The 71,548-nt window shown below is 39.4% G+C and overlaps 4 protein-coding genes across 4 annotated transcripts in view; 2 read left to right on the top strand and 2 right to left on the bottom strand.

Moving 5' to 3' along the window:
- rps6ka1 (ribosomal protein S6 kinase a, polypeptide 1) overlaps positions 1 to 13,567 on the top strand; it is a 53,470-nt gene extending 39,903 nt beyond the window's left edge. Inside the window, exons 3-22 of the mRNA XM_079262080.1 lie at positions 1,922 to 2,038; positions 2,177 to 2,258; positions 3,574 to 3,654; positions 3,782 to 3,861; positions 3,997 to 4,103; positions 4,748 to 4,785; positions 5,143 to 5,285; positions 5,365 to 5,435; positions 5,557 to 5,645; positions 5,745 to 5,809; positions 5,920 to 6,022; positions 6,243 to 6,373; positions 8,145 to 8,270; positions 8,373 to 8,462; positions 8,567 to 8,725; positions 9,285 to 9,446; positions 9,577 to 9,653; positions 9,742 to 9,859; positions 9,968 to 10,105; positions 11,623 to 13,567. Of these exons, the coding sequence (XP_079118206.1) occupies positions 1,922 to 2,038; positions 2,177 to 2,258; positions 3,574 to 3,654; positions 3,782 to 3,861; positions 3,997 to 4,103; positions 4,748 to 4,785; positions 5,143 to 5,285; positions 5,365 to 5,435; positions 5,557 to 5,645; positions 5,745 to 5,809; positions 5,920 to 6,022; positions 6,243 to 6,373; positions 8,145 to 8,270; positions 8,373 to 8,462; positions 8,567 to 8,725; positions 9,285 to 9,446; positions 9,577 to 9,653; positions 9,742 to 9,859; positions 9,968 to 10,105; positions 11,623 to 11,745 (2,100 nt within the window). The 3' untranslated portion in view covers positions 11,746 to 13,567. The remainder of the gene's footprint in view (positions 1 to 1,921; positions 2,039 to 2,176; positions 2,259 to 3,573; positions 3,655 to 3,781; positions 3,862 to 3,996; positions 4,104 to 4,747; positions 4,786 to 5,142; positions 5,286 to 5,364; positions 5,436 to 5,556; positions 5,646 to 5,744; positions 5,810 to 5,919; positions 6,023 to 6,242; positions 6,374 to 8,144; positions 8,271 to 8,372; positions 8,463 to 8,566; positions 8,726 to 9,284; positions 9,447 to 9,576; positions 9,654 to 9,741; positions 9,860 to 9,967; positions 10,106 to 11,622) is intronic.
- A 7,094-nt stretch (positions 13,568 to 20,661) lies between these two features.
- On the top strand, positions 20,662 to 21,294 carry LOC306772974 (uncharacterized protein; the record flags this gene model as incomplete). The annotated part of the gene is made up of 1 exon (XM_079262646.1): positions 20,662 to 21,294. One exon carries the CDS (start codon positions 20,662 to 20,664, stop codon positions 21,292 to 21,294), a length of 633 nt encoding a protein of 210 aa, XP_079118772.1.
- Positions 21,295 to 26,386: 5,092 nt separating this feature from the next.
- asap3 (ArfGAP with SH3 domain, ankyrin repeat and PH domain 3) lies at positions 26,387 to 50,988 on the bottom strand. Its single transcript, XM_079262270.1, has 26 exons — positions 50,767 to 50,988; positions 47,655 to 47,727; positions 45,528 to 45,673; positions 44,292 to 44,366; positions 42,758 to 42,807; positions 42,151 to 42,274; positions 41,190 to 41,275; positions 40,771 to 40,846; positions 38,293 to 38,379; positions 38,022 to 38,140; positions 37,210 to 37,279; positions 36,992 to 37,079; positions 36,580 to 36,628; positions 35,734 to 35,900; positions 35,461 to 35,594; positions 35,226 to 35,317; positions 34,944 to 35,124; positions 30,759 to 30,844; positions 30,531 to 30,646; positions 30,387 to 30,454; positions 29,584 to 29,691; positions 29,199 to 29,403; positions 28,721 to 29,012; positions 28,377 to 28,599; positions 28,097 to 28,225; positions 26,387 to 27,795 (listed from the first exon to the last, which is right to left on the bottom strand). Exons 1-26 carry the CDS (start codon positions 50,890 to 50,892, stop codon positions 27,721 to 27,723), a joined length of 3,045 nt encoding a protein of 1,014 aa, XP_079118396.1. The 5' UTR covers positions 50,893 to 50,988; the 3' UTR covers positions 26,387 to 27,720.
- Positions 50,989 to 56,539: 5,551 nt separating this feature from the next.
- Positions 56,540 to 69,863, bottom strand: e2f2 (E2F transcription factor 2; the record flags this gene model as incomplete). The annotated part of the gene is made up of 7 exons (XM_079261615.1): positions 56,540 to 56,811; positions 59,742 to 59,931; positions 60,037 to 60,155; positions 60,217 to 60,401; positions 63,231 to 63,450; positions 64,658 to 64,757; positions 69,588 to 69,863. 7 exons carry the CDS (start codon positions 69,861 to 69,863, stop codon positions 56,540 to 56,542), a joined length of 1,362 nt encoding a protein of 453 aa, XP_079117741.1.
- Between the last annotated feature and the right edge of the window lie 1,685 nt (positions 69,864 to 71,548).

Raw genomic sequence — 71,548 nt, 5'->3', positions numbered from 1 at the left:
ATACTTGTTTTTTTTAGATGTATTTATCCATCTCTTTCTTTGGTTTTTTTTTTATTTTGTATTTTTTTTATTTGTTTGAGCATTTGTTTTTTTCTTTTTCTGATGGGCCCTCTCTCTCTTCGTCACAGATGCGTTAGTGTGCTTCAAGCTGGGAGTGGGGTGCAGGACTGTGAGAATGAGAGCAGGCTCTTCCTTCCTGCTCACTTTAGTTCCAGTTCACTTCAGCTGTAGCAAGGCAGTGAGGGCACATAGGTCTAATCAGACCAGCACAGGCTGACAGAGAGGGAGAGAGAAGAGGGGGTGGGAGGAGAACGGGAGATATAATGGAAGAAAAAAAGAGGCATTGCTGAAACTTAAAGCAGGAGCCCCTGTCTGAAGGAAAGTAAAGCAAAATTTTCATATTTACCTGCCGTGTGCAGACCAAATGTAACATGAGTAGTCAAAGAGAGTCTAAACGTGTGTTTGTGGAGAGATGAGGCGAAGATGGAGATGATTTATGTGAGTTAGTGCTGTGTTTGCCAGGGTATGGCTGTAGGTAGGACAATAAAACGGTTTGGGAAATGCTGAGATGGAAAAGGACAAGAGAAAGTTCAACCTGAGCCGTATGCTGTCGCTCTACCTGTTCAAAAAGAGCAAATCTCTGGCCGGCAGCCCTGCTCACAGCAACAGCTACAGACCTACAGCAACATCAGACCACAGCTTTGACAGCGGCATTTCACCTGAACCAGGGAACAAGTGGATGGTAAAGTGATTCCTCTTCATGTTGACATCTTGATAAGCTCAAGCAGCTGGTCTCTGCAGAGCTTTTTGGGATGTTGTCGGTCTCATTTTAAATATTGACAAGCAAAGGTTGGGGATTTATTATGGCTGCAAAGGGCTGTGAAGGCTTTGTGTTTGCTGTCTCTGGTAACTTGTTAAAAACAAGGCAACTGAAAGCCTGTAAGTTCAACCAACTGTGGTTTCCTGTTGACAGATGCAGCCCCGGGGTTTAGCGGTTTGTGGCTGATTTGTTTAAGCATTTCTTGTTTTCTTTAGAAAAAGCTTCAATTAGACAGTGTTGAAAATTGATTATGAACTAAATGGTTATTCATATATTACTGATTCTTTTATTCAAAAGGTGAAAATTGAAGTACTTACCGGTTCCAACTCCTTAACTAGAAGTTTATATAAGATTGACATTTCTGCTGATAAACTGGGTGAGAATGGTTGTAGTTTACACTGCGTCTACTTTTTCAGCCCTGTTAGTCAACTTAGTCCCTGTACCTCTGAATTTCACTATCAGGAGTGTGTTTTTTTAAATCTAGATGAAGGAAAAGATTATATTGTTTCATCATAGGCCTGGTGCATGGAAGCCAGGTTAGCTGGAAAGGTCACACTCCACGAGAAGACATTTCAAGCTGCTGATGCTGTGATCATTTTCTGTTGAAGAGCTGTGGGTGAAGCTGAGTGTCAGCAGGTCAGCAGTGAGTGTTAATGTGTTTGAGGTGTCAGTGGTACTCCACCCGCAGAAGAACATGGGGGGTGGGGGGCAGACCTGAGTTGAAATGACTTGTGTTAAGAACATTAACCCTCATTGCTTTTTGTTTTTCTAAAGAGTGCGCTTGTGGTTCTTGTTACTGTTTTTGTATTTCCATTTAAAGTCGCATTAAACACGATTACCAGAAACGCACAACAGCACATTGACGAGAACCTATTGGGTGGAATCTCTCATACTCGCACGCATGTCTCTCTTTTCATTTTGCTTCCTCTTTCTGGGGAGTTTATTTTGATGTGGGGCTATTTGCAGTGTTTGAGAAAAGCCCTGTTTACACAACAGCTGGTCTGACTATTCTCGTTCATCACAGAACAGAAATTGTCATCATTGTTTAAACCCTCTGCATTGGGATCTCTCTCACACTTTTTTTCGTTTTGCTCTCTTTAGGAAGATGGGGAAATCAAGGAGATCAACATCACCCACGTGGTCAAAGAGGGTTCAGAAAAAGCCGACGCTTCTCAGTTTGAGCTGCTTAAGGTTTTGGGACAGGGATCCTTTGGAAAGGTAACACATAGACTGACTCTGCATATTTCTGTTTCTCTTCCTCCTTTGTTAAATTGTTCTTCAACCCCATTAGCTGCAGCTTTGTTCTTGATTTTGATTGGCTCTTTTGGTTTGTTCTGCTTTTTTTTTTTTTTGCAGGTGTTCCTTGTGCGGAAGGTGACCCCTCCCGATGCCAACCAGCTCTATGCCATGAAGGTCCTTAAGAAGGCCACTCTTAAAGGTACAGAAGCCTGCAATGTGCTTGCATAATGTTGCCATAGCAGTGCAGAAACAAAAGCTCTTGCTCTACAAATATTCCCCTTGTTCTCAGCTTTGCAAGTCTGTTTCATAAACCTGCAGCTGCTATTGGGGAGTAACACAGCATTGCAGTGAAGGAAGTAAATAAAATGACAGATGTTCCTTCCTGTTTGCAGGAATATCAATGCTTCCTGTGCAGTGCTGTAAGAACTGCTCAGTGAATCAGTCTGTTTTTTATACTTTCTGCTTTCTAATCATCAGATTTTGAGAACTGTTTAATTTTTCTTTGCTGTGAATGTTTAAACAAATGTATATTTCAAGGTGTGGGGGTCCAAGTTGGCTTGAAAGTCTACTGACTTTTCTTTTTAGAGCTTCACTTCTTTAAGTTTTCAATTGTTCCAAATAGTTGTCTTGTTTTTGTTTTGGGGTTTTTTTGGTAATGTTATTGTTTTTGAACAAGGCGATGCCTCTGTTTCATGTAAAAGGGTGTATCCTTTTCCTGTAAGTCAGCATCAGCGGTTTACAGTTGTGTGTGTGCAGAGACCACCTCAGCTTTCGGTGGGTTTCTTTGTGCAAAGTTGATGCTATCTCATCATCTTGATAAAAGAGGCATTTCACTTGTTCCCACTGTGTCTCATGCTGCTGCAGTTTGCTCTCCACAGATTATACACAACCTTTTAATAGAAAAACAGCTCTACAGCTTCTCATCTCAACTAAGTAGTATCAGTTATTTATCAATTCTTCTTATTAATAATATCATCTTGATGTCAGTACAGTTGGTGCAGAGCCTTGCAAATAGAATTACGTCTGTCTCTTTATTATTCAGTGGAACTGAATAAATTTGCAAATGATTTGAAAGCATAACGCTTCCGCTATTAAATAGTTTGTATGGTTGTTAAATGAAATGTTTACATATAAATCTGCAAATCTAGCTGTATGAAATGAATCTGGTGGGCTGGACCTACAGACATGAAATTTGAGACATTTCCATAAGCTGGTGTCAGAGGAAATAAAATCTACATGCACTAGATCAAATGTGACGCGCTCAGGATGGAAATGAAAGCTGGATTAGACACAGCTTTTTATTGATTTTCTGTCCAGTCTTCTTTACTAAATGCAGACATTTCCAAGCTGTCGTTCACATTTAGACAGACCAATTGAGACATGTCTTGCATCTTTGCAGCTTAGATCTGACCTAATAAGGATTTATTGCTCACTTTTTTCTCAGTACTACATTAAATGTATTGCCAGTAAATTTACATAAAAGCCCTCAGTGATTCTGTCTTTCCATCATTCAGTGAGAGACCGTGTCAGGACCAAGATGGAGAGGAATATCCTCGCAGATGTCAATCACCCATTTGTTGTCAAGCTTCACTACGGTGAGTCTGCCCAATGCTTTCTCTTGTTCCGAGAATACAAGATAATAATGTAACTGGATCAGTTCACTTCAGTAATTTTACATATTTATAGTCGAAGTGGAGTTAAATTAAACGTTTGCATTTGTAGCATTCCAGACTGAAGGGAAGTTGTACTTGATCCTGGACTTCCTCAGAGGAGGAGACCTCTTCACAAGGCTCTCTAAAGAGGTGAGTTATTACAAAAACAGAGATGTTTTATTTGTCTAATTTTACTCCATCGTCTGGTTTTTATTATTTATTACATGTTTTTGTTGTTCCTCATTCTTTTTATGTGTCTTATCCCCCTTTTCTTCTCTTTACCAGGTGATGTTCACAGAGGAGGATGTGAAGTTCTATCTAGCAGAGCTAGCATTAGGACTGGACCACCTCCATAGCCTTGGCATCATCTACCGGGACCTCAAACCTGAAAAGTAAGCGACTCATAAAAGTATTTAAGAGAAACTGGCATATTTCATTCTGTGCTCCATGGATCCAAGTATCACTCATCAGAGGGAATATTTTTAGGTCTGATTAGACTCTAGGAAGATTCCACACCCAGAAAATATATAGTATCTATGGGCAAACTGAAGTGGAAACTGTAGGTTCTTATATTCAGGCTAATCTTATGATCGCTGCATTAGCTGAGTATCCACCAGTCTTGTTTTTTTTCTTAGTTCTGTTTGAAACAAGGAGTAGGTATTCTGTTTCTATTGAAACCTTCAACAACTAACATTCCTGAACCATTTCACATTATATTTATTCTTTAGGTCTAATAACCTTTTATTCAACCTGAGACCTGCATTGTTAATGTCAACTCATGGTCTCCCTTTTTCTGTTTTCTGCATTTAATTTGATTTTATGGGAAACCTTTTTTGCCACAGGCTATAAATATTTCTCCCACAATCTTATATTTTGGAACAGATCTGACTTTATCATCCTGCGAGTGTTTTAAAATTCAGTTTGTGTAGTTTTTAATGTGTAAAGGTTATTGTTGTAGTTTCAAAGTGATAACCCGGATTACAGCTCGGCAAATCTTCATGTTTGTATCCTGACTTTTGGCCCTGTTTCCTTCTAGCATTCTCCTGGATGAGGAGGGACATATCAAACTCACAGGTGAGTCTCCCGTTTCCTCCTGCATAATCTCTCCAGCAAACACATACATTTTCCTCTCCTCTGCCTTGTTGACCTTCATTACTCACAGCACCATGACAGCCTTATCTTGCTGACTGCCCATATCTGCATATGAGCTCATATATGTTCCACAAGTTAATTATTACACTTAATCTTATCAGCATCCTCGGGTCCTGCCGCCATTGAACCAAAGGTGACCCCCGGAGGCAATATAACTCACACTGATGAGCCTTCTGCAGGCTAAGATGAACTGCTTTCAGACGAAACAACTGTTCATCTTGCATATTTATCATGATTGTTTTAAAATTCACATTTTCTGCATTGTGGTGCCTTTTCCAGATTTTGGTTTGTGTAAGGAAGCCATTGATCATGAGAAGAAAGCTTATTCTTTCTGTGGAACTGTGGAGTACATGGCCCCGGAGGTTGTAAACAGGCAGGGACACACCCACAGTGCCGACTGGTGGTCATTTGGTGTACTAATGGTAAGAATCCCTACTTTTTTTTTTCTTTTTTTTTTTATGACAACTGTTCCCCATATTTATTGGCCATTTTCTTTTGTAGTTTGAGATGTTGACAGGAGCTCTGCCATTCCAAGGGAAGGATCGAAAGGAAACTATGAACCTAATTCTGAAGTGAGTGCAGCATAGTTGTTTAACACAATTTCACACACAAGCCTGTTGTCACTTAATGGAGCGATTCAAAGTGCCTTAGGTGCAATAATTAAAGCTGCATCCCATCTGTCTCTTGCTGCAGGGCACGTCTAGGGATGCCTCAGTTCCTAAGTGCAGAGGCCCAGTCTCTGCTCAGGGTTTTGTTTAAGAGGAACCCTGCCAACAGACTGGGTTAGTTTCAGCTCAAGAACATGACTTTCACCAACAGGAAGACTATCTGACCTAGTTTCATAGGAAAAGGGTAATAATAGTCTGCTTGTTTGCCCATAGGATCTGGTGCTGATGGTGCAGAGGAGATTAAACGACATGGTTTCTTCTCCACTATAGACTGGAATGTGAGTGTCTTACTGCAGAAAGCATTTAAACTGTGTAAAAAGAAATGATAAAGATGGAGTTGAAAACGTCAACTAGATTGTGCAAGTAAAAGTCTTCTCATTCCTTTCAGAAACTCTTCCGAAAAGAAGTAAAACCCCCGTTCAGGCCAGCTGTAGCACGTCCAGATGACACCTTTTACTTTGACTCAGAGTTCACTTCCCGGACACCAAAAGGTGAGAGTTCAAAGTAAAGTTAAAACTTCACCTGATGCTACAGCGTCATTTCATTTCCTGTTTGGTTAATCTGACAATACAACAGTCTGTCAAGTTCTCTGTGTTTCAGAGTCTCATCAGTGTTGCTTAAAGTGGATATTTTACCATATTTCAAGCCAGACTTTTTAGGAACATTTCCAAATGAAAATAGGATTCTGAGTTTTCTCATTTTCTCTTGCAGACTCCCCTGGAGTGCCTCCCAGTGCTGGAGCTCATCAACTATTCAGAGGCTTCAGCTTTGTTGCATCAACTATGTTGGATGAGGAAGGTTTAGCAGAGCCTGTGCAGCCCCCGCCACACCCAGTGGTCCAGGTCAGCTGTTGACATGAAATAAACATCAATAATAAACATGTTTCATGTTTATTATTGATTAAAAATTAGACTCAGAGCGAGGCAGGACAATAATGAATTGTGGCAGAGGATCGTTTCTAGGGAACATTACTTTTTAATGTTGGAATAGTGAGCATATCTGCTGTAAATGAAAGTTATGCGACATAAAAACTAGTAAAAGTAAGTTTGGTTACATTTAATTTAGTTTTAAAACACTTGTCAGCTCTGGCTGGTGAGAATCCAGGGTTACTACACAATGTAAAAGTAAGCAATTTTAATTTCAGTCATTTCCAGACAGATGAATAAGAAGACATATATGAAATATATTGATTTTGGTTTATTTTGTTGTTTAAGCTACCTCATATTAGTCATGCTACATGGCCAAAGTTTTAATTTCCATACCATATAGTAGGTGGGTCAAAATCAAGGCAAGCAGTACGCTGTGAGATTTAACTCCCACATCTCATAAATGTTACACAAAATGAATCATTTACCCTTCTCAGCTTGTTTAAAACTCAATGCTGTGATGACCGATAAGAACAGACAATTGCTGAAACATTACAGACATTACTTTGATAAAAATGCAGTTATATTATCATAAACAAAATATTTTAGATCAGTTCTTTTTCTTTCCCTTTTGGAATTGACACCGGTGAATCATCTTCCTCCATGTAACCCTATGCTCTGCATTGTCTCCTCTTACACCAATTACCTTAATGTCTTCCTCTACATCCATAAATCTCCTCTTTGGTCTTCCTCTCGGCCTGGTAGTTCCAACCTCAGCATCTTTCTACTGACACATTTACAGTCACCCAAACCATCTTAGTCTGGTCTCTCCGACTTTGTCGCCAAACCCTCTAACATATGATGTGCTTTTGTTGTACTCATTCCTGATCTTATCCAACTTTGTCATTCCCAAAGAGAACCTCAACATTTTAATCTCAGTTTTGTGTTCTGGCTTTTCCTCTGGAGGCAGAATCAGAGCGATTTCACATTAATTGCGGTTACCCTGCAAAAGGTTATCCAAATTTGTTCTCGATGCAGTGGCTGCCTCGTTTTGCATTTAACCTGTTCTTAAGGAAAGTCCAAAATATAGTTCTGATAGGCATTTTAATAAAAATCTTTGAAATCCTGCTGCTCAGACAGACGAGGAGATGAGCCGCTGCAGGGGTGAGACGTCAAAGGAATATTAAACTCACCAGGTACTCACTGTTTTTTTAGAAATGACATTAATTAGCAGCTGGTGTTAGCACCTTAGCTGTTATTGACCTAGTGCATGACAGTCTGTGTTGATCGATGTAGCTCGCAGCTTGTTTATACTGCAATCAGTCTACCCTGTTATTATTTGTAATGGTTGAATTATAGATTTCTAACGCCTAGATGACCGATTCACTTTGAGGTGGGTTTATCGTAAATGTACCGTCATGTATAACCATCTAGCTAGCTGTCAGATACGCTCTGAAAATGTGGGAAATCTTTCAAGTACTCTGCAGAAGTGTGTTGGACAATATGTTGGACAGGAGCATGATGAGAATGGAATAGTTCCGAGGATGTACATGGCCTCAGATCCTGTTTCATAGTTGTCAGAAGCAGCCGTGAGCTTTGTGTGGAAGGTTGGGAGTGACAGTTCAGACAGAAAGAAAGTGTTTCTACAAATAGATTCGGCTCCTTGTCTGAAACCATCAGCGTCCTCCGAACATGTCAGCTCTGGCAGGCTGTCACACCTCCGCCGCTCTTCTAATTCTCTCCGCAGCAGTTGCATGGGAAGAACCTGCTGTTCAGCGACGGCTACATACTGAAGGAGGACATCGGCATGGGCTCGTTCTCTGTCTGTAAACGGTGCATCCACAAAACTACCAACACTGAATACGCAGTCAAGGTATGAACAGATGTGAGAGAAAAAAAAGTGAATAATAATCTTTATTCTTTTGACTTGACTTGAACACAAACACGAGCGCTGCTGTTATTTTGTGATTGACAGATGATTGACAAGACCAGCACAGACCCCTCTGAGGAGATTGAAATTCTACTCAGATATGGACAGCACCCCAACATCATAACGCTGAAAGATGTGAGTCTGACATGTACTTAAAAGCAAACTGTTCTTTGCTTTCAATATTAGGAAAAACCAGCGCCACTGGCGGTGAAACTGTTTCTTCTGTGCGTCTGTGTCAGGTGTATGACAACGGTAAGCAGGTGTTCCTGGTGACGGAGCTGATGCGTGGAGGAGAGCTGCTGGATCGGATCCTCAAGCAAAAGTTCTTTTCAGAGCGAGAGGCCAGCGCCGTGCTTCACACCATCACCAAAACTGTGGAGTACCTCCACTCACAGGGGGTGAGGTCAACTGGCTCTACAGATACAGCCTGCTGTCCAGTTTCTGAGCTTGAATATTTGTTGATCTTACAGATGATTCTATTATTTCACAACCAATTTCATTATTCAGTCAATTTAAAATAAATTAGCCGTCAAAGTGCATTTTAATTTCAATGTCAAACCACTTTGTTTTTATGACGATTCTCTTCTTTTCTAATAAATCATGCACAAGATGTTTTGCTCTCTTGGCTTTAGATCAGATGAGACTAAAGGTCCGTAAAAAGTAAAGTTTAAAAAAAGGTTAAAAAGTATCATGAGATTTTATTTTATTTTTTTAACCAATATTAGCCCTAATTTGTTATTGACATGTTCTGTTACGATTCAGGAACCTCAGTTTTGACAAAATAATCTTGAACTACTTTTGTCTTGTCAAATTTCATACAATATTGTCAAAACTTTTTAAACTTACGTGCTGTTGCATCCTTTTTGTTTTTATGACGTACTGCGTCCTCCAGGCATTCTTCTGCTGCCTTTGTTTTGTTTCTTTCTTCAGTTTCCTTTTGTTTTTCTTTTCCTTCAGGTGGTACACAGAGACCTAAAACCCAGCAACATCCTCTACGTTGATGAGTCGGGGAATCCTGAGTCCATTAGGATCTGTGACTTTGGCTTTGCTAAGCAGTTGCGTGCCAACAACGGCCTGCTGATGACCCCGTGCTATACTGCTAACTTTGTGGCTCCTGAGGTGAGCCCATGACGGTTACTGTGATACTTAAGAGAGTTTAAGATTGTCTCTGATTTTGAATACTAACCTTGATGGATGTTAAAGTGAAACAAAATAGTGTTTAAAATGGGTTATAATATCTGGCTCATAGGTTTTGAAGCGTCAGGGGTATGATGAAGGATGCGACATCTGGAGTCTGGGAGTTTTACTCTACACCATGCTGGCTGGGTGAATAGAAACACTTCAAGTTTGTTTGTGTACATACTTTCTTTCTAATTGCTCTCTGTATTCACTTTGTCTACTTTTCTACCTTTAGTTTTACTCCGTTTGCCAACGGACCCGAGGACACTCCAAATGAGATCCTGGGCAGGATAGGGAGTGGTCACTTCAGTTTAACCGGAGGCAACTGGGACACAGTCTCTTTTGCTGCAAAGGTAGAGCTCCAAATCCTCTTCACAGCTCATTTGTTCCAAGTCATTACAGCTTTTTCTGGTTTCTTTCTGGCAGTTGGTTGGTTTCATATAATATTCTACTACTTCTAGGATCTTGTGTCAAAGATGCTTCATGTGGACCCCCATCAGAGACTGACTGCAAAGCAGGTCCTCAAACACCCCTGGATTGTCCAGAGAGACAAACTACCCAACAGCCAACTCCCACATCAGGACCCTAAACTGGTCAAGGTAACAGAACCAAATGCATTTCTAAATATTTATTAACTTAGAATCAGTTCTAACATAAAATGTGCATTTAGTTTAAATTGATAATGTAAGTTTTTATACATTATAAAAATAGTTCAAATGTCAAAGTCAGATTTTACCATTTACATTCCACTTATGAGAATAAAAAAAATGCACCCTCCTTCATTCGAAGAGGGACGTGATCATCTCGCTCCTATCAGGTTTTAAAACTGGAAAAAACCAACATTGACAGTGAGATATTACACTGTCACACTGGGCAAGACAGGGCAGGTTTATTTGTAAAGCACAGGATTTACAGGACAATTTAAAGTGCTTTACATCAAAATATTCAAGCATTACAGCGAGGTGCAGAAAGCATTAAAAACAAACAAGTGAAATGCTTAAAAGAAAAGGAGAGTGAATAAATAAAAAGAGAGGGAATAAAAATGCTTCAAATAAAAATGACAGTGTGAGGAATTAAGTTACTTTGATAAAAGGTTGTAAATAAAGTGTTTATTTAACAGCTTTCTGGGAGTTTGTTCCACAAGTGGAGCATAAAAACTGAACGTGCCTCTCCATGTTTGGTTTTGACTCTGGGAACAGAAGGTAGACCTGTTCCAGATGACCTGAGGGATCTGGTCTGTTCATAACAATCCAGAAAACCTTTTTCGGTCTGTAACCATTCAGTGCTTTATAAACCAACAGTAGGATTTTGAAGTCAATTATTTGACAGACAGGAAGCCAGTGTAAAGATCTGAGACCCAGAGTTATATGATCCACTTTCTTGGTCTTAGTGAGGACTCAAGCTGCAGCATTCTGGACTAACTGCAGTTGTCTAATGGACTTTTTATTGAGACCTGTAAGGACAGCGTTACAGTAGTCTAGTCTACGAAAGATGATTGCATGGAGAAGTTTTCTAAACCTGCTGCGACACCAGTCCTTTAATCCTCTATATGTTCTTTAAGTGATAAAAGGCCGACTGTACAGCTGTCTCAGTCCCAAAATGTAAGAGCAGTGTGGCAAAAAGCAAGATGCTACTGGTGAGTCTTTATCAACAGTTTCCATAACAGTACAATTAGGAAAAGACTAAATGAGACTGGCTTGATGGAAAGATGTGAAAGTCTCTTCTCTCAAAGAAACAAAGGAGAAAAATATGTAGCATCACATTTTAGGTTTGCAAAGTTGCATATAAATGAATCACATGACTTCTGTCCGCTCAGAGTGCCCAGAACCACATTTAGTGTGAACCAAACACAGCGTTTCAGTAAACACCTCTATGACAGGGCAATAAAAAATGATTACCTCATATTATTGCAGCTAATTGTGGCTCAACAAGCTGTTCGGTCATGAAGTGTTCTTAGTTTTCACACATCACTGCTGACTTTTACTAGTTTATCTCCCCTTTATAAAAACTTAAAGAATAAAAAAAAAAACACCATGTTGCAGTTGTCATGTCCTGAGATTTCATAACACAGTTGGGACTTTATGCCTGGAGTGATCATGCTGCTTTCTGCTTGCAGGGTGCAATGGCAGCCACATACTCCGCCCTGAAGAACTCCCAACCCACACCAGAGCTCAAGCCCATCGAGAGTTCCTTCTTGGCTCAGAGGCGCGTGAAGAAGCTGCCCTCCACCTCCCTGTAGAGACTCAAAGCAGCCAATCAGCTTACTGGAGTCCAATCAAACCACTCCTCCTGGCCCGTCACCACTCAGTCAGCTTGCTCGTGGACGTAGCATCCACCTGATGAAAACCAGCCAAGGAATACTGACTACGGTCTCGCCCCCTTCCTTAAACATCCTGCTCTTGCTGTCACCCCCTTCATGTGGGCTCATCAGCTGCTGTTCGCTAGCCTACTTGGAGCAGCAAAAAGATCATGACGATGGATTGGAGCAATGAGGGCACAATATTAAAAAAAACAAACAAGGGGGGGGGGAGCAGGTTTTTGGCAGATGAATTAGTGCCGTGTGGGTGTATGATGCGAGTGTGTAAGCGTGTGCGTGCATGACCTGCAACAAAGTCGAAGCAGCCATGTTTTGATGGTGACAATGAAAGTTTTTTTTTCCCCCTCCTGATCATTGCTGTAATTGGTTCTTGCTGCACGGCTGTCATTCCACCTGTTTTGTTGTCCGTCTTCCTGTTCTTTTTGTAGAATTGATGAGCTTTATAATACTGGTCGTGCTGCCAAATCAACTTGTGCGGAAAGCACAAAGCCACATTTCTGTCCATCTGCTGTTAAATGTTTTCAAAAAGCATTATTAATATAAATATGAAACATTTCTGCCATCAATGCCTCTTTGGTACAACCAGAATATGTTGATTCTGGGAAATGTCAAATGCTGATGTTTTGGTTAATGTCAATTTAAACTGTATTTGGTTTTACAGAGAGTGTGTGTTTGTGTGCGTGTATGTCAGTTGCATGACTTGCACTGTGTGTCTGTACTGTCTTGCGGGATGCTGCAGTCATGTGCATGGTCTGGTGATGTCATGTGGCTTCCTTGTTTCGCTGCCCCTCTTCTCTGCTTGGTCAATCTGCTGGCAAACATTTGAGATGTCTGTTATTTTTATTACTCCTGAAACTAGTAAAATAGGTGGCTTTCTGTGAAAGAAAACCTGCCCAAGGAACAATGTGGCATGTTGAAATTTGCTATCTGCTTTGTTTTGTTTTCTTAGGTTTTGTGTTTTTGTTTTTTTGTTGTTTTTTTTTTTTTTTTTTTTTTTATTTAATTTTTTTTTCACTGTGTTTCTTGAATAATATTGAAAGCTTTTTTTCCCTTGTGTTGGCTGCTTTTGTTGTTTGCTTTCTTTTCTTCCTGTTGTCCAAAGAAAGTCGTGATTTAAAATAGTGAAAGACATGCTGAGCAGATCATAGCCTGTGGATTTGATGCTGCAGAGGTCATTTCTTCTAATGTATAACGAAACAGCGGAGCCTGAATGCTGTTATAATGTAATTAAGATCTCAAATGTAACTTCTGCTGAGTCACTGTTAGGTAATCTAACACAAACCTGACCTTTTTTGTGGAGTACCCATACTTCCTTTTCTGATACGAGTTTAATTTACCCTGCCGATCACATGATTTGTTTACAGTAAGTAACAGTGAGTTTAAGATCTTCTAAAGAAGGGTAAATGTGTCTTGTTCAAAGTTGCTTCATAGGGTAGGTCCTGCTTTCAGCTCAGTGCCTAGGCCTACAGGTGAGGCAGAATGTTTTGCATGGTTTAGAAAAAACTATTATGAAGATCCACAAGATTCTGTGCATCTGTAGAAGGAACGACCTGTGTGGCTAAATAATCAGTGAACCAGCTGTTTTACCTCAAAAGGGATCAAAGTTATATAATTATTTGGTGGAAAACCTCTCCATTTGATTAATGGTATTATGGTGAGATGTTATTGTATGATAAAGATTTTTATATCTTACAAAATAAAAAAAAATTGAGTTGCTATGACAAACTGGCTGCACTGTTTGTTGTTTAATTTTGCTTTATGAACGGGCGCTCCAAATCCACAAAAACTCCCAATTCAGAATTTAAAAATGGCTCAAAAATCAAGCAGACAGTGGTTAGATGTGCAAGTAATGGAAGCTTATGTCACCCAAATGCAGCCATAAGAAAACAGCTCCACAGAAAATGTGTATCTTGAAGATCATTTGCAAAAAGAAGTTTGACGTGTAAAATGTCAATTTAAAAAGGATTGAAAGATTTACCAATTACATATTTATCTCGACATGGGAATAAAGTTTTATTTAAAATGTAAAAATTGTCATATTGGGAAATGCATATTCTCTGATTCCTGTGGAAAAAATAAAATGTAGAAAATCGCCCAAAAAGAAGTAAAGGTCGGAAATGCAAGACATGAAAAATTGCGCAGCATAGAAACATTTTAAAAGTCAAGACATGATTACGAAACAGCATGAGACGCCAGCATTTCTGTAATCTGTTTTTTTCAGCAGATTACTAAATGAAGTGATGCAACACACTGGCTAACATCCAGACTTTCTGTCGTGTCTTGTTGCAGGGAAATTAAGAATGAGAATATAAAAAGTAACAAACAGCTCTATGTTTCCAAGCACTGCCCTTCAGTTATCTTCAGTGAGAGGTTTATATTATTTAAAGGGCTCGCTACTGCAGCTCTAGTTGTTTTTCATGAAAAATGTATTTCTAAAAAGAATGTAAACTGACTTACGTTGGGTCTCAACTTTGTTCACCTGCCTCAATAAAATGGGCATTTGCACAGCCATGATAGTTAATGAAGTTTCAGTGTTGGTAATATATGGAACAAATGGCTCAGTGGGCCGACAGTCTGGTGTGTTTCCACATATGATCACTGGAGGGAGATAAAGTGTAAGCTTTCCATCACACTCTCCCTTTTAACATTGAAAAGTTGAATAAATCCAGCCCCACTTCGTTGAATGCATTTCATAAAATAAAAAAAAAGAAACAAAAAGAACTCCTGACTAAGACTGACGCTGCAGTCTTGTCCATAAGTTAATTCATTTGCCATGGTGCATTTAATGATGGTAACTGACTGATACAGACCAGTTCTTTGTGATGTCAGATGAAAAAAGTCTCCAGTAGTCTGTCCTCTAATTAAATGCAATGACGTCTGTATGTATGTATGTATGTATGTGTGTATATATAAATATATATATATATATATATGTTTGTGTGTGTATATACATATGTATGTGTGTGTGTATACATATGTATATATATGTGTATAAACATATGTATATATATACACATGTTTATACACACACACACACCCTTGTGGCACACTATAGTAACTATATGTAAATGACTTTCTTCTTCAGTACCACTGCCTTTTCCATTTTAATTGTCACATTTTTTCACCCTTCTTCCTGCCACACTAAAAGTATCAGCTCATAGTATCACCATGTACCTGCTGTTACCCACCTCTGTATGCACGACAACACTCCCTTACATAACAAACACCACAGTGACTGCTGCTCACATTGTGGGGTTGCTGGTCATCTTCATTCTATTGGTATGATTTATGCTTTTAATTTTGCACCAAGGTAAATACCTTCATCAACACCTAGACACATGCTCAGTTTAAAGTGCTCCCACTGGGCTCTGCTCTCTGGGCTTTCATGTCATCCTGCTAATAATTCACACCGCAATGAGTGACTTCCTGCTATTTTACACTCACGTGTGTGTGCATTTCTGTGTACGCAGACTGAGTCAGCCTCCAGCGGTGGGAGGAGACAAAGGAGACAACTGATATTGATTACAGAACAGCAGAAATTCCTCACCATGGTTTGTCTACTTTCCCGGATGCAGTTTTTCTGCTTGTCTCTTCTCCTCAGTTTACTGCTGCTGTCAGCTGGAACAGCTCAGCTCAAGTGCTGAAATTTCATGGGTTTTTATAACAGCGGGAGTGCGTGGGTGTATGTCAGAGTGAATCCTTGACTCATAAGATACTAAAAAGGAAAGAGCAAAGGACTGAACATTTTTTTAAAACAATCTCTACTGAAGGAAGTTATATATATATTTTTTTATTTTGCTCATGTCTGATATGACTAATAGTCGTGATATGCTGCTTACGGCATCTCCCTAGTTTTTGTTGAGTTGTATAAGATCTGATCTTGTTACCTGTTCTCCCACTGCAGCACCCTCTCCAAGGGTAATTTGTCACTTTTATGGCAATCTATATTATTCCCTCTCATTTATTCTTTTGTGTACAAACACGTATACAAGGTTTAGAATGATGGCTCCACAATTTATCCTAGAAAAGATATTTTTGTGCTCCACAGTGATTGCATACATGTTATACTTTACACATTATACACAATCCACTGTAGAAGACTACGACTGCAGCAGGTATAAACATTTCCCAGTACTGTCCCACAGCTGCTACAAAGGAGTTCCAAAGAAAGTTGAAAGTTTTACAAAATACCCAATAAATTAAGCAAAGAATGTAAAAGATAGACTCACATATACATCCACAGTCTGCATTTTCCTTGCAACATTACATAATTATACACGTTCAGTGCATCCATGTTTTTGTTTTTACTGTTCAAGTCTTTTTTTGTGTCCATTAAACTAAGTTGAGATGTTTGCAACTAAAACATGAACTAACATTTATAGCCTCTAACACACCACCCCAACATTTACTGGGATCGGTTCCAGTTTCTCCAAGTCCTGAATTTGACAAAGCAGTGTAGCAAAGGAATGAATGAATATATTTATATCCACTTAATAGCATAAAACCCTATTGATTTGGTTGCAAGGATACATAAGACCCATCATTAACTCTGCAGCTTTGTCATTTATAAATTCATACAGGATTATATAATCCCTGCAGAAAAACGCTTCCTTGTATCCTGCTTCACACATATCTCTGAATATAAATGACATACTGCTGATAAAATCTATTTAAATTTAAGACAAATAGAAAAAAGTAGAGACACCCAGATGCTTTCAATCCTTCACACGTGACATTGCAGAGATTAGAGTAATCTGGAACAGAGGGTTCAGTTTGACAGGCTGAGTGCAGGATTTCATTACAATTTTAGTCAAAAAGGGCTTGGAGAGGAGATGTGTGTAAGAGATAATTGTATTTGGAAGTATCTGGCACACAAACGCAATTAATTCAGAGCACTCAATAGAATTACTGATTGACTTCTATGTGCACGTGTGTCTTGGTGAGTATTTTTTTTATCCACTTGTCTGATCTGTGGAAGCATACAAAGCCATCTGTCACACATGTACTGAAAAAGAGATGAATGTACATGCAACGCTGATGGACAAACTATTAAAAAGGACTAACTATATTTAGAGAAGTAGGTGGAGAGATGGGGGGGGGGGGGGGACAGTGAAAGAGGTTTACGCTCATATACTGGAAATCCTGCATAAATCTTTGTTAACAATAACTTTGGCTCCACTGTGACATGAACAATGGCCAGAACATTTTAACATGAACTGCAGTACTCATGTTGGAGCCCACAGCTGAAAGGGTCACCTTAAGGGGTGGGAGAAAAAAAAATCGATTTAAACAAAAATCGGGATATATTGCTTTTCCATTTTAAATAGATTTTTCGGGTCAAGTTTTAAATGTTTATATGTTTAGATGCCAAATAGAGGAAAAAGTTACCTCTTTTCTCCAGCAGGGGGCGAACTATCAAGTAACGTGGCGTTATATCCGTTTTGGAAGGTGAGCTCTTTTGAACTTCTACTTGTTTTAAAAGCTTGAACTGCATATAAAAGCGCTGGTTTGTGTTTCTGTTGCATAGGCTGTATATGAAAGATGGTTTGTTGGCTTGCTGCTGTCGTACGTCTGGCTGTTAGCTCAGCATTTACCTCAGGATGGCGTCCTGCTAGGTGAGCAGTAACGTTAGTCACGTTACCGCAGTACGCGACATGTGCATCACAGAGTTCAATTTACAAATAGCTTTCGACATGTCCCGCTCTACTTCCCCTTCAAAGCAAAAAAAAATACTAAATGTGTCCACACTTTTGACTTAAAATGTGATGGTGGGGGATAAGGATTTATCTTTGTGCATTGTTGCAGGTTGCCCGCCATTCTCTGTCTTCTCTTCCAAGATGCCATTTTACTAGCTACTAGAGATCACATACTAATAGTTGTAGGTATTTTTGACTAGCGTGAGAAAATGTCTACACAGGTTTGACTTTTAGGAAATATATGATACAACAGAAGCCATGAATATACTATATGAGTGTATTTCACATTTGTATGTGTGAGAATATACATGTCAGAGGGAAATGTAACAGGGAAAACTGTGTTTTTCTTTAGAGCCTTGTCTTACTATGTGGGTCAATAAATGTGTGCACGAGTGTGTGCAGCACCCTGGTGACGTTCAGAACAAACAATGTTTCTACATCACTGTCACACTGAAATATTTTTTTGTGAAAACATCCTGGGTTTTGCTGGCAAGCTGACACTTGCAACTCTGCCAACTTGTGATGATGGCAGTCATACTTTCAGCACACACACTGCTTAGAGCAGGGGTGCCCAGCTCCGGCCCTCGAGGGCCACAATCCTGCAGGTTTACCATGTATACCTGTTCCAACACACCTAACACAAACTAATCACTTATTGTGCAGAACTTTGACTGTTGGATCCATTTAATGGAAGCCAGGTTTGTCCCTCAAACCAACTTTGGGCACCCCTGTCTCGAATGATTAGTTTAGAGTGGTTGCTTTTGATTGCATGATGTTGCACATTTATTGAAATCCATTGAAGCACCATGAGCACATGTCTCAAGTCTGAGTTACTCAAAAAGCTGTGTGTGAATATTGCAGAACTGTATGAAGCAAAGGAAAGGTAGACTACATAAAAATGGAGCAAACTTATTCGAGTTTCTTCATGAATGTTGCTAAATCAGAATTCTTATTTCAACTTTGAGAAAAAGGCTGCCTTTTCTCAGGCTGCCTTCGTATCCCCTTGATCATTTTATTCAATAGGATGAAGTCCTGACTAGCGTAATAAAAAAAACTGTCATTTATTCTTTCTCTAAACACCAAAAGTCAAAGCTTTCCCCTTATGTTTGTCTGTCTCTGTAATTTTCCGCTTCACTCCCTCTTCACTAAAGATTAGACATGCTAAAAGCAGAGAGCAGTCAGTGCTACTGCTAATGCATTACCAATCCTGAGATAAAAGCAAAGAGCTAAGCGAGCTGTCTCAAATATGCAAGCAGATAGCTGCTCACACACATACACACTCACCTCTGACCTGCTAAAAGCTTTATCTGTTTTACTTCAGTTTAAAAGAGGGCAGTTATTTAAAACAACACTTGGTCCTAAATGTATTAAACTTGCCTCTCTCAATCTTTAATGTATACAAGGGCAGAGAACCTATGGCAGATTTTATTCATATACACTGCTTGTATAATCACAGAATCAGCCAATAATTTTATAGACAGAGAAAAAACATTTATTGATAGAAATATGTATTGCATCATTATATTGTAATAAGGTAATGTCTGAGCAGTAACTTAAAAAAAAAAACCCAACATATTCCAGTAGAAGACCCTTGGATCTTTTGGACCTCCAATGAATGGAGGCTGATGCGATGTTTGAAAAAAGGTCAAATTTATTTTGTATTTATTCTGCTATATTTTACTTGACTGCAGGAAAATATTCAATGTTTTTCAGAATTATTGGCAAAAGAACCGCAAGCAAATAATTCTGACTTTATTTTTTAAAAAGGAGTAAAACAAATATGGACCAATACAATGAACTAGATTTGTATTTGACTGCAGAAATATCCAAAGCCTTTAAAGCTCTGTGCATGAGTATCTGTTGCGAAAGTGAATTCAGAAATATTTAGAACAGGATTCATTGGTGGCCATTTGAGACAAGTCCTTCTCCTCCTCCTCTTATGGTATTATATCCAATCTTTGGCTTATGCTCCTGAAAGATATTTAACTCAAAGTTTCACCTGAAATACACATTTCAGTGTTAACATTGGAATGATCTGATTTTCTATTCATTTCAATTCAGCTTCATTTGTATAGAAATTAAGAACAAAGTCCTCTCAAGGCACTGTTCAGACATAATCAATATGAACAATGATTCAGTTAAAACAAATCCATGTTAATAGCTGTTCATCCCATCCAATTCGTAAAAATAATTGTCTATGTAAATAAAGTACTTTGATAAAGGAATACTGCTCTGTGTAAAATGGGGCAAATAGGGCTAAGTACTTTAATAATAAGCTCTTTTTGTGTTTTGTATGAGAAATTCTTTTAAATTAGTCAAAACAGTACAAGCATCGTGTTTGGTTGTGAGTTTTTTCATCTATAAGTTCTTGCTAACTTTGAACTGCAGAATTCAAAATAGCTTTGTTTGCTTTCTTTTTGAGTATATTCCAAATTCTTTGTTTATAATTCAGTAGTTAAAGTAATTAAAGAGAATATTAAGGAATAAGACACACATGTTAAATGGCTCCATAGAGCAAGGAATAGCAGAAAGGGTAATGATGATGAGCAGTAAGGTGATTAAGCAAGAGATAAAGTGGAGCATCACCCCTCCCTTCTGCTCTTGCCATTTGATATCAAGGCACTGTTGCTAGGAGCAACCATCTGAGCAAGGGAAAGAGGAAAAATGCGGAGACCAGCTTCTAAGCAGAATGACATCAGAGAAGCTGTGAGAGTGGAAGTCACTGAAGCAGCATCAGGAAGAGATTGTCCTGATACTTCTGCATCTCCTGACTGAGAGCTGATCAAAGCAGACCTCCAGATGATGACGACGAAGCAGAACAGTCAAGCGGAGGGCATGAAAGCCTGCCAGCATCAGCAGCAGAGAGGAAAGCTGCCCAATCATCAGCTGACATGCTCATGAGATCAGCAGCCAATGAGATGCCAGGAGGCACCCTCCCCAACAGAACCACTCAGATGCAGATACCGCACAATCCTGGCTCACATTTCTTATTAATGAATGGAGCAGTTCCCAGGCTGCATCACTGCACATCTCTGCATCCCTCTGCTCGGCGTCTTGCTCTTTTGACACAGGGAAACAGCAAAAGCAGAGAATCGGCAGTGGCAGGAAGGACATCAGCAGGAGGACAAGTGAAGCGCTGGCTATGAAGCGACGACAAAGAAACACAGAAATCCATGATGAGGGCTCAGCTGAAGACATGGCAGCTGCTATTAAAAGCACGGACTCGCATCCTGATCTCCACCCACCAGATTCAGCATCTCCATCATCTTCTTCCTCTCCTCTTCCTCCTTCAGCCATGCCACCTTCTACATCTGCCTCCGCGCTCCTGGCATTGGCATCTCCGGCCACCAGGCGTTCAATTTCCATGGGAGACTTCCGGAGGGTAACAGAGGCTCTACTAGCTGGTTCAGAGCCCCCATCCACCTCTGCCACGGCCCCCTCTTCCAAACTCGTCACCCCCAGCTCCAGCATGGAATTTGAGGCAGCTCGCCGGCGCCTCCTGGAGGTAGAAGAGCGTCAGCATGTCATCAGAGAGATGGAGAGGCGACTGGAGGAGCTTAGGGAGGTGTTTGTGCGTTCAGAACAGCAGGTGGTGGTTCACGGAGAGCTAGTGTCACGGATATCTAGTGCAGCCCAGCAGGGGGAGCTGTACGTTGCAGAGAACAGCCAACGCCTGAAGAAAGGCCTGCGGTTCAAGAAACACCGACCTACTATTGTCTTTTCCTCCATGCTTGGACTTCGTACATGCCTCCCCTGGCCTGTGAAGATGAAATAAGACAATAGAAGCTTACGTTCCACCCTTCACTTGAAGAATGTGCTTTTCATGACTGGGAGGATGAACTAACCATTCTTTAGCTATCACTCATTGACATGGCTACTCTCCAGTTTCAACCTTTTTGCTCTTGTATCCTGAGGCTGGTCCTCAAGAGCTTTAGAGTGCCTACAAATATCACAGATGCTTGTAAGGAGCTTCCTGTTCAGTGTAATTCTGTGGAAATGTTTTGGCTAGAAAACCAATCAAGCTCATGCCAGTGCAATGTGTACAGGATGTCATTATCTCCTCATTGCTTTTCACAAATGCTTTGCTGCTTGGAGTTACCGTTAAGCTTGCAGAGGAAGGATTCAGATAAAAAATCCATGGTGCATAGATGAGTCAGGTAATGTGGGAGGAGAGGTTCAGACTGACCCGAGAGATATCAGTTGCTTCGTTGTACTTCAGCTAACTCATTCTGCAAAAAGGATGATGTTATGTAAACCTTTTCAAGGGGAATGGAAGAAAAAAAGTGAAAATGAAGGAAAAATATAAGAGAGGAAAGAAGTTAGCTTTTGGCTCATTAAGGGATTATTGAAGGGTACATTTGCTGCATTTTTAAAGATGCAGAGATAGAAAGTAATTACAAAACTTTTGAAGGGGAAAAAAAAATGTGCCTTGGCTTCTCTTGAGACCGTTTGACTGCAACCATGGCATCTGTTTTTGGGAAGATATACAAGGAAAAGCCAGATAAGTGGAAACAAATTCATGCTGGGACAATTCCACCTGTGGCCTCTTTTTATCCAGTCACCTAGCAACCGCTCTTTTCTCCATCCTAAATCTGCTTCCACAAACATACAGAATGTATCCAGCTGGGCGTTTTAACTACGTGTGTCAGCTGTAGAGTTCCTCTGAGGGATTTACTCAAACATATTAGAGATTGAAGTTTGCTATTAATACTGTTCTATTCCTCCTTTTTTTTAAGATTAGGGGCTAAACATAGGTTAAGGCATGCATGTGTCAGCAAATTGAGGGTATGCTATCACAAACTACTGATGGTGTATTGGTGTCGTATATGACAATGATGAGCACTAAAGGCTGCAGCTTTGCATTTAGCAAACATTAGTGTGCAGAGGAGTTATGATGACAATGTGTCACTGTAATCATATTTTGTAATAGAAGGAAGTTTAGGAATTTGGGGGGGGGGGGGTCAACTATGTTATAATCCATCATGCACTGTAAAGTTGTCCCAAACAGGACATGACCTTTTTTTCTTTTTTTTTTCTTTTTTTTTTTTTTTTAAATCTGTTATCATTTTAGTTTCCAGAACTTTGTTTATCATTTTTATCTTTTGCATATCTCTACTCTTTGAACTGACAGTGATAAAGTATCTTACATCTTCCTGCAACACTCCCATGCTTCAGCTGCATTAGTGCGTACAGGAGGCACAGCTAATACACCAGGGATATCTATTTTGGGGCATTAGAAGGTTATGGCATTGAGGCAGGAATTCAATCTAGGTGCATTTGTTGAAGAAATGCACATGTTAGATGTAAGTGCACGCTAGTGTGTGTAAGCTACTCGCCAAAAGAATGAATAGGGATTCCTGAAAGTGCTTTGTTTGCTCTTTGTGTCACAAATAGGAAGAACAAAGAAGCAAGGCTGGTTGCAAGAGAAGCACATTACTGATTGTAGAATCACTTTTTGTGGTTTTTCACAAAACCTTCATATATTCTTGTTTTCATGTTTTCTTGCTTGCACAGATGTATATGATGCATCAATAGTATATTTCTTTCAAGTCAGGAATACTAAGTGACACTGACTCTAAGATGTAGCTGTCTTTGTTAAAGACCCTGCAATCAAAGTGAGAAAAAAATAGAACATGGTGTGTGCAAAAATAGATGTCTGGGCTTACGGCATGAGTTTAGATATGTAGGTTGGTGGAAAATTAATTAGACTAAGGCCACGAAAATGTCTAATTTTGACTTTAAGGGCTTAAATGATTAGTTTTTCTAAGTTGCTTGAGAACAAAAGAGCCTCTGACAATTAACACAACCCATTACAGAGCATCAAATGCATGGTTTCATGGCCATTCTGATACTTGACTCTTTCATTCTGGGTGTCTCCTAAATCAAATGTTGCAGATTAAAAGTTTCTGTATAGCTGATAGCCATGGAGGCTTCCTCCGTGATTGTTCACTATTTCACATGGCCAAGGTTTCCATTGCTTGCTGTCTTTATGCACACCATTAACCTGCCAAACAACATTCTTCTAAAATAGTTGCTACTAGAATATATCTGGAATAAAAGGTCTCAAAGGCCTTAAACATGTATTCATACTACTATGTAAATATCTAAAATGTACTTGTATCAGTGGTTGGCCTAATATGCCTTATGCGGTATTTGTGCATTGGCATTCATAGCAGTGATGGTAGTATTGATGATTGAAGTGAGGACATGGTGAACTCATGACCATCATGGACTTAATCCAGGAGCATTTTTTTCTGCGCAGGATGAAACCACTTGGGTCACGCACAGCTGTGGGACTGCACCTTTTCTGTTTTATATTCATGAGAAAATGAAAGAAGACGCTTCCCAAAGATTTTTGGGCCCACTTGCAGAATGAATGTAATGTTGATTGTTTCTCAGCTGTTTCTGTAGGTTTTCCTGAACACTGACTACAAACTATGACAACTGTAACCACATACTGTATTTAGTTTGAACCTGTGGTTGGCAGCGAATGCCACTGTACTTATTTCATACCTCTGGGATGGCATTCCAGCCAATGTAACTTTCAAAAGAAAATATTTCATTTAATGATCAAATATTTGATAAGCTAGGAATTACTTCTACAATTGCAGCTCTCACAACCCTTTACCAGTAGAAATACTGGCTGACCACAGGTCCAAAAGCACATTCCTGACCTTCATTTAGCTTTTGAATGTTTGATAATTAGTTTCCTAATGTTAACGTGACTTATGCATTTGTAACAACAGATAATCTTTCCCATATCGTATGTGATACCTTTCTTCACAGTGATATTTTTGTTAATTAAGAACTCTACTTCTCGTATGAATGTTAAGTACCAGGCACAATGTAAGTTCAAATGTATGCTTGAAAACAACAGCAGGTTTGCCACTAATTTGCTTTCATTTCTAAATGTTAAACAAGTGATTATGCAATTTAGTGTCAAACATTGAAGTACCTGAGGTAATGGCCCTGCTTTTTAGAAAGACTATCTGCTGAGTGAAATAGTGAATGTTATTCACCTTTTTATGCTTTAATTTTCCACTGCTTATTTTCTTTTCTGCATTATTTACTTCAGCACAATGTTGTATGTGTAAGACTTGTGCATATTATAAAATCTTATTTTAGACTATATCATTGAAGGTTTTTTCTTTGTAAAATATGCTGAATTATTAGAATAAAGGCATTAAAATACTGAAATGTTTGGTTTCTTCCTTCCTTTCCGTATATTAAAATTAAAATCCTAAAGTCTTTTCGGCAACTGCAAACAAAGTGATATATCTGACATCTTTTGCAGCTGAACTGGACCTTCAGGGTCACCTTGTAGCAGCTCACAGCGGTACAGGGCTTCATCAGCAGAAAACAGCTCTCTGACGTAACATGTTGGAAGCCAGAAAGAAGCAAACTGTGAAAAAGCTAAAATAAGAGGACTTATTTTGTCTCCAGTCATCTGCATGTCCATTAGAGTCTCTTTTCAGCTGATTATCTGGTTAAATGGAGGTTAGATAACATTGTTTTCCCAGAAAAGAGCAGAATGTCTACTTCCAACTGCTCATTATTGCAAACTAGGATTTGTGAAATCATGTTAAGCTGATGTTTTTAGCAGTTTGCTTCTTAAAAACATTGCTATGAGGATTTTTTTTTGTATAAACCCATCTCAACAACTTGCCAGATATTTATATATACTTACTGATGTTCAATTATTTTTATAGATTACACAACTCTATCTACACCAACCTGGCACGTACTTATAAGCACTTTCAGACTTTCCACCCACGTAGAAATCATATAAACGGCAGGCTGTACCCAGATGCAATTCATGGATTATTATGATATTCCACCCAGTGTGCATCATATTTTTGTATATTTCTACATAAATTCCATCTTTGTATTTAAAAAATAAAAAGGGCATCGGTACTACTGAATACACAAATTTGTAATGCAGAATTTATGGAACACTTTACATATGTTGTATGAATTAGTACAAGCATGCAGGCCTCATGAGGGATATGGCTGTTTGCATGTCCTGCTCCATTGGCAGACAGGAAAGGCTGTACCATGCTTGACCATGCTGGCTCAGTGAGGTGGCCGGTTATGTAAGTGACAGGCTGGAATTTCATCACTGTGGCTTTGGGACAGAGTAGCATCCAGATAGAGACAAAAATGAGGCTGGAAGGTAAAGAGAAGCTGCAGGGAAAACTGCCCAGATAGATATATCTTTAGGCTAGGATGTAAGTTAAAAGAAAAACTGCTTCAGGGATCCCACCAGGGGAAAAGTGTTCATGCCATCAAATCGTAGATCCTTAATTCTTTTTTTTTTTTTTTCTTGTTTGAATGTTTTGTTAAAAGCATGAAGAATAATTTAGCTATTCCACTATATAGACAAACAATGGCAAAAACATAAATCATCTATTTTGCGGCTCAATAAGCATAACTAAGTTATTTGAGGCCATGAACAAGAGATTTTGAATTATGGGAATTACACGTGCTTAAACATCACCTCAGCAATTTTTGTTACCTGGCATTATTACGTCTTACCCACTGTGATTAACTGATAAAAAAGTTATTTTGACCAATTTCCACTGTATAACGCAGATGTGCAGAAGGTAGCAACATTAAAACACTCAGCAGGCCATTCTGGAAATGGAGTATGGGCAATGAAAAATTGATCCAATGTGTGCTGGTGGTGAGCATAAATACTCAAGTGTCTTTTGGTTTACATGATGCACTTTTGCCAAGTCCAAATAGATGTTTCACATAAAGTTGAACACTTATTTAAACATGTTTAATGTGTAAGTTACAAATATACTCACTAAAATGAGCTAATTTATTTACATTCAATGCAATCACACGCTGCCTCACATCTCTGCTAAACCTGTCTGTCTTGTGAGTTCTTTGTTTAATCATCAACACAACCAGAAAATATTAACAGAAACAGCAATGAGCAAACAGATTCCTTACCTACATGATTACAAGGGAGAAAACCTGCCCTACTTCACCCCTGTCAGTACCCTTCTGTGTGGTAAGACAAGATCCTCTGGACAAACATGCAACAATGTCTGTTCCCTTATCTTTTGACTGAAAGCCATTAAGACAATAACAGTAGAAAAACATGGGAAATGAAAAAAAAAAAAAAACATTGGTAACAAAAGGTAATACTGTCTTTTAAATTTAAAAATTTGGGAGAACAAGTGTTTAAACAGACATGTACAACAAACTGTATAATAGCAGTGAAATGTGTTACATTTGGATTTTAGTTTCTGATATAAGAGAGTAGCAGTGACATCACTTCCTCCCATCAAGGCCCCTGAATCCTGGCAGCTTTAAAGAGTGCACGTGTGCTCATGTATATCTGGCATTGAAACAAAAATGGACCTAGAGTAAGTAAGCCTTTGTTCATTGAACAAATTACTGCAGGGAGCGGTCACCAACAGCCTCCCTTTAAGTGCCATTTCCTGGTAGGTTAGAGTCTTTATTTTCCATTCCCTAACCCACCATCGTTATTCCAGGTTCTCCAGAGACGACGCCTGGAGCCAGTAGAAACTGGATCCTCCTCTCTCCCTGCAGTGTGTGAGTTATACCCAGACTCATGATGGCCTAAGGTTCAGATCTCTTGCTGGACGGCACAGACGACTGGCGTTTAGTTGGAGACAGACTGGCAGGCACATCCTAGTGCAGGCGGCAGCAGACCTCGGAAGTTTTAGTATACTGGGATTTAAAATATTAGATATGTTCTCACTCAAGAGCAACAAGCAGATACATCGCTATTCAGCAGCTGGCAAAACCAAATATTTACAACTCAGTCAACTTTTAAGAAGCCTTTCCTGAGATTAAAGTGCCTTAAAGGGTTTGTTGCCCTGATCTTATATTTTGCCTATACCTGAACCAACAATTTAAAGATATGCTGCAAAAATGAGTGATTAATGGTTACATTGGTTATATTACACAACCTCTGTGCCTGTAATTGTAGTTCAAGGTTTATGACATCTGAAAACTTTCGATTCTTTGCGGCTTTCAGGATGAGTAAATGTTTAAATTAGAGCAAACAAACAAAAAAAAAAAGGGCCATTTTTACATTCTCATGTCCCCTGGCCAGCAGATCCTCAACTCATGAGGAAGTTTGCTTCAAAGAGTTAGATCCAGAAATACAAGTCTTTTGTTATTAAAATCCACTCTGTGACAAAGGTTCCTTTGTATGCTTCCCTCAGTCTTTTAGTCTTTGTACATAGTTGACAGGAAAGGTCCCACTCCTGGATGGTTCCCCTTCTATGTGGCCAACCTGTTGAGTAGAAACTAATGTGATTATTATTATTTGCGTAACTGGAAAATCCATTTGTAAAAATCAATCATTCAATCATTTTATGATTGTAGTGTGATACACTTTGTCAAGTGTCTGATTCTACAGAAGTTTACAGTGGAACTAAATTAGCGTAAGCCATGACATGTACACTACTCTCTGCCACTTAAACATGATTAATGTAGAAAATTTGTAATTACAGCTCACTGTGGGGAGAATGACTGGAAAGCATGCTGATTATTTACAAGTTAACCACTGGAGAAGAATCTGTAGTTGCACTCACCCACCAGTGGGGGTCATTAGTGGCTGTGACCACAATGACCTCATCTTTGAAAAAAGCAAGTTGTTCTGAGCTGACTGCTCGGCAGTCCACCAAAGCCCGAACACGCTTCTGTGGCCGGCTGCCAGAAACCTGTTAGAGACATGTAACGTGATTTTCAGTGTGCCACCAGCAAATTCATATTAACTGTGAAACTTCTCTAGACATTCTGGGGGAGGGAGTGGCTCTCACACTAAAGGTTACAGGACAAATGCAACACAAAGAGGTGTCTGTGTATTCATACCATGGCGTTTCTGCGTGATCGTGGGGCACAGGCCACAGTAGGCGAGGATGAAGGGGCTGGAGCAGGAGCTGGTGCAGGAGCAGGGATGATAGGTGGACTACTCCCCACTAAGCTGCAGTAGAGTTCCTCCTGGCTACCCACACAGCTCTGGGCCAAAGCGCTACACTTTCCCTGGCTGCCTCCACCACTGCTGGTGCGACGATATGACATGGTTTTCTCTGAACTGGAAATCCACACAAACATAACTTCAACTTTCTCTGATCCAACACCTTTGTCATGTGTAGCTATTTATTCATCTAAATGCAGTGTTAAAGCTCAGTATAAATGTTAGACTTTTTGTTTACCTGACAGGTCCAATGTGATTCTGAGAGGATGCTGGTGTGAAACTACTTTGAAACCCAGAACTCGTACTTGGCGGGCCATCCCATGTCTGCCTGTGTGCCCTTTGCAGACACCCCTGTCCATGTGGAGACCTAGGAGGTCTCCCAATCTGGCCATGGTTCTCTGTACTGAATGAACCAAAGGTGTGTTTTGTTTGTGTCTGAGGACTGGATGAGTGGGTGGCCGGGTAAGAGCTGTGTCTTGGCAGGAGGTTTCCTTCCTGTGTCGTGATTGAAATCTGGGGGTCTGAGCGCCCTGAAGAGATCAACACAAAGACCATGAACAACGCTGCATCAGTAAAACAAAGTTATTTGTTTATTCAGAGCAAGTGTCAGCCCAGTGTCTTGCCAAGAGCATAAGCAAACAATTTCGTGTGATTTAAGCTAAACAAAACAAAAAAAACGGGTTCGTTAAAGTTTAGTGTAAAGCTGCATAGTTTACCTCTTTGGATGGATTTAGCTGGCAGTGGCGGTGGCATTGATGTTTCAGAGGGGCTGCTGGCTTGTGGATTTTTGTAATCTATATTCTCATAAGTTTGGCAAGGCCTGCTGCTTGTAGTAGTGCCATTACTCATAGCCCAGCGGGCAAAGGAAGATACCCCACCTCCATTTGATGATGGAGACCGATTTTTAGGTAACGGGCTCACCTGGAGAAAAATGGCACTTATCTAAATGTTCATTTCTATGATTTTATATTTAATTCATTACATTTTTATTATATTTTCCACTCTGATTAAAACCCACATACTGACTTTTCTAAACATGCAACAGGTTTGACTGGCAAAAATTTAGAGAGTCAGTAATGAGACTGGATAGTTTTGTATTACCCTTTCATCAAGGTCATCCTCACTGTCATAGAACTCCTGAGAATGCGTCTCCCATGTGAACTCCACGTGGATCTGAGAGTTAAACTTCCCACTTTGGGCCAACTCCAGCTAAAACACACAAACACACACATAGACGGGCACAACTTTTAGCAGATATGACTTTTTTTCCACAAATACACCTGTAACACATATGTAATAACTGGATTTAGCCATCTCATCAGCAATAAACGTGAACCCATTAACATGATTAAATCTAACTGAATTATTTTGTTATTTATTTCATTTGTGGATCTTTTAAAATGATAAATATGTAGATACAGCAGTGTGATCTTACAGTCATTACATGTTTAAAAAGTGAAAACATACATCAAGCAAAGCTTTAAAGAACCAAACTTGAGATAATTCAAATTTGATATAAAAATATTGGAAGTTTTTTTTTTTTTCCTCATTTAAAAAAAATAAAAAAATAAAAAAATCTGTCAGCAAACAGGATATTGCATGAGGTCTGATCAGCAGGCCGGTAAGAAAATAAAACCAGTTTATGAATGATACACATCGGGGCCTGATGAGGATTGAATTTCTTGCCCTGGGAGTAAGCCCTTTGCTGGGCTTGGCTACACTGGGAGTTATTTTAAGGTCGTATTTCCAGCTGTGGAAGTTGTGTTGTTTTGTTTCTGGAGGTCGCTTTTTTTTATAATATTGGAACTTGATTCCTCAGTTGAACTTACTTCCTGACAGTGTGTGTTCTTCGAGTATTTTTAAAAAAAAAAGTTTTAAACATTGAAGAGAAAGTGGGCTCTCACCAGTTCAATGCAGTGTGAGTGCTGCAGCCTTCTGGCAACATCAAGAGCCGCCTCTCCACTTGAATTTACTAAAGAAAAAAAAAAATCATGGTCTTTTACTCATTATTAGCTGTATTCTGTCAACAACAGCAGAATAAATTGTACCTATGTGAAGGGCCGCCTTGGCTTTCAGCAACAACTTGAGAGATTCAGGCTTGTGATACAGGACGCTGTAGTGAAGAGCTGTGTTCCCTTCGGCTGTTCTCTTCTCCAGACAGTTACTGCACAATAAACATATGGCACAGACAGATGGTGTTAAACTTTACCAAAGTGAGCCAAGCAACCCGACAGCATTTATAAACTGAAGTTAATGAATTATATAACTAGCCAGACCTGTTCTGACAAAGGAAGTCCACCAGCGCCAGAGAGCTTCTCTCTTCTAGACGCACAGCGAGATGAAGAGCTGTCTCTCTGATCCCCTGAAAGAGGAAGGAAGAGAGACAAAGAATATGTGATTCTTAGTGAGATACTCCAAGTATACATGTGTGGGTTTTTGTTTTTTTTATTTAGAGTTACTGCAAACTAACTGTCAGTCCTGTCACTGACTGTCCTGGATACAGTATGTGTCTAAAATTGGGGCCCATCAGGCAACTCACTCATGAATTTTATGGCAGGTCAATTTAGCCAAAATGATTTTGTGTCAGTGTCAGTTAAAAACAAAAACAGTCCTGTAGCTTTAAAGAGTATCTGTTTATGTGAAGTGCAAAATGAAGGCCAGAGGTGGCAGTGTAATTTAATAAGCTTGCATTATTTGCTCTCCAGAGACATGAGCTCTGACCTAAAAGCTAAAACAATAATAATTAAGCACCAACCAATACAAACAATCATTCCCACTCAAACACATGGAGTAGAGTAAGCCAGACTACACAGTGTTAAAGCTTACCAGGAAGTGCCTGACAGGAGGGCAGAGTATGATTAAAGACAAGAACAAGAGGCGCAAGAGGGACAGCAGAGGAGGGGGAAGCAAGATGAGAGGATGAAGGAAGTTCAGGGCAGAGAAGAAAAAAGAATTAGTATCCAGAGGAGATGGGAGTGGCCCTGACTACCTGCACACTTGACCGAAGCACACATACACCAGAGTTTACATTCTGTTACTATCCACACAGGTCGTCCAACCAGTATCATGTGTCATTTTTAATAAAAGTTTTATTTATTTACAGTTATTTTAATCCTCTATTTTAAATGAAAAGGAACAAGTCAAGCTTATTTGCAAAAAAAAAGAAATCTCACTAAAGCATTAGGAGCCACACACAAACTGGGTGGGCGGCCATGTCAGGATGTTGCTGTTATTCTGAAATAGCTATAAGCTTGCTGCTTTAAGTTGTAACAAAGTTGTAATAGAGTTTGGCTTTAATAAGTGTTTCACTTCAGCCAAAACCTTTTTCAGTCATTGTTTTATGTTTGTATTTATGTCTAAGTTACGATATTGACTGATTGACTGACTGACTGAATTCTCAGTAAATGCAAGACATCTGTTTTTTACAAGCATCTAAACCAGGGCTATTCAACTGGTGGCACATGGGCCAGAACCGGCCCATCGGTCTTCTAGGAGTGACCCACCGACAGTCTACTCATACATAGTACATTAATAATTAAATTGCAGCAACTAAACTGGAAGTGCACCACTATGCGATACTTTGTCACACTACATGCGATGTTGTTTACACTGTTGATGGAAGGTCAAATACACCGGCTTCTTAGAAAAATGTCACATTAAAAGGCGAGTGACAGTGAAAACATAAATTTAATTGCATCTGGACAGAGGAGTATGCACACAACTACTAATCCTGAAGTTTTGTAGGATTCCCAGTGAGCCGCATAACTCTGGTGGATGTGCTGGTGATATACCAGTTAGGAATAAATGAAGTGTGTAGGTCGAACTGGGCCTCTGTTTTGATCTAACTAGGTATCTAAGAAGAAGAATTAGTGATATACAGAAATATGTATTGCTCCTGAACCAACAGTAATATAACTAAACTTTCAGGATATGTAAAAACTACTTCTAATTCCTGCCATAGGCATGTGTGAAACAAAGTGCTGCGACGCATTGTGGCAGTCGTTTCGCGGCAGCAGTGTGCGGTTCAGTCACTGATCAGCCTGACATGCAGTGATGAGTAGAAATATTTCAGCTTCACAAACAGCAGTGATGTAAAGTCTGATATGCGACCACAAACTTCCTTAAGGAGGAGTATTGGTGCTAGAGATAAATGTCACTCTAATTCCTTTAGTGCTTCAAGCAGGTACTATTCAGGCCACTTCTTGGGGGGGGGGGGGGGGGGGGGGGGGGGGGTGGAGTGATGATAAACTGAATGATCATAAATGTAGGGATAGATAAATAAGTATAGACCAATAAGTATATTACCAGTGATTTCAAAAATAGCAGAAAAATGGGTTGCTGCACAACTAACTCAACATCTAAACAATAGTGAAACATCTCTTCATCCAATGCAGTTCGGTTTTAGGAAACATCACTCCACAGAGACTGCCACCTTTTATTTTCTAGAAAATTTAAAACATCTACTTGACATGGGCGGCTTTGTGGGCGCTGTGTTCCTTGACTTGAAACGTGCTTTTGACACCATCAATCACAATGTGCTCCTTGCTAAACTAACACAATTTAATTTTTCTAACAGTGCTCTCTGCTGGATTAAATCATATCTGTCGGACCGGCAACAAGCTGTACAAATAGAACATTTCCAATCTACTTCTCTACCTTGTTCTGCTGGAGTCCCACAAGGCTCAATACTAGGACCAATCTTATTCAGTTTATATGTCAATAACTTACCCAATGTATGTAAAACTGTGAAAATCCAATTATATGCGGATGACACAGTATTATATGTTCATGCAAAAACCAAAAGTGAAGCCGCTGCAATACTCTCTGGTGCTATGGTGCCAGTATCTCACTGGCTCCATGACGCTTGTCTACATCTTAATACAAAAAAAACAGTTTGTATGTTTTTTTCCCGGCAGCCAGCAGAGGCCGAACAACCATTTGTGTTAGTCAATGGAGAGAGACTGGATGTGGTGGAACAATTTAAATATCTTGGAGTAGTTTTTGATTCTCATCTAAATTTTAAGCAACATGTGAAAAAAGTATTGCATGTGATTAAATTTAATCTGTCAAACTTCAAGCATATAAGACCCTTTCTGACCACAGAATCCGCTAAGGCTTATATGCACGCCATGATATTTAGTCATATCACCTACTGTTATACCACTTGGTCTCACACTTCAGAGGCCATTTTGAAGCCACTAAAGTCCCTCTTTAAGAGAACACTGAAAACTCTGGACAAAAAGCCATTACACTACCATTATTGTAACATTCTAAGTAAGTATAATATTTTGGATTTCGAAAGTTATCAAATTTTTATGGATGCTTGCCTTATTTTTAAAGTTGTAAATGGACTTGCTCCTCCTCCCTTAATGGATTTTATAGGTAAAAAACCTAGTGATCGGCCAAATACCAGAGCATCGACCAGAGGAGACTGTAACGTACAGCGGCGTAGGACAAAATTTGGTCAAATGGTGGGGTCAATCAGAGGCTCACAAACCTGGAACACACTGCCAGCCCATGTCAGGAACTGTGGCACGTATTCAGCCTTTAAAACAGCTTTGAAACACTGGCTGAAAACCAACCAAGCATGCTCACACTAGGTTTTTTGTTTTTGTTTTTTTTTCTTGGGGCCTCTTAAACTCTGTGAGATTTGTCTATTGTTGTCTATTGTTATGATGTATTGTCTGTATTGTTTTTTTGTTTTCTTGTGTTGGGACTACGTGTTATCTGTCCTTTCCTGCCTTAGGACTACGGATGTAAATTAGCTTTGTGCTAACTCCGGCATATTTACATTGAAGCTTTTGCCGATGTGTTGATGAATATGCATTGTCCTAATTTAAATAAATAAATAAATAAAAATAAATGCTGTGGTGCTGCTGGGGCCCCTGTGTCCTCTTGGATGTGTGTATAATACACACTTCTACAATGCTTAGGGCAATCTTCGTATATGCTTAAGTAATAAAGAACTGAAATGTGCAGAGGCGCTTGAAAAAAATGCCACACAAATATCCTATAGGCTAAAAAAAAAAAACCCAAAAAACATAACACTTAATTAAAACTACCATCCAAGTTTATTTTGCAGTTAAACACATTAATGGTCTTAGTGAGCTTCTGATTTGTCTCAGTCAGAAAGGAATACTGCAAAATATTGATAACTATAACAATTTTATTCCATAAGTTGGTTACTTTTACTTTTCCTTGCACTAAAAGCCAGCAGATAATATTACTGGGATTTTGAATAATTGTCATTTTTAAAAAATGTTGTGGTGTTTTATGTTAATTGTACATGTAATATAAGCAAATGAGTATAGGGGGATATGTGACCAAATGGTCAAAGTCTTCTGACAATTTGATCTAAGGGAAAATGTATTTTATTTGGTCCTGATCTAAACCCCAACAGGACACTTCTGAGCCAGAAATGTAGGTGGGGAGATCCACATATGGCTGTAAATGATCTTTACCTGCCCATCAGGCAGCATAAGTGGCTTGGCCAGGTCTGCTCCCTCTGCGTAGAGCTGCAGAACTGAGGTAAGGTCGTGGCTCCTCACGGCATCATACAGCCGGCCTGGACAAGGTTCATCTCTCCGCAGGACGTACCGACGTTCAGCATACTTTGCAACAATGTACTCCTTCCTGGCATTCCTGGTTGTTATGGAAACACAAATAAATAACAAACAAATGATTCATACATGTTACACCTAACAACAGTTAGACTGATGGCTGAAAAGAAATGAGGAACGTACATGTCACTTTGTGGTAATGGCTTGACAGAGTCATTTGGGAGGCCTGCCTCCATGATGTCATTGAATCTGGTGTTGCCAATGCTAACAGCCAACTGGAAAAACACGCAATAAAGACACAAAGATGTGACATTAAAGTATGTTAGCGGTCAGGATTTCTTATTAAGAAATCCCGATGATGGAAATTCCGCATGGACTGTGTGTTTGCAATGTGTGTTTCAGTGAGTTTATTTTGTACCAGTAGTTCAGAGGTGCTCAGCAAGTCGAGAGTAAGTGACTGAATCCTGGAGTAATGGACTCCTAGATCTCTATGGATCCCGGAGCATTCAATACATGTCAGGATTCCCAGGTTGGTGGACAGCCATGTTGGATCTGAGATACACAACAGAAAAACAAAATTCAAAAGTGATCTTTTAAAATCGCAGCATGCATTTATGTATAATTCTCAGCAAATATTTTCCTGATGTAATTTAACCTTTGGTTTTGTAACTATTAGCAATGACCAGCTGACCTGGAGCTCCACAGTCTGCACAGGCCTCGTTGCCCGGCATGTGTCGAAGCTCTGCAATAATGGACTGGGAGAGTTCCTGGAGCCCGCTATCTTGGAGGTGAAGTTGATCTCCTCCTAACGCTGTGTTCAAAGCCTCCTCCTTACAATTCTGCAGCACAGACACCCAGCTAAAAGCAGAGATACACAAACACATAAAACAATTTGTCAGCATGCGAGAGGTTGACACCATGAGAAAGCAAGATACTTTTCAAAAGCTCAGATGTTTCAAAGCATGTGTTGCACATGTGTCTTCAGCATCGCTCTCACTTTCTCAACTTCATTCATACGGTGACTCACGCTGAGTCATACATTTCTGAACTTTTGGCACTTTTGCATCTTTCTTTGCCTCTAAACTCGCAGAACACATCAGATCAAAGAAGAGAGTCAGAATCCCACACACAAGGGAAGAGCAAGGGACAGATACCAGCCCTTCTGAAACCACATCACAACACACAAGGTTCCCTTGCTTGTTGTCTGTGGCCAAAAAGAAACGTCCCATGCAGAACCAGATGGACCACAGGGTCCTTAAGAGATTTCTTGCTCTGCCCCCTTAAATTTCTCTCCATTTTTGTACATTGAGAGCCTGGCATATTCTTTCTTTGTTATGAAATATTTTAGCTCATCCCTTCTCTTCTTTCTGCGAGCAGTTTTGGCTACATCATAATGAACTATGCTAGGCTTCTTTCCTAAAGCCAAAACCTTTAATAAAAAGAGGCAAAACTGTCACAACTAGCTGATACAGCAAGAAAAGATGAAAAAAGAAGTCTTCGGTATTAATATGCATCCTAAGGCATTTTTCGTCCTTACATTGTACATTCCTGCTCATCCTCGGCCTGGAAATGATATGTGCGGTTATCTGCAAAGGAGAGACAGAGGTGGCTGAATAATTTGGGCAAATCTTGGAGACAGATGGAGTGCAAAAGGTTTACAAAAAAGCATGTCAGCAGGAAAATTGTTTGCACAAGTAAAGGTGCTGTAAAACGGGGCACACAATCATTAGCGTTTATCCACACAATAGTTTATGTTATCATTAGGAATGTCTCACGAATCCAAAAGTAAAATGTTTCCGATCCGAATTTTTATCACCATGGAAACCAAAGACGCAAACTTAATTTAAGAGCTCCTTTGTAACTATAGCTACTTTGAATATGACTGTTAGGTCATTAATAGTCATTCACCCAGAGGAATTTTACAGATAAAAAGTTGAGAATGAACCTACGAGTGACCAGGTCAAAGGTCTTCCTGTCATCAGGGTCCGGTCGCACCTGACAGGTCAGGAGGTTTAACTTGGCTGGTGGCCGATTGATCTGAAGAAGAATGTGATTTTATCAATATCTATCAGAGGATTTAGACAGAATCTGAGTAGTTAAATTTCATCTTGTAATTTGCTGAATCACACTTTGGTTACTGTGTTACGTATCATTAATTGCTCCTCACCGTACTGTGGGAAATAGTCAGGCATCCAAATTTAACTCCACACTTCCTCTTCTGCCAAACCTTCCGTATCCTGTTAAATGAATCCCAACAAATAAATGGAAAATTTACTGAAAATTACAGAAATTATAAGACTGATATGGCACTGACATTAAACAAGATATAATGACTTTACTCCTGTTTCCACCATCTGTACTGAACAAGGTAAAATGACTGAGAGCCTATTTTCATTTATGTCAGTGAGTTGAGGAGAGTTTACAAAGAAATTTTAAACCATGAGTTAATTCTTCCCCAGCATGTGATGCAAATCAAACAATCAGTTGTCAGTAGGAGCGAGGAGAGTAGACTCCTTTTGCCCTACTGAACCACATCCTCCTTCTGCTCATAGAGCAGTCTTGCTATGTGTGTGAATATTTTTGTGTGTGTGGACGATGCAGAAGTTGGATCAGCTCAGTTAGTCTGTTTGCCAAAAAGCTCCAAAGAAGGGGCCCCTACATGAATCTTCATTCGACAGTAATAAAGTCCAGCTGAGGCAGACAAAGTTTGAGTTTGCCGTTCCCCCTTCATGCCACAGTTGCTTACTCTTCAGCTGATCTGATCGCTTCTGCCTCACTCGAGTCATGTTTATCAAATCGAATGGTTTAAATATGTGCAGGAAATCTGAATCAATAAAAGCTTTCCTTGACAGAATAACTCACATTAAGGGGATCAAACATAAATATTTGCAATCTGTGTTGCTCCTATTAAGCATTGTCTTCAGCCTAAATGTTCAAATAGAATAAAAAAAACACACACTTGATTGTGATTGTACGCACCCATCACTCTTCTTGAAGAGGAAGCCAGATTTCTCTGTCCCATACTTTTTGTTTCCCTGTGGTTGGTGGATGCTGTACCCATTGCCAGAGTTGCCAGAGTTTTTTCTGTTCAAGTAATCCTTGGATACAAACATGGATTTAGGACTTACCCAGAAAAACATCAAACCCCTTTTGGAGGTTATGTAACTGAGGTGAACTAGAAATGAAAGCCATCAGTCACTGGACAAGAGAATACAGCAATGCTACATTGCTACAGGGGAGATATGCATACCTCTTTCCCATCCACTTGCAGAAGTAGTCTGAGTGAGTCCTTCAGCTGAGTGACTTGTTTTACCTCCTCATCCTGCTCCAGACGCATCTGCAACACCATAAAAAGTCAAACAGCAATAAAATATCACATAAGTTGGAAAAACAGCATGCTATGAGTTTTGTTTCGGTCATATGCAATAGATTTTTATTAGTTCTGGGTGTGGAGTGGCAATACATCAGAGCTTTGTGTAACAGTCTAAAAATAATGCAGAGCAGAGCTCAGTATTTGGGAGTGTAGTCTTTGGAGGTTTTTATTTTTGTACTAACATGTTAAATGTCCATTCTCATGCGCAACATCAGTCCAAATAAAATATTTAAAGATTTTTTTCCTGAGAATAATTATATAGAAAAAAAAACTGAGTTTCCTTCTGGAGCCCGAGGCTTGGCATGTCTGAACAGGTCAGTGTTCTGCACATGTTAAACCAGAAAAACCTCCAACGATCCCACTATCACAGTAAATAGTCTGTTTCCAGTGCACTACCCAGGAAAAGGAAAGAGGGAAATTTTATTCAGACTGGAGACCAGTGGTTGAAGAAATAGGTGTGTACTAAGGAAAGAATGAAAATATGGGAATCTTTCGCTTTCATAAAAAAAGGGGGTTTTGTGACATAGAAGCAATGCTGCATACAGAAGGAACTAAAACACCAAAAACAGTTTGTCTGTACTTTTTCTCTGACACAGTTCCTCTTTTTTTTTTTTTACTGAGCCAGACATGACAATTAAAGGAAATTGGAGCAAAAAAGTGGATGGTCTGAGTGGATAAGGGGCAAGATAAGATCAATATGTATGGAATGAGCATGTGTGGCCATTCTGTGATAACATCAGTTGGAGATAATCTGAACAATGCACTGAGACAATACTGCTGTGCTCACTTAAACATGACTCACAGTCTAAATGTTAGAAAACGAGCAGAAGAAAACAGAATGCTGTGATCTGCAAATCTCATGAACTCGTATATTTCCCCCAATAAAACATAAACAATATATCAGTTGTTGAAACTGACATGTTTTATAAATTAATGGAAAATAAAAAAATGGCATCACTGCATCTCAGAAAAGTTGAAGCAGGTGATGTTTACCATGTGTAGCATCCCCATTTGTTTCAACATCTGCATAAATGTCTGGGGTGTGAGGTGAGCAGCTTCTGGAGTTTAAGGAAAAGAATAATGTCCTGCTCTTGTCTGAAGCAGTATTCTAGCTGATCAACAACTCTGCGCCTAGGTTGCCAGACTTGTGTTGCATGATAATGTAAATGTTTTCCATACGTGAAAAGTCTGGACTTGAAGACTCTTATCTGGCAAAGTTACGAAACTTGTATGGAAAGTTTGGTAAATTTATTCTGGATTCAAGTACTGCTACAACAGCTGCATCAATAAGTATAGAAAACAACAACAATTGCGTGTAATCTACATATAATCATCCAGTCATACAGCTGAAATCATAAATATATGGCACAATAACCATTTTGAGAAAAAAATAAAAACATTGAAATTAAAAAAAGAATAAAACATAATTCTATTGCATGACCCACATAGTCCTAAGAGAGATAATGAACAATTGATGTGATCATAATGCATAGCGTTAGAAATAGCTCATAACTTTGATAGAAATGAGTAAAAACAAATCCCCTCTCACTTTTATGATGCAGGACGGGGCATTTGCGGTTTACAAAAAGATATTCAAATTTTGATTCATCTGACCACAGAACAGTTTTCCACTTTGCCTCAGACCATTTAAATGGCACAAAGAAGAGAGAGATGTTCCTGGATCACATGCAGCTTCTTCAGAAAGAGTTTTTAACTTACATCAGTGAAAGTGACAGTAGATTGTGTTCACAGACAATAATTTCTGGAAGTGTGAAGAAAATCATTACTGTTTTTAATGCAGTGTCGTCTTAAGGCCCAAAGATTCTGCCTGATTTTCTGAAACTTTTGATCTTATACACAGTAGATGCTCGGATATTCAAAGTCTTTGCTATTTTACATCGGGGAGCATTTTTCTATAATTATTCCAAATTTTCTAGATACAGTTTGTCCCAGAGGTTGTTGAACCTCTGACCATCTTTACATCTGAGAGGTTTATACCCAGTTATACCCAGCATATGTTACTTATCTATTGCTAATTAACATAGCTTAAAGTCAAATACTGCTCCCGGTCATTTTAATTTGCACCAATTACTTTATTGTACCTGTTCCAAGTTTTTGAGACATATTGCTGCCATTAATTTCAAAATGAGCTGATATTTTTTAACAAAATGGGAAGCTGTCGCACTTTCCGCATCTGATAATAGTTTATGTTCTATTGGGTATGTAATATGGGTGTTGTTTACACAGCGTTCTGTTTTTTGGAATCAGGGTTGCAATAACTAAACAAGTGAGTAGCAGAAGATATATAAAATGTAGGCAGACAGAAACAAACAACCCATTGCAGTTGACATTTACCGTGTGAATAGAAGAGGCAAGTTTCTCGATGAAGGGAGTGAGATTCTCTGCGGCTTTCAGGCCATCCTGGAAAAAACTGAGATCAGAAAAAGAATGTGCTGAGTCATGACGGTACTTCATCAAACATCTTCATCTCATCAGCCAAAACATCACATGCTGAAGCTGTAAAAGCAGCTCCATTCCCACATCAAACTCTTGAAATGGCTAAAATGAGTAAATGATTAGCAGTAATAATAACAAATTTTAAAAGGAAGCAAAAACCCAAAGAAACTCGAATAGAAGGCAAACATCTCTCACTGAAACCAGAAGTGGAAATCAAATGGACATGCTTTTTATCCCAGGAATAACTATGTTTTTTTAGGCCTATTTCACACATCAGTGGCTGTACAACATTAAAGGTTTTGTTGTTAGAGACTGACCTGAGCTGAGCCTGGAAATATTTGATGAGGCACTGCAGAAGGTCAGGGCCCTGGCGAACCTTAAGCTCCTGGATCTTCAAGAGATACTACAAACAAAAACACAAACAGTTAAAAACAGCTCAAAAAATATATAAATTAGTGCATAAAATCATGCAACAAAACAACCAAAAGTGCATTTAGCAAACGTTTTTCTGCACAAAGTTTCAAATGAATTCTGGACTAAACACTTGTTTAGCATGTTTTAGTGTGTGGTCGGACACTTAATGTTGTTTCAAAGGTCATGTGTCTTATTCAAACAGCCTTGTCAGTCAATGAACTTTGACTGAAAGTAAAAAGAGACTTCACACAAAAAGAACAAACACCAGCTAGTTTTAGTTCTGCATGGAAGGAATGACTACATTGTCTTTGCACCACTAAACCCAGTCTGAATCCATCTGTCTCTGCGGCTGAAGCTGCTCGGTGAAGTGTTTTTCTTCTCTGTATATTCATGTGTTTCCGTGTGTTTTGCTGAGCATTTGTATGCATGTGGGGGGGAGGGTTTGGGATGGCTTGCAACAAGTGGAAATTCCATTTTCCCTGCTTCTCCTTTAGTTTCAACAGCTGGTCTCAGTTAGGATTTGCCTTTTTTTTCAGGGTCTTCTCCAGCAACATGTGCACCACCTTGTCAGCTGAGATCTAAACCACCTGTATGCTACAACCCATTCAATGCATTTCTAAGCTATTTCTGGTTATAATCTCACAAAGACTTAATCTTATAATTGAATGCAAATTCTTATTTTAGTTCCTGACATGTATTAATATTTACTGGAGAGACAGGAAAGAGGGTGACCCTATCCATGCAACCATAGAGGGAAAGTGGAATCTACAAGGCAGACCACCCACATCATTTAAATTTAAACCCACTGCATGTACGCAAAAAGTGTCTGGGATTTGATATTTTGACTGGCACTAATTCCCCCACCTCGCACATTTGCAGCTGGAAGATCCTTCTTTCTCTCTCCATGTCCTCCCCTCCATCTAGTCCTTCTGTCCTGATCAGCCCCAGCTGCTTGTTCTTCTCCTTCCTTTCCTTCTCCAGCTTTACCCTGATGGATAGACAGAGGAAATGGAGTAACCCGAGAGGACAGAGATGCATGATGTGTTTCACAATTTTTTCTGTTCGCCTGATGTACCACTTTTAACTTTGATGAGCTGTCTGTCAAGGTTTTTTTGTTAGTATCTAACTCGATTTTCTTCCTAAATAAAATCTAAGAAGTTGTGTAAAAGATAAGGGAGTGGTGTAGTTTCCTTACTACGTTACAGGACACTCTAAACCATTATCAGAAGATCCAATGATAGCTGCAAAGTGCAAGTGCCTCTGCGATATTTCATAGCAACGTAATGGAGAATGGCCATGGGGGTTGAAGCATTACTCTATTAACATATTACACCAGTTTCTGTGACCTAGTAAACATGAGAATAACTGGTTCCTCTTAGGGTCTGTATCATGAAAATAATGAGGCTTGAAGAATATTGTTACAATGTGAAAATGAACAGTCAGAATGTGACGAAAGAGAATGGCTAATTACAATTTAATGTCGTAATCTTTCCAGCTCTTCTCCATATGTTTCTTGAGCTCCTGTAAGACAAGAGACACATGAATCACTTTATGAAGTTGCAACCTGGACAAACGGGATTTCAGCCGGACTTTGTCTTCCCTCATTATAATGAAGCAATACTCAGCTGTGGAATCAGCTGCCTGAAGACAGGGCAGTGTTAGCAGCTTACAAAGCATCAGTCTGTTAGAGCTCATTCGTCTGTTGGCATGGCAAACCAAAGGACAAATACTGAGCAACACAGTTCAAAACTGGAACGGAGTTGAATCTTACTCAATCTTACTTAATCTATTTAAATAACCTCATATCATCCAATATTTTAGGAGGCTCAACTATAAGCATAAAGCAGACAGACAGTATTATCTCTTCATAAAGAAAATCCACCTGAAAATTTTATTTTAAATATTTGTATTTTATTCATTTTAGTTTGTAAAATCTGTACAGAAATAAATATTGGCTTGTTGGGTATATTTGGAAGACTATACTGATCTTCCAAAGCGTTGTTTCAATGTAATCTCAACTTAGTTTGCATGTTTATGTGGGACGTCAGGACAGAGTCATCCATGTCAATATTGTTATGCTTTCCAGTATCACCTGACACTATTGAACAGATGGCAGATGTTGACAACAAGTCTTTCTTTTATGATTGAAATATTAATACTCGGCTCTGAACAAGGATGGATTGTGAAACAACAAACTACTAGTAGACGATAGATGTGTAAAGTTCTGAAACTAGGAGAGAAATAGCCAAAGTGTAGGAAAAGAAAAAATAAATTGGTCATTTTGGCACTTTTTCTCCAATTATTCCACACAGTCTGGGACTGAAAGCCAATGATCCTGTTGAGTACAATATCATAAAAACACTCACCCACAAAGCATAAGAAGATGAAGTGTGTCTGTCTCCCAATACTATAGCTTGCATATGTTTTGTAATAATTAGCTGTATCTCTTTGTAACAGCCTAGTGTCTGCGAACTTGCCTCTGACATCAACTGTGAGTCCAGATTGTGGGATCCCTTACTCTTTGGACAGTGTGTTTCCTTGAGAAAAGCTCATTCATCCATGGTGTGATACTATGTTCTACTGCAGGGAAATTTATTAACCTTTATTCAAGCAGGTAGTGAAAACTCTTAAGAAAATCTCTTTTTCAAAAGTGCACCAGCCGAGGCAGACAGCAACTCAGGTCAGCAGTATTAGATAGAACAATTGACAAACAAGTATAAAAAAAAAGTAAATACGTGTAGATTTCACATACAGAAGCTAAAAAATGTATTAGTTTAAACATTAAATGCTTAAAATAACAGAACATATAAAAATGTCATCAGCACACTGAGATCATGTGATGACTTTAATTTAAGGATTTTTTTTTTTTTCAAAGAACCTCAACAGAGTTTCCCTTTAAGGTACTTATGACTTCTCTGTCATCACAGAATTTTTCATTCCTCATAAACCTGGTATATAAACATGGTATATAAATATAAACAATCTGTGGTGAAATCCAGACTCACTAATCTGCTGTCTCTGAGTTCAGACTTCAGCACATTTTCCAGAGGAAATGCCATCATGTTGTTGAGGTTCTGCACCTGAAATGCATAAGAGAACAGCAAATGAGGAAAGAACAACTTAAACAAAGGCAAACGCTCAAGTTATGGTTCTACGCACTTCATTTGTTTCCCAGCAGTGTTGTGTTTCTGGGAATGGTGATGCAGCCATTTCTAATGTTGAGTCATTAAAGAAAACACTGAACTATAAATTGCACAATCCCAGTTCTTAGATCCAAATGGCCACACCATGCAGTCATGTTAATGAAATGCTTGTCTACAGTCACTGTTGAAATGATTCCAGATGTAAAAGGAGAAGATAAACTACAAACTCATTAATGGATCTGAGACGGATGAAAATACAGCATGACCTTAACAGATTGGACTTTACAGTAAAACACAATGACTGCCAATTCCCATTCATGTAAATAAGTAATATGGCATTCTGCCATATTATTAATCTGATTCATTCTTTCCTCGTATCTGACTGACCAGTGCCTACATTTGTATTTGTCGAGGTCAGAGCACTTTTTCCATGTTTACATGTGAATTATAACCAAGCCGCGCTCTGTGCTTTACATAAATAATGTCAAACCATTTCTATGAGCTGTCTGTAAAGCTAACCTTCCTATGTTGACACAGAGAGCAGGAGACTGGTTGGATTGTTTTGGTTGGCAGCCAAGCAATGAGGTAACTATTAGATAATAAATGGGGTTGTGACCCCGGAAACTACTAGCTCCCAGTGTCAACACAAGAAAGAAGATCAACGCACATATACTAATATGAATATTGCACAGTGCAAGGCTGATTTCGTTGTTTACCTCCTTAAATCACCCGTCTTTTGGTCTTTTGGGCCCACTTTTCACATCTGCAAGGCCTAGTTTGCTGTGAGGCCCTGATTGATGCATGGGAGGGAGTGTGCGAGACGTACGGTGAATATATGCGTGTGCTGACTCACACATGGAGGTCTGGGATGAATTATCATTACTCTAGAGACCATCATTGGAAAGGTTTTGGACACAGTCAGAAGGCATGCAGCAGCAGCAGCTGGAAACCCTGTTTCTCGTTGCATCATGTATATTCATATTATACTATGATTAGCGGTTACATTATGAATTTTTTGACGTCTCAAAAACAGCTCGTTTTAAGGAACTCGCGTATTTCCCTTCCCCTTTTCATATGTTCCTTTTCTTTTCCTCTCACCAGATTTTTGAAGAGGGATGTGACCTCTCTTGTGAACACAGCCAAGTTGAGGAAGCCTGTGGAGATTTCATTGTTGTCCTGAGTCAGGTGGCTATTCCCCAGATTCTCCAGTACCTCAACATACTGTTCCTTGCTTTCCACATGTGCTGAAAAGCAACACATAGACAAACTGAGTATTAATGCTGATGCAGACAGTGAAGTAATAAAAAAAGACAAACTCAATGCAGAAATCGGAAAAAGGCTGAATGATTTGTTCTCCCTCCTTGGGAATATTTCAACAAGACAAACATGTGGTATAAATTAGTACTGGTTTACAGCCTTCCTGATGCAAAAAACAACCATGCAGAAACCCATCTTTCTCTATGGCTTTTGGGTTCCTTTACCAAGGGTTATGACCTTAGTGGGTTCCTAATCTGGTGAATTTATTTGGAAATGGGCTAATGGAAAAAAAAATACAGCCCCGCTCTGGTGAAGTTTAGGTTTTGTACCACAACAGTAGCTGTGGAACAAAAAAGAAACTACTTGTTGCCAAGTAAGGTTTCATAAAGGAAGAGGAAAAGGAAAGTAGTCAACAACAAAGGAAACTGATTTTTCAGTGTAGAATTATGGTCATATTTTACAATTCTTTGTATTGTGATGGACTGGTACCAGCTTCCTGGCGTCCCTTAATTAGACTAAGCGGTGTAGATAATGAATTAATAAATGACTGTGTTAGTTACAGAAAACATGGCCAAGAACATCATTGGACAAATACACAGACAAAGCCATATTTGAACACAAGGTGCTTGCGCACAAGTTTCCACTTTAAGACAAATATGAAGCAGCAATCTGGCTGTCGGTCGATGACAGACAAACACAGTTGCACTAACCAACCCGAACAGATTATCAGATTGTATGACGGCAACCTTTCTAAAAGAACCCAGGAATACAGACTGTAAAACGTGGAAGAAAGAAAACTGGGAATTGAAGGGAAACTAAACTAGTGCGGCTGCTAGTGTCATGACAAACAAGATGCATGCAGCTCAAACAACAAACAGCTGAGGTCTCAAAAAGCCTAAGGATGATTTTACAGCTGACCTTTAACTGCCAGATGCCACCAGAGAAATCTAACCACTCCACCAGAACACACACAGACTCGAAAGCCACAGCGTCCTGGCAGGAAAACTTCTGCTCCGCATTTGTGGGAACAGAAAACGAAAGGAGAGAATATTTCACTGTGTATGTGTACGTGTGTGACACAGTAATCAGATCATCAAGCCAGCATGAGGGGAAGTGTGGCTGTCCCATTCTGTCTATTTATGCCATGGGTCAGATTGCAGAGTTACGATTAACTGATCAAGGGGTATAGCAAAATAATGAGTGAGTGAGGAATGGGCCTCCCATTGCCACATTACTGGAACTAACCCATATGATTCTACTTAGACACACAGGCAGAGGAGGAGGAGGGCAAAAGAAGCAAGGAGCACTTTTCTGCAGATGCTGTTGCACTGTTGACTCTATCTGGTTGCCTAATTCTGTGCAGCTGCTTCACTGACTCACTTTTACTAAAAACTATGAGTTAAAGCTTCAAAGCCGGAAACAGACCCAAAAGCAAGTTAAGAAGAACAACTTCAGAATATGTTGTGCAGTTCCTTTTTTTCTCCCACACATTTCTGAGGTGAGCGCTAACATCTGACAGATTCATGGAAAAAAGATATGGTGACACAGATTTGCATGACACGCTCGAAGAACAATCTGACCTACTGGATTTCGAGGTCACTGCGGTAAACGCTTGGCAGTTGCCAAAACCAAACATGCCATTTACACTACCACACACACGATGAACCCATACTCTGCATTTTACAGAAACGCAATCACGAAACGTCTCTCATGCATCCATAACAAGGGGCCTCTCTCATAAACACCACTGCCCACTCCAGCTCGGCGACGTCATGTGGACCGGGCTTGTACAATAAATTACATGGATGCTCACTCACAAGCTGAACAGCACTTCCTGCCATAATAGAGGTTGGCCTTCTAATGAAAGCAAGCTTCCACAGAACAATGTGAGTGTTAAGTCATAGACACCAGTTTTTGAAAACAGTTCCAACAATATTTGTGACGTGTACACTTCATGTGACATCTTACAGAGTCCAGACGAGTGTATAGCTTTGATCATCTTTTTCATTCTTTGCAAAGTTGTGTTATCCATCTCCAGACACTGCAACGACAGAAACACACACATATACAACTGTTAGATAGATAGATAGATAGATAGATAGATAGATAGATAGATAGATAGATAGATAGATAGATAGATAGATAGATAGATAGATAGATAGATAGATAGATAGATAGAATTCAAAACAGTAGAAAAGATAATAGAAGTTTCTTGGCCAGACTTGAAAAGACTGAAAGTTATTGTCCTTTGATGTACTGTAATCTGTGACGGGTACATCAGTACAATTAGCTTACCAGGAAGTCGTGCACTGACAACTGTCCTGTTATTTGAGATGAAAACTGCGATTAAACATGTACATTTTTTTTGTAAACAAACAGGAAGAAAATAAACAACTATTTTGCAAGTTGGCAAAACAATATACAGAACAATATGGTACATTTTCTATTTTAGAAATGCAACCGTGAGACTGTATCTGCTTCATTTTCTCACAGAGTATGAGACAAACTGGTTTTGCCCAGAGAACAATTGTGTTTTGTACTGTCATGGAAAGCCCAGAATGATGTCACTGCATTGATTTTTTGTCATCTGTAGCTTTTCAGGAGACACATGCAGTGGTTTCTACTGTACGTGCACAATGAATCTTTCCTAAACAAACAGGTTTTGAAACAACGTCCAGTTTATTTTCCTTGCCTAGGCTACTTGTTGCAGCGGAACTTTACCTGCGTGATACCAGTACTAGATTTTAATGAGCCAGTAAGTTAGACCTGACAGTGCCACGTTACTTTTGTTACGCATTTCCACACCCCAGCCCATCCCAGTCGAATCCTCTCAGTGGGCTCATTAATCAAAACACAGGTTAAACGTTGCATCATGTTCCACTACAGTCAGCAAAGCAGTTTAGCTAGCCACAGCTGCTGCTACCATAGTTTGCTCTGATTGGCCATTTGGCTGTAAGTGTTGAATTTATTAGACAAGTCAGGACACCAGAGAACACGCAACCAAATCATTCAGTGCACGATTGTTTGTGAGAAGCTTCAGTGTCTTTTACAGCATTCTTTTGTGCCCACATAACAGGTTGCATGTGGGCATGTCAATGTGCAACTGATGCTGGTGGCAGAGTCTAAACTTTCATTACTGATGCATGATTAGAGCTGCACAATATGCCACTTGGGCATTGTCACTGCAATGTACATGTGTGCAACGGTCACATCACAGCTCCTGCAATGTAGGAGGTAAATTAACTCTTCATGTTCTCATCAATTTTAATGGAACCTGACAAACAAACTTTGACAGTAAAACAATAACTCATTTACAGAGTACCTAACACAATACAAGATGGTAAGAATAACTGTCAAATACAGACAAAAACCATACTTTTAAGATTCACAAAAAAAGGGAAGATCGGTGCAAGCAAATGACACCTCTGTGTCCTCAAATGCTGCTCTTAAATCACACACATGCCCTGTCATTAACTAGCCATTAATCAAGCCAGTGCTTGTAGAGCAGACTAAACATAATGATCACATCTCTCTATAGTTTGTTGCACTTACATCTGTGTGCACATGTGTTGGATTCCAGCAGGACGCTCCCTAAACAGATATTTCAGCAATGTATTTCCAGTGTGTTATGGACATTTAAAAAAAAGGACCAAGCTCGAGATAAATGCATCAGACAGCTGCCTTACACTGTTGTCTTTATAAAGCCTGGATTTTGCAGCGTTCATCTAAGTTTAGTTGTGACGGATTCGTACCAGGAAACTCCTAAAGAAAGCTTTTCCTCTGTTTAGGGTCATCTACAAGGATTCTGGTAAGGCAAGCAAGGAATCGTAAGGATTCCACTGTTTAATCTCTACACAATCTCAGGATACATCCAGAGTTTTCCTTGATTTATTACTGTCAAATGGCCAATACGTTAGAAACAGATTTTCAACAGTGTATATTGCAGCAAATTTACCAATGGATTGCAATATTGCAGGGAAGGTTGTTGTTGATTGAAACTGATGTATCCCAAACCAAAAAGATAAATCTGTTATGGGCTGTAAGGAGAGCAGTTGTCCGTGCTATTCAGTCACAAGGAAAACATTCGAAGATAGACTTGTGTGCATACTGGGATTATTTATTTTACAGCAGAGTTCATGGCAGCCTCCCTCGGTTTCCTCCCTTTGCCTGAGGAGCTTTGAGAGAAGCGATTTCAAACAAACACAAACGCACACAGAGACCTCAAATAAGCCTTGAGCCCAAGCACCAGTTTAAACAGAAAAAAACACAAACTTGCCTTTGCAGTTTGCAGGCAAACACTGATAAACATGTGTGCCCACACTTACAATAAGAAAGACACCATTTCATTCTGTCAAAAAGGACACACTTCTTTCTGTTGTATGTTATTACATGTGCTTTCAGTTTATGTCCCCTCAGTTCAATTTAGGACAATGACAAGTAAACAGCATTACCTAGTGTAGCATTTTCTGCTGGACATGACTATGAATACTCAAATCCTACCTTAATTTCCTGAACACGGTGCATACACAGAAAACACACACGTGTTGGCAGTAATAACACCATGCAAATATTAGATAAGAGTAAAACACAACTATGACTGTGGAGTGCTCAGAAACAGATTTTAAGTGCATGTTGGAGCCGGATGACTTCCAAAACGTCACCAGCAGTTCTGCAACTCAAACATTAACTTTAATAGCTACTGGATCAATGTTTTACCTTACTTTGCCACACAAGGAAAGAATGCTGTTATGTTATTTATTCACAGTAGCTCTATTTAGGTATAATGACATATTTTAAAATCTTGGGTGCCCTGCAAAGCTGTATTAGAAATCCAGAGAATGTGACATAAGGCAAAAACTGCTCTAGCCAGAAAGAAATGCTAAAATGATCAATTTCATGATCAAGCTTTAAAATAATGTGAAGCAGCATCTTCTCTAAGATGAAAAATAAAATATCATAGTACTGAAAAAAGAAGACTACTGTGTAGGTGTGTGTAGCAAGACACTGCAAGCCCACACTTGAACAGGTAAACAGACAAACACAAAAGGTGAGTTAGAGTCTGGGCCGCCGCTTCTCTCACCTCCTCCACGGCTGAAACTGTGTTTCGACAGTCGCTCATTTTGGACTGAAAACTGGAAGTTCCAGGCGAAGACAAGTCCTCGTTTGTCAGCAACACAAAGTCTGAAATGCTTATTCGCTCCGGCATGTTTCCAACGAAATAGGTCCGACATTCACTGAGAGGAAAAGTGAGTCAAAGTTTTAGGCGCGCACGTAATTCCCATTTGAATAAGAAGAAAATGCAGAAAATAATAATATTTCTCCTTCCGTTGAGTAGAAAGGGGCTTCTGCAAATGCAGTGAGTCACTTAAAGAAGTATTTCAAGAGTGAACTAAAACCAAAAGTAAGTTTGGTGCTAGTATACGGATTCCACTCAACGAGTGCGTGCGCGTGGAGGTGCACCAGCGCGTTATTGTGGATCCAGTGAGGGAGGGATCAAACTCTCTTGTCACGTGAGAAAGTTTGGACGTTTTAGCATAAAGAGAGAAATGTGTATGCTGGTCCTTGAACGGCTCTTTCATTAACAGGGCTACTTCTCATCTCTATGCAGGCTCCCAGAGTCTGCAGGGCGGTCGTCATGGAAATGTAGAATGCCTCATTCACGGACCAGCAGAGGGAGAGGAATTTAGATGGATAAGTTGAGGGACGAGAAAGTTGAAGCGTGGTTGCCTACATCGTGTTTTACGAAAAGACTGTTACATAAAGAGTATTCCACATTAAAGCGTCAGCTGAGGGAAATCAACCAATAAGCAAAACGTATCATGTAGTTTGTGGATATGCCTCTTCGGGTCTTTACACATTGTTCCTTTTGGTTGCACCTCTTCCCCCTTTTGACTCTGAGGGGCCTTTTATTGTAACCTTTTTTTTTTTTCTTTTTTTTTTTTTTTTCTATGGAAGGAGAATAACTGAAGTCCATTCCCACTGGTATGTCCTGAAACTACCAAACAAAATGAAAGGTAGTATGTCAGAGAGGTGGGGGTGCGGGTGGATTAAAAAAAAAAAAAAAACGCAAGTCCTGCATGCTTGGCATTGTCAAGACTGTCACCTCAAAGAAAAGGGGTGTATCGGTAAACTTTCCCTCAGGGTGTGCAGTGATAAAGATGGATGATATTAGGAAGCTCCATCAAATAACAACTAGTGGCTGCCTTTCCCACGAAACCACATATTTGCCTACATTAGCTGTGGTATATAAAAGGAAATAACTGAAAGCAACTGAGTTTTTTTTTTTTACCATATTCATCCAAGGAAAAATAGACTCACTTTGTAGTTGAAGGCCTTCATTTGTTCTCTGTCTCAACTTCTACTGCAGCCTAGTATGTAGTTCAGAATGGATGTAGTCTTTATTGCCTGCACTCAAAGAGGAGCTGTGTTTATATTCACAACTATAGACAAGAGCATTTTGTGCTGCAAGTATCTTCATTTAGCAAATAACTCAGATACCAAAGTACAAATGCACAGCATTTTATGTCCCAGACTTTAAACTGTAAGCTTACAGAAAGGGTTTTCAGACACTGCCTCTATAAGCAGAGGGAAACTTCTGTGGGAGACCAAACAAACACAACTAGTGTGTTTCTGCACATGTTCAGACAGTTGGCTAAAGTTTGTACAGGAAAAGCTGTGTAACTTCCTTATAAAACTATTGATTTTTGGGGGTTTTTTGTCAAGAAAAATGCTCACTCCTATAAGGAAGTGAAGGCATGCCCAAACTAACTCACACCTGCATGCGTATTGTGCATGCACCCATTTCTTTTTCTTGCATGTCATGGCTGATGTAATGCAGGGGCTTGCTGTATCCCAACAATACCTTCCTTCAGTTTCTTTGCAGCCCCTAGTAAAAAAGCAGAGCCTTTGTACAGCTGCCAATTTTTGAGCCTGGGTCCCATTGTGAAATTGAGCAAACCGGTCTACTCAGGCAGTGAACTTGTAGTGAACAGCAGAAGCCCAAGGAAGGGGAGGGAGAGAGAAAAGAAGGATTGAAAGAAGAGAATTGCTGTCTTTATGTTTCTTTTTTTGTTGTTTTTTTTACCAACAGAGGGAGTGGGGTGCAGAAACTGAGCCAGATATTGAGGAAGACAAAGGTGGAATAAGAGGAAAAGAGACTGCATTGCTTCTGTACACAAACTGCATGACTCATTTAATGTTTTCCCTTCTTGTCTCCACCCTTTTCCTTTCTTCACACTACATGTGGTGCTGATATTATCTTCTCATATGTCAGACACACTCCTGTCACTGCTAATGGTAAAAGAAATTTAGATAAGCTATTATTAATTAATTATTTGTTATTATTATTACACACGCCAATGATTTGAATCAGGATTGTTGAAAGGAAAAAATCTAAAACCTGAAAGACATTAACCCTAGTTTTTAGCTGTTAGGAAGTGAGGTTCTGTGTGATGCACACAACATAGAGATCATCCAAACATCTTCCAGTAAAGACTACAGCTGCCAGGATTTCCTTGCTGCTTCCCAGCACACCCAGGATAGAAGCACAGGTTTCCCCCCCCCCCCCCAATCCTCCTAAAAAAAATCTCTCTCTCCTCCAGTGAGAGTTTTTACTTGTTGACTCAGCTCCTCTGGTCCTGCTATTAATTTACTACGCATGTCAAGGCAGGAGGCCCAGGCTTACCGTAAAATAACCCCATTTCTGGTCAACAAAGATGACTGCAAATAAGAAAAGGGGGGAAGGGGGTTAGATTTACTGTCAAACACAGTAATTCTGTTTCGCACTGAAAAAAAAAAAAGTGTGTGTATTGAGCATGACCTTTACTGAGTGCAGGTAGCTTCAAAAATGTGCTCAAAAACAAAATCCTCTGCTTTAGAAAAGCACATATTCCCTGACTCATTGATCAGTCTGCATTAAGTCATGTACTTAATGTAGCTTTACACTGGCAACAAACTGTCCTGTCCTATCAACTCCACCCTCAAGCACGCGCTGGCAGACATAAGTTAGACTGTACCTGTTGGTTCAGTAGGAACAGTAAGAGTTTCAACTAAGGAACATGTTGTCAAGCTTGTTTTACAATTCAACTCAATGTCACAGTAACTATATTTCCTACTGTTGTCAATTTTTTTTGGCTGAATAATTAAAAGATTTGAAATCACTTTTTTGTCATTCAGCTCAGGTCCCCAACACAGTTTACAATCACTAAACTGCACCTGTTCAGTGACATGCTTTGTGTATTGGCTGGTGCGACTAGTTGGAAAGCTGTCACCCTCATTTATGCGAGAACTGAACACAAATTTGGCATTTAACAAACAATACTTAGGCTTGTTCCTCGTTGTCAATGTAGGTGTGCTGTAACAGAAGTGAGCTGGCCTGCAATTTGACGAGCACATAAACCATACAGTCAGTGTTGTGTGCGTGCGCAGGATGCCTTACATTTCTTTTTATGATGCCTTGTTAAACAGAAGGGGCTTTGTGCAACATAAGTTCATATACAGTGACCAGACTGGTTCAAAAGCAGTTTGATATTCCTACACACACAAGTTTTAAATGTCAAGGCACCATAAACCTTAAGTTGTGTTTTAAATTACTTGAGGAAGAACTGCATAGCCTAGTTTAACATGCTGAACATGTACAAGCTTGTTAAAGGACTTTGATTGGATACTACCCTCTCTTAAAATTGTCATATACACACAGACTTGATAGTATCATGTATGATTTAGCAATTTAACAATAGCAGAAAAATAAAGAATAATACATATTATTGTCAAAGTCTTTTTAATCCCAGAATCCATTAAGTTTGATCATGGCTGATTGAACTCTGACCCCCTTTTCTATTTGTTTGTTTCCAAAGCAACCAACTCACATAGAAGATGGGTGATTTGTTAGCTTGCTTTAATTATGTTTATATCCAAGTCTTTCAATTTCATTGTTACCCCTTTTGTCTGTCAGCATACCGTTTCTCCACAGAAAATACCATTTGCAATTGAAATTAGATCAGTATTTGTGGGCATAGCCTTCCTAACTGCAAATAACACTCCTTTTGGTCTTTGATTTTCGTCTGTTGGCTGTTGCTGTTTTTTTTTTGTTTTTTTTACTAAAACAATGTTCCTTTAGTTTTGAGACTGTTTTTGTTACACATAGAAAATAACAAGGACCACTGATCAAGTATCCTAAGTGTAAACAATGGCTTTAGTATTTATTTAACAACTTCAAACAGAACACACAATATTACAAAATATGAAGTGCTGAAAGTCATTCATAAACAGTCACAACAATTCTGAAAACAGTAGGTATAAATACAAAACAATTTATGTACAAATACCAAAAAATTATGTAAAAAACCAAAAAAAAAAACCAAACAAAAACACAAAACAAACGAACCCCAAAAACATGACCATTTCTGGATTCACTTGTTCTATTCTACATGGTAAATCACACACACAAACACACCTTTACACCCATATCCCTAGCTATCAAATACACACGCAAACACACTTCTTCAAGTTTTTTTAGGACAGGACAGTTAGCTTATCTCTGCAATCAAGAGGGAAAGCCAAAAAAATTACTTCAGCGTTAAATTTGAATGTTTAAATCTCTACAATGCTTCAAGAAACACAAATATAATTCACAGCTGCTCTGACTTTGGGTGTGTGTTTTTGACACGAGAAGTGCTGCACAATGCGGGAAGCAACTGTGAACCTAAAACCTGTTCTGTAACGATATTAGTTCTTCATTCTGTGTCAGACAACAGTTTTTTGTTATTTCATTTTGGAAGAAAAAGAAAATGATTCCTGTAATTAAAACCCAATAAACAAGTGTTTCTCAATCCTGGCCCTCACAGACCGCTGCTCTGTATGTTTTAGTTAATTCCAACCAACTAAACATGTTTAAGTATGGAAACCTCTATAACATGCAGGGCAGAGGTCCCCATGGACCAGGATTGAGAAACCCTTAACTAACCCCATCACAACAGCAACATACAAGCTGCATTTTATTCATTTGGGTTATTTCCTTAGAAATACAATAACAGTCTCACACTACTAAATCAAAATTGACCCATTCAAGTCAACCAATTCTGATTAACGAAGGAGCAACTTGATTTGAGACGAAGCTGCCAAACCAACAAGAGAGCGACCCTCTCGCTGAGAGATTGTTCATACATCATTAAGTCATTTTAGCAAACAGTGCATCACCAAACCGGCACAACGCCTGACTTAAATTTTCAGGCATGTGAGAGTAAACCTGATCAGACATAAGCAACAGGAGCACCATTAAAACCAGTTAATACGCAGCAAGTCCAACATCTTTGCAGATTCCTCACAGTATTGTACACTTGAGCTGGAAAATCAAACAGTTAATTCACAGCTTAATTTGGTCAGAACACTATGAGCCTCACAGACACACCTTTTACGTTGTTTTTATTTGCTTCAGCTTACTGTTTTCCAGTGATTAAATCCTGCAGAGCTGCCACACTACAATGCTGCCCCCTACAGGACAAAGTGTGGCACAATCTTTTTAAACTTTGGAAACGAAGAAAAATATTCCTGAGTTGGTTACACTAAACACTGCCCCCTCATCCCCTAATGCATTCATTTTCCATTATATGCACAATAACTGTTGTATACTACTAGATTTATTTATTTATTTTATTTTTTTTTCATCTTGGATAACACATCCCAGACTCCAAGCTAATGCCCTCCCTAAAAACCAGATTATCTTTACAATATTTACAAACTATTTATACACTAACAGACATGGCAAAATATTTAATGGCTTTATAGTGTAGTATTTCCTGTCCAAAAAAAAGGCCTTCATTTAAATATTTCCCCTCTCTTTCTCCTTTAGTATTTCAGCTCTTCAATAAATCCCCAAGATCATAAGTGTCGAAGAAATCTGACACCCCGTCACCGTCCTCTAGGCTCCACAGGTAATCATCATGGTCTAAAGGTGGAGAGAAACTGACAAAGGGGGTGTTTGGGTCTGAGGTGAATGTGGTGTCAGGAAGCTGGTCCTCGGTGATCTGAAGCAGACTGGGGGGCAACCCCAGTAGACCCTCCACGTCAAGCAGCGAAGAACCGGAGGTGGTGGCTGAGGCAGCAGGGGCTGCTGTGGAAATGTTGGCTGTGATAAAGAAATCAAGAAAATAAGTAAGAGGTTGGAATTTAATTTGGTGGTGTGTGTATTTCTATGGCTGCTCACACGACATCACAACAAACGGATTAGTCATTTATCATCAAATTTCCACATTTATCATTCCCCAGGTGTCCATATGACACTAAATACAGACGAGAAATTAACAAAGCTCCTTGACATTCCTCTTAGTTTGTTGGAAACCATTTTAAATTTTTACTTTCATTTTGTTTTTAAGGCTGTATGTAACTAAGATTCTGGTTAATAAATAAAGAATACCTTTACAGCAGCAACCTGACAAATACAAGGTAACTTTCCCAAGAAAAATCTGCTTTCATGTTTATTTTACTCAAATCTGGACTAAAAAATACTCAGCAAAAAACAAATATTATATGAGTGGTGGCAAAGGAAAGTGTTTCCTGATTTAATGATTTAAGTAAAATAGAATAATTTGCGAGTGATTTTTTAATTAGACTTCTTGAAAGCAGAGTTTACCAACTCCATGTTTGGATTCACTTTGCAAATGCTAAAGCTAAATAACCATGTTCCTTTAACCCTGTCTTCCCTGGGGAGGAAGGACCCTCAGGACAAAGGGAAAAGAGATACAGATGACAGCTTCTAGTACTTGAATATCCAACTGATAAATAGAAGATATGATGAAGGTACAAAAAGATCACCCATAAGAAATTATCTCCATAATAAAATATCATACAGTTTCTGGGAAAGCAGCACAAAATCCTGTCAGTCATCAGATACCCGTTCTTTGTCTTAAGACACAAAAACTCCTCACAATGCACAAAGTCCAACACCATGAGGTTCTACAAGCAAAGGAAAGACAGCAGGTAAGTCTGGATTACTAAGCGTCTGCAATGACAGACGAGAAAGATGGATCCCCAGGATGAACTGATGAGAGCAAAACGACTGGAGAGAAGAAGGCATGTAGATTAACTTCCTCAATACAATGTAACGATGGCAGATAAATAAGGAGTGTTAGGAAATCCTACCAGTTGCCATGGAAACATAAGAACAGATTTCAAACATTAGTGCAACAACAAGAAACAACAGCTATAGAGACTTCACGCCAGGATAGTCTGGGAGAGTCGGAGCGATTAGTCAGGGATTTTCCAAACGTTTCAAACCTTCAGAGGTTTGGTTTGTGTTCAAACTGCACTTAACTCAAGCGGACCAAACTGCCTGGACAAAGTCGCATAGTTAAAACTACAGTTCTTTACAGCGCAATACTCCCACAAAAACACAGTTTATCAGGTAAAAATAAAACAATTAAATGTCAAGCAGGCGGATATATTTTAGTGTGGGCTGGTCATTTTTTAAAAAAAAGTTTCTCCTGGTTTTTTTTGCTTATTTTTGTGGACATGATAATAAGAAAAGTAATGTAATAAAGGAGGGACAGAGCTGTATTGACAATTAGATTTATGTGTTAAGAATTCAATAGGAGATATCAACGGGTCAGGTTTGGTCATAGTAAATGTACTTGGGTGGGTTCGGGTCTGTAAAATTGGAACCGTGCAGGACTCTGCTCTTGAGGCTCCTAATTTTACGGTGTGCAGAACATGTTTCCTGAACAAATGCCGTGGGTTTTGTTTTTCCGCCTACCAAAACTGTAATCTGCACCACTTCCTTCTTTTTTTTTTTTTTTAATGCTTTATTGCAGTTGGCAGACGTCACTTTCTGTTTGGTTGTTAGATAGTCCCTTTGCAAGCTAACCGAGACCCCTGGCTTTTAAGTGGACCAGAGTTCACTTCATTGCTGCGCATCAGAGTGCGTACTGTCCCTGGTCCATACTCCCTTTAAACCCGACCAAACAGCCACAGCGTGAATGTGGCAAAATTCATCCATTCACTCATTTTCTTAACCGCTTTGTCCAGTTAAGGGTTGTGGGGAAGATGGAGCTTGTCCCAGCAATCACTGGGCAAGAAGCAGGGTATACCCTGGACAGGTCACCAGTTCATCACAGGAGTAGCAAGATGTAAGTAGCAAACTCGCAGAGAATACCATGAAAGGAGTGACTACTCCCAAAGTCCTGTTTGGACACACCGCCAAATGTGGCTCAAAACAAAGCTTTGATTTTGTGGGACTTGCAAACACAGAGGGTGTAGATAAGGACAAGCACACATCAGTCGAAATAAATGTGGTTATAAGAAGGAACATAAAATGATGAAGAAATGCCAGAGGCTGAGAGCAACTGGAACAGATTAGGAATATGAAATCCAAACTGGTTCCAGTGATGAGGAGCACATGAGACGCTGGGATTCCCTGACTGGAAGAGTGCCTCAGAGAAAATCGACTGCAGTCTATTTTTACAGGAGAGCTGTCTTAAGAAAGGTGAAAATGTTGAGCAGAAGATTTAATGTAACAACCAGAGGGCCCAAACCTGTGGAAGACAGAAGACAACCTCTAACGTGGTTGGATGAGAGGATTTTTTTCCGCTTAATGATGTTCAGCAGATTAAGTAGCTGATCATGTTAAACACAACAAAACACATTAATTATGACTTTGGAGTGTTAGTTATTTTTTTATGAAACAATACTTAATTTATTTTAGCAAGACTTTCCATTAAAACCACAGAAAGTCATTTGGACATTTCTGCCTAATGAGCTTTCCCCTTTGCACTGAGAAAAAGTTAATAGTTCACCCCTGTAGCACCCCAGTTTTACATTAATAGAATCCAATTATTTCCTGGCTGCAGCTCCTATGATGATTTTGAAGTGGTAACTCTCCATGTGAAAGCCATTAAAACGCTATTTTGTGTTGTATAACTTTTGACTTCATTGCTTGAAAACTGACTGAAATTCGCCCACAACAACAGCAATTAGATGCATTCAAAGATTAGAGTGAAGGTACTATTAAAGGAAGTAAATCAGAAAAGGATCATATGGAAGACTTCTGAATCAACAGCTTACATTCAACAGGCTCCTCCTTGACACTTTGTTGTGCTGCTGGCGTTGCAGCTGGTTGATTGAGGGTTTGTGGGTATTCCTTTTTGGGGCTGACAATACCCTTAACAGGACTAGCATCCTCAAGCCCTTCCTCAGGACAAAGGTAGACTTCTATTGGACCATTTCTACTTTTTAAATATATCTGTAATGAGCCCTGTTATGAGGAGACGAGAAAATAGAGATCAGACCATGAGCTTGTTAAAATATTAAAATGATAGGAGGTAAATCTACAAAGACGTAGACGTGAATACAGTCTCACCTCTGCAGCATCAGGCACCTCCAGCTTGGTCTCAGCGGGGGCCTTTACAGCGATGACTGTCTGGTCTCTGAAGCTTGCAATGCAGCGGATGTCCTGGTACGTTACATAGCCCAACGTACAATATGCAGTAAAGGGTAACAACAGCATAAGTCACGTGTGTGTGTATGTGTAAATGCACACAGAGAAATGGTGTAAAAGGATATTTCTGACTGTCTTTGTAGTCAGTGAGCTGTTTGAGCTGCGTGGTGCTGGACTGAATCAGGTCGTCCAGAGACCTCTCTGCTCTTTCCAGGTCTCCCAGCTCTTTCCTCAAGGCGCAAGCCTTCTGTCCACCACCAGTACCACCTTCAAATACATCTCCCACCCTGGAAACAAAACAGCAATCATCCAGCAGCTCCACCTATTTCAGAGCAGGTTGTTGTTTGCGACATGCGAGGGTCTCCTCTCTCCACTAGGGGGCAGGAAAGATTAAAATCCACTGAGGTGCAGGTAAGTCTAAATATTCTCATGTAGCAACTCTCAAACAGGACTTTGACTGCAATGATTGACATCAAACTTCAGTGGGGATGAAACTAAATGCTGTTTTTCACAGATGTTTTTACTGTTGCAGTGAATTTATACTCAAGATCTAGTAGTCTTTGACGTTTTTGTTTATAGTCCATTTCACACAGGTATCATGTCACAAAACAAAGACACACTCCTATTACCAGTACATTGTGTTTTCTCAGCATCAGTGATCAGACTGTCATCTCAATGTTTGCTTTAAAACCCAAGTCAGTTTCACACAGAGATGCCAAAACAGTGTTATGAAATTTTGCAATTAATAAATTACATTTAGGTTATTTGCACAGGAATCGTATATTTCTTTACCTAACTATATCCAGATTTGCTTATGGAGACGTATTTATAATACAGTTTCAAAAGTACATATCACCAGAGAACTTGGGGCTCAAGCTCAGGGGTAGTATCACAGCATTCTGTTTTTTACAGCTTCTGAATTTGTGCAAAACTAATTACAAAAATACAAAACTGCACATTATTGAACTGCAGTTACTGAGTTAAAGTTTAATTGGCAAAACAAGTAGCCAAAAAATGTGTCTTCCTTGTGCACAGGTCAAAAAGCTTGCTGGCTCTCACAGAGGCCCAGATCTTTTAAAGGTTTGTGTGCACTAAAAAATATGCAAACTTAATGCACACAAATAAAAAGTACAAACTAATTTACTAACAGCGGGTTGCATCTTTCAAAGGTACAAAATAGCGCGTCTGCAACCAGTTAATATGTCTGCTACAATGAATATGCAATATAAGGTGTTCACACACTGTTTTGCATGTGTTGAGAGGAGAAAATGTAAATGTATTAATTTAGCACCCACAATGTGATCTATCAAACCTGAGAGAAATTGTGCACATAGAAACTGTGCCTACATTTAACAAGTTTAAAAAAGGATGTGCAAACGGTCTGTGTGTATAATAGCACACATATCTTCGGTCATTGTCACAAGAAGGAGACATTGAAACAACGTAAGGAGATGCAGAGAACCCTTGGGGGAATATTTTCGGGATGTACGAGGAAACAATGATTAAAACATATCACTTATTCAGCATTTTGGAGCGGTTGGAGGAATTCAGGATGGATTTGGAGTGGAATCACACGTACTTGCAGATGAAAGATGTTGCCTGTCACAGCTGAGATGCCCCAGATGTGCTATCCAAGTCCTAAATGCCATGTGTTGTTGGACGCACTGCAGTCATTAACTGAAGTTCTTTTTTTATTTTTCAGCAGTTGGATTTCTTAGAGTAATGTATGAGTACATGTGCAAAATATATCTCGGGTCGTTCATGATTCTTTACTTTATAGTAAAGATTGTGTGCTGAGCCCACAAATCAATTTGTTTTATTGTTCGCCTCCGGTATTTGGTCTGCATGATACAGACAGAGAGCTGTGTTTGTTGGTGAACCGAGTCTACTTTATTAATCCGAATCCGAATTCGTACGGACATTCACAATACCTCCAAAAGCTGCAGACTTTCCAAGAAAACAAACTAGGATTTGAATAAAAAAGGCTTATGTAAATGGGCCCTAACTTGGCTTTTAAATCAAGTGACTTCAGCTTTTGCAGGTATTTACTGGCTTGAATCACTGTGAACTAATCTCCTGAATGCACGCTCTAATTTCAATGAGGATTCTGCCTTTGATATACAGATTAATATGACGACAGATTAATATTTCTCAACAGGATACTGCATGAACCAAAATGTCTCATATTTTGTGATTCTAAAACTGTCTTTAACAACTTGTGAACAAAGAGATGCGATTGCTTGATTTTACTTGACTGCAAGATGGCCGACAGCTCCTTTCGTGGTGGGCTGATTTCACACGCCAGTAAAAAAAAAAGAAAAAGAAAAAGAAAAAGAAAAAAGGAAACTGCTTGTTTTTAACAAATTGAGCTCAACTTCTATATTTTTCTCTCAACTGAGGTAAAAACAGAATCACAGGCTCACCCTTAACCACTTAAAGCAATACCTCGGCTACATAAATTAACATTACTTTGAAAGAAATGGAAAGGAAAACAAACAAAAGAAAAACATCTGGTGGCTGTAGATATGGAAGAAAAGATCTTCTACAGTGAAATTTAACAACACAGAAAAAAGTAAGGCTTAAATTCAGTTGAACTAGTTTGATGCTAATTAGTTACTGCATCTAACCAGAAGTCCATCCCTACGGCAGCTACATTGCTGACAGTTCAGACTGTTTATGACTATCAGAAATTGTGGTCCAACTCCGCCTGTAGGATACAGAGTACTTCCATCCGTTTATAATCTCATTTTACAGGCTTTTCCCTTTTCGAAGCTGTGGTAGTTACTGGACCTGACTTCCATTCTGAAAGTTAAGTTGTTAGAGGTCTGATTGTAAACACCCCGCTAATGGCAAACAAACAAGATTTATTGAAATTGTATGAGCCGGTGAACCCATGTTTTATAGCATGTTTAAAACTATACTTTAGCTGTAAAAATACATCTAAGCCCTTTGCAATCTGGGTTGAATTTTACTTCTCTTCTGTAAAGATCATCCACAGAAAGCATACAAACTCCCATATCACTTCAAACGACTTATTAGATCATTTCTAACTGTAGCTTATTAAATATAATTTCTAACCACTTAATTTTTATCTTGTGCTCTGCCTTTGAACTTACAGCCACTGTATGTTGTTTTTGGACTTCTTCCGGATGAGCTGGACTCCCTCCAGGACATTAGTGATATCATATATTCTTCTTTTCTGGACCTCCAGAACTTCTGTGGCCCAGTTCAGATCAAGGACTCCATCAGGAGACTCAGCAATTAGCCCCACAAATTTCTTGGTCAGCAAGCCCAGCGAGGTATCGTACCGTGTCCGTTCACCTGGAGACTTTGGAGCTGAGAGCAAAGGTACACAAAAGAGCATATAAATGGTGGAATAAAAGCGAAAGGTGCAGTTTTAATATCCTACACTAAACATCTGGTCCAAAGCACAAAGCACTTACTGATTTACTCATTCAGGCTCTTGATAGAAGTGTCATTTAGAAATAAACAACAATTTAAATGTGTCATCAGATTTTATTGGTGACTAATTCTGTATTTCATTTGAGCCAGGTTTAGTTGTGTCAAGGCCATATGCACTGTTAAAATATTTTATCTCCAGGAATAAAACAATCCTGGAGATAAAACGCTGTAAAAGCAGAGCAGCAAACTTATCAGGTGCACAAGCTTGAGTGTGAGTAAAATCTCTCTGTTTAATCTGTAAGGTTTGATAATGGCCATTACAAGCAATTATTTGTGCAAAAAGCTAAATACTTTGTAAATATTTCATTTTAGGTTTACCCTGAAAGACCAAACACATGGAAAAATGGTAAAAAAAAAAAAATAAAAAAAAAAGTCAAGTTTTCTGACATCATGTCTTTATTTGTCCCTTTAACAAACTATATTTTTATAAAGTAAAAATTTTCATGGATATTTATCAGTTGTTACCATGTGATATGTCAAAATTCTTATAGCCTAGTCTTTCTAGAGTCCATTAAGGGGTAGAAGACAAGAATCAGATTGTGCTCATTGGGTTTTCAGCAACGTTTTTGCCATAAAATGACGCCAAATGTCTCAGAGCTCCTGTGTATCATGTACGTCACGCTGAGCTAAGGGTTAAGATTGCACTATTTTTGCTTAAAGAAGAAATAGTTACATTTCATTGCTGTTCTATATGCACAATGCATGTGATAAAAAACTAGACAATTCGTCCAAAAGCACAGGGACTCTCAGCTGGACCTTTTCCATATTTATAGATACCCTGCAACCACGCAATACAAAGCTTTGTTCTGTGCAGATATCCACTGTGGAATCCTCTAAAGCACACGATCCTATTACCCTCCAAACCCACACGTACACTGCCTGACCTTCCTGACTTAGATTATTAAACACCACCTTCTAGGAATTATCCTCTTGCACATATTTTATTAATCTTTTTACTTTGTTTTTCTTACAAACCTGGTTTTATTTTAACACTATTGTCAAACATATTATTTTACAAGTAAAACATGTGAAATACCCACAAAAAAAACCTTCCCACTGATGATCAGTGGAGCCTACTCACTCCGAGGGCTAGGTATCCTTGCAGCGATGCTGCCTTTGCCTTTGGGTGTGCGGAACTCTGGCAGGTAAAGAGGGTCCTCTAGATCCAGCTTCCTTTTAGCCTGCAGGGCAAAGGACATGTGTTCATTAGAAAAGAAAAGAGGAATGAAAACTAAGTGGTTCTAAGTTATTGTTTAAGTATTTTCAGTTATTCCATTTTGCCCCTCGACCCTGAATTGGACTAAGCCGTTTGGAAACTGAAAGTAGGATTATTTCTATTTCTTCTATTTCCAACCAACCCATTTTTTTTTGACCAGTTGCATTGTGCAGGGCAAGTCGATACCATGAAACAAATGCAAGCAAAGGGGTCTAAATAAGCGGTTTGTTAAAAAGCGCTGCATCGTAAATGTGCCAACAATCCTCAAGTGCAGGAACAAAGCACCCCCCCCTCACACTTTCCCAAGCACTTCAAGAGGGACGGAGTGTGTGTGGGCGAATAGATGGCTGGGGTAGGGGGTGTGATTGGTTCTTGACCTAGTGCCTGCCAAGCGCCAGGAAGTCCCTGGAATCAATGACCTCTCCACCCCTCCCTTCCAACCCCCCTCCACCGCTCTGCCTGTTCATTCCTGGCCTTTCACACAAACACACTGTTACCTGGCTATAACTGAAATGCATCATTAACTTCAACCAGGCAGCTTCAGTCCAAATCCCACGCACGCAACCTTTGGACATGGATCTAAACTAAACGTCATCTAATGATCATTACCTTTTACAATGACCCATATAAGAAAAGTGAAAGTCAGAAAACTGGAACTTGCTACAAATAAAGAACTTAACTGTTGTGGAAACCAGCTGGCACCCCAAAGCTCTTAAAACCCAATTAATGACACCAACAAACATCCAGAATCTGTCAATCAGGAACACTACATAGCATGACCTCTCTCACACACATACAAAATTGGTGACCGAGGTAGAGAAGCATGGGTTTTAAACTCATTCCTCCAGCCTGATGGGCAATCTGTTCCGTCTGGTTCAGATCTCACCTAGCGGTATCGCCTCACATACTCCTCCTTTCTCCATCTCTTTTCAGACAGTTGGCAACAAAGCCTTCTTTGTTGGAGCACACATGAGGCAAGTGAGCTGATTTAGCTAATAGGTTTAGGCAACTGACTTCTTTAAGAGATGGGGAAGGTGGTGAATTGACTTGACATTGTGTGGATGTCCTTATGTGCATATAGGGACAAAAGTATGTTGGCATTGTCCCAATACGCTCCCTGACATGTCCACCTGTTGACCAGAGACATCTGGAACAAATGTACCGGCTGTCGGTGGGTGGATTTAAAAGTCGGCGGCGTACAGCTTGAGCCAGCCATACAAAAATCTCAACAGGACACTGAGACGCACAACAGAGCAGTGAACCGCTACTTCAGAACAAAATACTAGCTGTTAGTACTTCATAAGATCTCTTGTGGGATTGAAAGTGTGGCGAGTCCTGGCAGTAGCTGCCTCGCACCAGGTGTCACAGAGAGGAGTTAGATGATACTGGTTGGACTGTCTGCAAGCAGCGACAGCTGTGGTTTAAACACAGAGGAGATCTACCGTGTATCATTGCACTTTCCAATCCACACTTGCTTTCGAAAGTAGGGTCTTCGTAACTTTTGTGACCTAAATGTGCAAATCAGGCTGCACCATTTTGACATTTTCAAAATTGTACAATTTAAGTCAGCTGCAAACATGGCGACATGTTGTTAGAAGGGAGCCAACGGTTTCACCCTGCAGCTGCATGTGGTAGGGTGGGGGGGGTTTGAATACTCCTTTTTTTTTTTGCATGAGGGACTTTTCTGGTGAGTCAACCATATTACACAAACTCTATTTCATCTTTTACTCAATGCCAGCAAGAGAGAAGTGCAAGCATTAAAAGCACTGACATGCTTATAAGTAAGTCTATAGATTTCCCTCGAAATGTAAAATCAGTTAAAAATGTTGTAAGCCGGCTATTATGACAGAAAATCTAAATGGCTCTTTATCTTCTAAGACCAGCAATATCACCTCATTGACGTTTGCTATAACCTCACCCTGCTGTTTTCCTAGCTACACCCAACCACTTCACATGGCTTCCTCTGTTTACTGTACATTCTTTGGCTAATTCCCGCCATCTTTGCTACTATAGGAGAAATCTCCAGAGTCACAATCACGTGAGGGGCTTATGCAGCCAGGCCTCTCCTAATACCAACAAACCTTACCGGTCAAACTGCACATGGCTCAGATTCCATGCAAGCTGAGGGCAAGTTACAGTATGTCTGAAAGTGTCTGCTTCTCAGCTCAGAGCCTCTTTAGTACCCTTCCCTGGGACAGTGAAAGATGCAAAATGGCTGCCTTGCTTTCTTGATTGTTATTATAAGACTCAGGAGGTAAAGTAGAGGAGTGGATCTGTATGTTTGTGTTCCTGATGGGGGGGGGGGGGGGGGGGGGGGGGGGGCTGTGCAGCCTGCTTTGTAATGCAAAACTCTCTATACTGGGACCATAACACTATAGGGCCAACATGAACTGAGACTGTGGGAAAACAAGGTGAATGATAGGAAAGGTTCATACATACAGTTGGGTCAAATACCACACCCAAGCAACAGGTTGATCGGGGAGGGGGGTAACCACAGGGACTTATAAGGAAGTGATTCAAACTATTACAAGAAGTTGAAGAAACCTTGTGATCGAGGTGAGCCTTCCAATCAAATTCAAAACTGTAAAGTTGACGAAGGTTCATGCAGCTCTCACAGATTGTGCACATGGCATTAAAGTTTGTGAATGCATGTGTTATAAAAAGGAAATAATTAAGACTTTGTCTCTGAGCAACATTATGGGAAAGCGTCTTGTGGCCAAACTGTGGCATTTGACTGTATTGAACTTTGTGGCATCTTAAACAGACAAATCTATTCATCCGCAGTGCTGCTGAGCATTTGGGTTGGAAACAAAAGCAGCTGTCACACACAGAAAAATCCTCCCTGGACTCTGGGCCCTCAATAATGTGACACATTTTCATCATTATCATGCCCAAAGGAAACAGTGTGACACAATATTATCAACAGTCTACACACCCTAGTTAAAACTCACATGCTCATCACTGACACACTGACTTTCTTTAAGGTTAGAATAAAATAATATGTAAATACAAGAACTCTGCACCCTATATCAACTGCAGTTATTATAATAAAAAATTTATATGGGAATTTTAGAGCTGGTGTATGATGGGAAAGCTTTGTACAGATTATGTACAACATGATTACTGTACGATGGAAAACTCAAGCTCAAGCATCCAGCTTCTAAAAAGCTAAAAATGTGGCGGCTGCTGTGTTTTTAAGTTAGAGGAAGTGAGCTGTATGTAAAAAGGCAACGTTTCCTGTAAACATAAGATCTATAACTGAAGTTGCTCCAAAAGTGCTTTGACAGCAAGTCCACGAGCTGCCAAAAACAAAGAAAAAGAAATCAAAGTGAACAATAAAATGTTGCCACCCAAATAGTCTGAAAATGTGTTCAGAATAATCTAAAGCTCTGCTTATTAATGTACATTATTTTAAATGCACTTGGCATGTTTAAACAGGATGTTTTACCACATGAATTTATTTCAAGATACACTGTCCTAAAATGAAAGAAGTTCTTAAGCTATTGGAATGTGCAAAAAAAGGAATCGAGAAATTTTTAAAACCTCCAACCTTTGCTTCTTTCCAACTAAACTGAACTAGACTGGCAACGAAATAGGTATGTAAACATGTTACAATACATAATAACCTCCTAAATACATTTTCTCCCCTCCTAATTACAGAAGCAATTAGTACATATCATAGAGAATGAACCAATTATGTAACAATCCGTGTGAAAATAATCCAGTCTAAACTTGTCACATCCAGATCACTGTATAGAGATGTAGACAAGAAATATGTCAAATATTTGTCCCATGATGAGGTCTTAATGCTTCTTTACAGGTTGTAACATGGCTATGTGTTACAAAAAGTGAAAATTCTGCCTCCTGGCAAATACAGTTTCAAGTACGGTACGGTACATTCACCTTGGCATCTGATAAGCCAGGTGGTAGCCTATTTGTCACACTTGAAGTAATCCTCTTGAAGGCCCTATTAGTGGATGCAGGCTAACAGGGCAGGGGGTTAACATGAGATCTGGAGACCCTGCACTGACTAACCCTGAACTCTTTTAGTTCTACTGCAAAACAAATCTACAAGAAGCTGGTTTGATTAAACATGTTCAACTACAACTAATAGCGAGTGTGGAGCTGAATCAGGTCACATACATTTATGCAGCGCTATTGCATGTGAAAAACAATGTTTTAGTGTTTTTAACAACAGAACAGCTCTCAAAGAAACACACCAGTTGTTCAGCTATGACCTCCAACCTTCCTTCTTTCAGTTGTGTGAACTGGTTACACAGGTCCTGTAATGGCTAATGAGAGATGCAGATGGAGCAGCTGTCCATGGGTGTAATCATCGAATACAACTGTATGTTTGCAGTAGGTGTCTCCAACCAGCCCGGTCATGTCCCCCTGCATTTACAGGTTGTGTAAAAGCAAACATCTCTACACTGGTGGGGCCCCTTATCCTACTTTTTTCACAAGGCAGGAGCCCAAAACCTCCTCCCTCGTTCTCCTTCATCTGAATCACACATACATGGCGTCTGCTCTTTTCTGGCTGCAGCTGGAAGATGTCACACATCTTCAATGAAAAAAAGAGAGCACACCATTCATGCACAGCAGCAGCAGCAGTCACAGTGGCCCCCTCTGTGGCTTATCACGTCAAAACATATTTGAAAGCGCCCTGCTAAAACTTGCATGCCAATGGAAATGAAGAATGATTCCTCCCACAAGCAGAAAACTCCCTGAACACAACGTTGCTCTTATTAAACACAGTGTAAAACATTGTATTTGTGGAGTGTGTTTGATTATTTACCGGCAGCCGGCCGGAGGATGATCTGATGGGTTTAGCCTCGGGTCCGTGGGGGGTTGAATACAGGCTGTTGGCTCTTTGTTCAACCACAGCGGTGTTACAGATCTGGTTGAAATAACCGGCCGGTACCGTGTTCCTAGACGGGCTGGACAGCCCGGTGCTGAAGAAGTCCGACTTCAGACCTCCGGTGGAAAATACCTTCATCTTCTGCTGCGAGCAGGAGAGCCCCACTGCTGGCCGAGCCGATGCCGGGGAGACGCCTTTAGGTATCCGCATCATTTTCCCAAGTAAATTTCACCGGATTGGTCAAATGAAGAGAGAAATGTGCTGTGATCTAAGCAAACCGAGGCTTGCTACTGATTTTTGGCTGTTGCAGGCTTACAAAAAAAAAAAAAAAAAAAAAAAAAAAATCAGTTTTGTCTACACTATGACAGAAAAATGTATCATGCATTTAAAAATGCACGTAATAAATTCAAAATACACGAGTTGCACGCGTAGTATTACAAGTGTGTGCTTTAAAATATGATATGCGACAGTATTTTCAGCAGACTAGCCTGTTATTCTTTTGTCCCGTAACAAAGTGGGGGAAGTTGCCTTACCATTACAAGGAAATACTGAAATAAATAAGCAATTATAAACATCCAGCATTTAAAAGTCCGACACTGCTATTGGTTTCCAAGTCTCTGTAAGATCGGGGTCAAGCAGGAAATTTAGAAGTAATTTTGAGTCCCTCTGAAGCGGAATCCGACCCAGTCTGCGACCGCTGTCCGTCCACCTCAGGGTTCCTCTCTCCATACAAGAGGACAAGAGCTGGGGAAGAAGTCTTTTTAGCGCCAAACTTCATCCCGCGAAATTTAGATCTCCCGCGGTTAGAACTCGCCTCTCATTGGCTGACGGCACGTTCGACTTGTCATATTTGCATAAAACAGTTGTTCAGATGGGACGAATCTTCTTAAAGGGACAGTAGCATCATTTCTGGACATGTCTTCTCCATCTTCTCCCCCCCTCGTTTGGACATAAAGAGAATGACCATTAAACCATATCACTACGTACACTAAAGAGCTGTAAAGTTATTATTACAACACTATTCTTGTTTATTACGTGCCACAACAAGCAGCCATGTAGAACATGTACTGATTGTCAGTATGGACGTGGAACAGTCAGGTTAAGGGAAAAATCGCTTTATTATATATTTATACGAGTAATTAAGATTTAAAAAAAAAAAAAAAAAAAAAAAAGACATTTAGTAAAAACTGAATTTAAAAGCTGCAGAAATAATCAATTTTAGTGTTAATGTGGCATCTATCTATCTATCTATCTATCTATCTATCTATCTATCTATCTCTATATATATATATATATATATATATATATATATATATATATATATATATATATATATATAGATAGATAGATAGATAGATAGATAGATAGATAGATAGATAGATAGATAGATAGATGTGTGTGTATAAATACATTCCCAGGTCCTTTTTACTTTGTAGTAAGATATTTTATAACTTTCATTAGAATTTTATACTTACATGTAATGAAAGTGTGTTGTAGCCTGCAAGTTGTTACTGTGGATGGTCTAAAATGATAATTGGATTCACTCAGCACAACTCTTGCTTATTGGCTCATGGGAGATATTGAAAGAAAACACCCCCTCCCCCATACACAGCGACCAAACCCGAGCCATAAGACTATGACCCCCATTGGCCAAGACAAAGTAGACTCACAACCACAGCAAGTCTATTGTCATGCCTCTATCTGAACTACATTTTTACATGAATTTGGTCTAAAAACAAAATAATAAAATAAAATGAAATAAAATAAAATAAAGCTGGGAAGAGGAAAAAAGAACATAAACTGTTCATTGCTAAAATAAAATTTTAGTTTTTAACTTTCCAGGTTTTAGCATGAGGAAGCTGGCATATGTTACCCACTTATTACACTGGATTAGATGA

Source organism: Telmatherina bonti, assembly GCF_933228915.1.
Source record: "Telmatherina bonti genome assembly, chromosome: 22".
NCBI lineage: Eukaryota > Metazoa > Chordata > Actinopteri > Atheriniformes > Telmatherinidae > Telmatherina > Telmatherina bonti.
The sequence above is the reverse complement of the archived record's forward strand: the minus strand, read 5'-3'. Positions and strand labels throughout refer to the sequence as shown.

Coding starts and splice junctions, on each gene's coding strand:
- asap3 (XM_079262270.1), bottom strand. CDS start 50,892: ATGCCGGAGCGAATAAGCATTTCAGACTTTGTGTTGCTGACAAACGAG. Junction 37,080..37,209: donor TGACTATTTCCCACAGTACG/GTGAGGAGCAAT, acceptor ATTCTTCTTCAG/ATCAATCGGCCACCAGCCAA. Junction 35,595..35,733: donor TGCAGACTGTGGAGCTCCAG/GTCAGCTGGTCA, acceptor TGTGTATCTCAG/ATCCAACATGGCTGTCCACC.